This window comes from Prosopis cineraria, unplaced genomic scaffold, assembly GCF_029017545.1.
Source record: "Prosopis cineraria cultivar Desert tree isolate PC_DT_omini unplaced genomic scaffold, ASM2901754v1 PC6, whole genome shotgun sequence".
In the NCBI taxonomy this organism is placed as follows: Eukaryota; Viridiplantae; Streptophyta; class Magnoliopsida; order Fabales; family Fabaceae; genus Prosopis; species Prosopis cineraria.
This window is the reverse complement of record NW_026555337.1, coordinates 18,661,837-18,733,925: the sequence shown is the minus strand read 5'-3', so window position 1 is coordinate 18,733,925 and position 72,089 is coordinate 18,661,837. Positions and strand designations below refer to the sequence as shown.

General features: G+C 29.3%; 1 protein-coding gene across 1 annotated transcript; it reads right to left on the bottom strand.

The window, feature by feature from the left end:
• Positions 1-43,610: 43,610 nt before the first annotated feature.
• On the bottom strand, positions 43,611-54,524 carry LOC129313960 (LRR receptor-like serine/threonine-protein kinase FLS2). The gene is made up of 5 exons (XM_054957344.1): positions 54,152-54,524; positions 50,308-50,451; positions 45,691-45,762; positions 43,913-44,203; positions 43,611-43,708 (listed from the first exon to the last, which is right to left on the bottom strand). The coding sequence occupies exons 1-5, from the start codon at positions 54,522-54,524 to the stop codon at positions 43,611-43,613; spliced, it is 978 nt and encodes a 325-aa protein (XP_054813319.1).
• Between the last annotated feature and the right edge of the window lie 17,565 nt (positions 54,525-72,089).

Here is a 72,089-nt window from a genome sequence, read left to right as displayed (position 1 = left end):
ATCAAGTTATTAAAGTCACTTTCTAATCCATAGAAGAAGAAAATTTGATAACAAGAAGAAATTAGTGCTCAGACAGTATGCCAATTTCATTGCCTGAGAAAGTATGGGCCCATGCATTTCGAATAAAAACTTCCCATTCATAATTGAAATCCTTGCAGGACTTCTCAATAATTTTGCCTAAAAAATAATGGAAAATAAATATAAAAATATCTGAAAAATAATTTTATAAAGAAAGTTCGAGTGTTTTTATATTTTTAATTATTCAAGGACACCTTGTATTTGTTAGAAATTGAGTAGCCTGTGGGTGTGCATATTTTTTTTTTTTGGAATCCCCACTTAAAATATTTTTTATTATTGGAGTCAAATTTTACTAACAATAACGTTCCAATAAATTAACATCAACAAATTAAAGTTCCAAAAATTGCTAGGTGGACCATGAACATCCTAAAATAAAATGACTTAAAACTCCCAAAATTTCGTAACAATTACTCAAGCTTTTGCAACTAGAGTTCCTATTTTCAACAAGGAAAAAAATCGTGTTACATTGTTTATATATATATACACATATATTATGTGACTATGCTAAAATTTTATGCTTTTTTTTAATATTTTCAGACTAACATAAGATAATAAAATGAACTAAACTCAAGTAGATATATGCGGTTGTATATATTAATAACTATTTGTAATCAAATCTCCTCGAATCATGGGATCAGACACTAATTAAGTAGTAAATATATGGATAATTTGTAAATCTAAAAAAGTTAACTTTTAAATTGTGTATGAAGATTTGTAAATAATTTAAATTGTTATATATTGAATTATTAATATTTTAATTACTTATATTTAACTAGCAATTGTGATTTGTTAATCACCTATCAACTAATTAAAGTGGTCAGTCAAAATGATATTTTGGGTTTTTACATGAGTAAGAATTTGTATCCTCGTATTTATATATAATTTATTGAACTTAATCATTATTATTTTTAGGTCAAAAAACTTATGTGAAATTTTAGATCATTTTCTATAATTTTAAGGTATTTTTCTATAATTTTTAAGCATACTACTAATCAAAGTTAACTTTTTTACTGACAAGAGGAAAAATTTACCACATGTAAATTTAAGATACCATATGTTCCTAAGCAAATAGTTTATAGGCAAAAATGCCCTTTTAACCCTTTGAAAAAATATAGTGAGTCATCTTATTATTTATACAAATGCAGTCTCAAGCTAAATAGCAAAGTTATTATTTAATTTATTTTAGTTAATCTGTTTAATATAATTTAAAAATTATATACGTCTCATATATGATGTACAAGTTAGACACTAAATTAAAAAATTACACTTCATTCTCAAAACATTTAAATCTAACTAAAAAAATAAGTATGGCTTTTTTAGATTTTATGTAATTTCTTTTATTCTTTAATGTTTAATAAATATTTTGTTGACCTTCGCATAACTTAAAAAAATTATTTAAGATTATACATACAGTGATGGTTCACACGGGTTCCTCACAATTATTTTACTTTTTAATATTTCTTTGTATATGTTTACAATATTGCAGTTCAACATGCATGTAGACAAATATTGCTTATGAATAAAAAAACATAGCTGCAAGTTATTTTTAGAATGCATCTTGCAATATAACAACAAAACAAAACGCATATTATTATTCAAAAAACAAAAAGTGCAAATAATTGTTTTATAAGAAAAAAAAGAATGAACATTGCTATATGTCTGCTTATGCATAAAATATTTTATGAAAGAAAAAAAAATGAAGAGTACTTATATCTTTTGCTGAAAGAGTACCTTGTAATTTATTAGAAGAAACATCCAAGCCCTCAAGCATAGTCAAGTTTCCGATACATATTGCAAATGAGTTTTGAAGCATAAAGAATTATCTAGATTCTTTAATTTTATTTTGATGGTGCTAAATTATTTTTATTTGTATTTGAATTAGACAAGTTTCCAATACCTGACAAAGTTACAAACGAATTCTTACATAATATATCATATGTGGTTAATTATTATGAATTACTAAGAAAAAATAGCCAAATTTCGAAGTCTCTTTATCTTTCCTATACCTCAAATATAAACAAATCTTGGAACTGTGTATTGTGGAATATGCTTGCCTCTGTTCATTGGCCCGTAAAATAGAGATGTTGATTATGGTTTATAGGGACTAAAGTTTTCTATTTTCCAATTCATTAATCCTTGTTTACAGTTCAAGGGAAACAACTAATATGGAGATTTTATATTTTAATATTGATGTAGATATATATATTAACATTGTCACACAAGTGATTATGTTCCAACAGACAAAAGAAGAATGAAAAGGAATAAAATGATCGATAGTACCAAGCTATATATCAAGTTTCCAATGCATCTTTATGTTGCCAAAAAATTAATTAAAACCGAGAAAGTCAGTTATATTAAAAGTGAAAATGAATAAAGCATAATATACTAAACAAATGGAATTAGATCAAAATCTCTCATGATACAAAGAAACAGATTTTGTAATTTTAACGTTTCATGAAACGTGTTAAAATGATGCAATATAACTTTATGAGATGATTGAGAATATTCAAAAAAAAAATTAAAACAACACCGGACTTCTTTGAATGTATCCCATGCAAAGATAGTGTTATAAGTAAAGGAGTTAGCTGGCACATGAAAATCATTTTACATGTGCCTCAATTAAATTTGCAAAAACTAAAAAACCCTTTCAAAAAATTTAACAGAAAAAAATTGAAATATTATATTACAAAATAACAAAACATGCAGCTCAATATAAATAACAGGCCAAATACATCATATTGGCTTTTTATACAATACATAATAAATAAGGTTAAATTTTTTGAGAAAAAAATGATGTCATATAAATTTCACTCATATTGAACTTTACAACTATACTCAATGTTGTTGAACAACTTTTTGTGGAAAATATGACACCCAAAAGGCTATCTATAAATAGTAATTGAAAATAATCATTTTATATAAAAATGTAAGTTCCAGAACACACAAATTTATAAACAAAAGGAAAAATAGGAAGAGAAAAATCAATTTCGTTCTTAGTAATAACGAGAAGACAACTTAAGAGAGAAAGATTATAGTAGCTTGAACATCATAATTTGATGAAAAATTACCTTGTAAATTATTTTGATCAATATATACCTTTTGTGGCATAGCCAACTTCCCAACTATTAACGCTTAAAGATATAAAATTTAAATTTGTCACATAGCAATTCTATTAAGAATATTTTCTATGTATTTGATAAAGATGTGAGAAAAGTTGTTTAATGCTCCAAGTGTCCATTGATGATAAATAATTTTTAACAAATCTAGCTTTTAAAATTTAGAAAAAATGTTTTGGGATATATATATTTGTATGTCCAAGATATACCTTTTTCTGTGATCAAGTGGCGGGGACATATATATTATATGATATGGCTCCTAAATGAACTTTCCTAAAAAATAGCACAAATATGATAAAATGTTACACATTATGATTAGTTAAAAGTGTACCTTCAATGTTATTTTGACCAAGGTCTAGCTCTTAAAGTTTTGTCAAGTTTCCAATATTCCTTGGTATTTGGCCAGACAACTTGTTAGCACCTAGATATATTATTTTTAAGTTTGTTAGATAACCAATTGTTTGAGGAATATTTCCTGCAATATGATAATAAAAAAAGCACATTATTATGAATTCTCATGTATAAGATCATGATAAAAGCAAAATAAGTAATAAACATAATTTTATGAATGCATTTTGTTTAAAGTTATCGTGATTATGATATAATAACTCTTGAATTTGTATTTAAAAGAAACTGGAGTCTGGAAAAAAAATAAAGCTCTTAAGCCAAACAATTTTTTATAATATAACCGCTAATTTGCGCTCTATTGTTCATTATCAACGAAATATTATAGGACAAAACAATTCATTAGCCTAAATATACAAATTTTTGAAATTGTACTTATTTACTATGGTGCATAAATGATTGGATAAATACAAAAAAGGTGCATTGCTGTGTTGTTTGGTGTAAAGGCGAGGGAAGGAGAGTGATGCTGGTGAGGAATGGAATTAATGGTGTTTAACAAGGGTATACAAGTTTATTCCAAAAAAAAAAAGGGTGTACAAGTTTAAATTGCTATGATGCACCTTGTAATAGATACAAAAGTATTTTAGAATCTTTGATAAAGTATTTTTAAAAGAGTTAAAAATTAAATTTAAGCGTGTACTTTTGAAAATTATGTGATACTTTATGCAATATTAATCAATTAAATATAAATGAATATATTGCACTCTAAAAATGAATCATAAATAATATGAAAATTGTCGAACAATATATATCAAAACTAGTAAAATACTTTGATCGTAAAGATTAAAGACTTACATAAATAAAAAAATTAGAATTACCAATTAACAATAAATATAATATAAAAGGTGTGAAAATAGTGTGTGTGTGTGTAATATTAATAAATTATTAAATTCTTTGAATTTATATCATTATTTCACTCCTAGATCATTAAAATGTGAAATCCTTTTATATTCTTTACAAATTTTTTTTATTAAAGTACTTTCGTAAAGTTAATATGTTGTTAATATGTTTTATATTTATATATTTCTATTTTTAAGCTTTATATTCTTGTACACCGTCTATTATGTAATATAACATTTCCCTCAAATCATAAAATTAATTTTAAAAATATTGATGATAAAAATTAAAAAAGAAAATCCAAATGAAGATTATATTGCCTAAAAATAGTTATCTTTTCAAAATGCTTTTTTTTTTATGACATCGGTAAAATTCTTGTGTGTGAAGAGTTGTTAGTTCCATGGATAGATTAAACTTACAGGGTTATATAAATTCTAAAATTAGTCAAAACGATAACAGTTGTTGAGGGGTAGATAGAAAATACTACTAAATAGCTTAACTCAAGTAAAAAAAAATCTTGAAAGCTGGTAATAAATATTTAAATAATAGCTTGAATAGATGCCTGACTTCCACAAGGACCGAACTGACAGCCACGATGGAGACTAGATGCCCGACTTCCATCGGGATCTGACCGACAATGATGACAAGCACCAGACACCTGACTTCCACCTCAACCTTACTGGATAGCCAACTTCTATTGGGACTAAACCGAAGGTGACCAGATGGTAGACTTCTATCGGGACCGAACCAATGGGGACCGGACGATTGACTTCCACTAGTCTCAGTGGAAGCCAGTTGTTTGGTCCCTATGGTCACCTTGGGTTCGATCCCAGTGGAAGTCAAGCGTTCGGTCCCCATCGTCGCCATCGGTCCAGTCTCATCAGAAGTTAGCTATCTGATCCCTGTCATCACAGTCAATCTAATCCTGAAGGGAGTCGACCGTCCGGTCCCCATCATTACTATCGATTCGATCCTAGAGGAAGTCAGCCATTTAGTCCCTGTTGTCGGTGCGATCCCTATGGAAGTCGACCGTCTAGTCCCCATCATCGTCGTAGGTGTCGTCCTGGTGGAAGTCGGCCATCTGGTCACTATCGGTCCAATCCTGATAGAAGTGGGCTGTTCGGTCCTTGTTATCGTGGTTGATCCTATCTGCATTGTCCCGGTCAGTCTGATCCCTATTGTTATTGTCTGTCCGATCCCAGTGGATGCTAGCTGTTCGGTCCCCATCATCGCCATCGATTCAATCCAGGTAGAAGTTAGGCGTTTGGTCCTCGGATCCAGTCTACGTGAAAGTTAGGCGTCCAGCCCCTGTTTTCGACATCGGTCTAATCTCGTTGGAAGCCTGGCTTTTGATCCCCGTCATGGCTATCGATGTGGTCCCAATGGAAGTCGGTCGTCCTAGTCAATGGTGGCAGCTTGTTTTCGTCAACTTTGACGATTCAGTCAAATTACCGTTGACAAGTTGATCAAGCCTTCATGCATTTGGGTTAAATTATAAAAGAGCTTGAGTTAAGATTTGAAATAATAGAGGTTTAGAAAGGATTTTAAATTATAAAAAAATTAAGGAAGAACTAAATCCATACATTTTTAATTGTCAAAACAATGGATTTGGCTCAAATCCAAATCCAAATCCATGTGTATACAAACATAGTATAAGATTATTCTAAGTACGCCAAATATTGTTTTTAAACTTGCATAATATATATATATATATATATTGATTTAATTTGTTTATAAACGTTCAATATTTATTGTTTTCCCCCAAATCATCAATATCTAGTGGTTCAAAATTTTACATAATTTATTATAGAAAAAAAAACCTAGGTATTGAATTCATGTATCTAATGTATTTTTCAATCAAATAAGTAGAATTGGATTTTAAATAAAAAAATAGAAAATGTTAATAAAAAGAAAGAGTTGTAGAGCTTATTAAAAAATAGTTATATATTAAACGATGTGTTAAAAAACCAAATATTTTTTCTGAAATTATCATATGATTTTATTAAAATACAGTGTATGTATAAGCTTAAATATTATATTTTTTATTATGATTGATTTTTTAAGTTATGAAAAACTATAACTAATAATATATATTGATTTCACAAATATACTTGGCCCCCTTAAATTCAGAAGTTGGTTCATGCAATGAGTATATGAATTGATATGAGTTTACTTAACATATGAATTGTACTCAAACATCGACAAAGACATATTATTGTCCCACTTCCTCCACGCCAAGCACATATGAGTTTACTTGACTTGAAAATATACCACTCTTTGATTAGAAAAATCAAATTTATTCGAAGAATTATGACAAGTGGGAAAGCTATTATCTTCAAAGCTACAAGACGCTCAAACGTCGACATGTTATATGGACCATTCTAATTTCAACAAACACGTATTATTGTCCCACTTCTTCTATACAAAGGTCATGTGAGTTTACTTGACTTAGAAATACAACACTCTTCGAATATAAAATCAAATTTATTCTAAGAATTGTTAGAGAATAACATTTGGCATAGTCAGATTCAACAAAAAAATCAACATCATAGTGTAATGTTTTTCCACAATATAATTGGTCCCCACACCTTCCCGTTAATTTTGTTCATCTACATCAGTTATTTTTATTCCATTAACCTATCAATATTTTACCATTTTCTTTACGCGGGCAAAACATTAACTTTTCATTCCACATTAACTGTAATTGGCCCTCACACCTCTTTCCCGTTAATTTTCACTTTGGTTTAGTCCCCCATCCAACATGACCCATTCCTTACTTTCATGCTTCCAATAATATTATGTCTTATATGAATTATATTAAAAACAACACACACATGCACACACAAACACATTATAAACTACACAATTCTGCTTCACATTTTAAAATATTTTTTGTTAATTAACATTAACTTTTTATTAATAAAAAAGAAGGATACAAAATATTTATATATACTTATAAGTCTTTTTTTATTTTTTATTTTAAGTAAATTATTTGAAAAAAATATTAATTATTATAAAAATTGATCATTTGAATTAATATAGAACTTTTTCGTTATTTAATTTGCATATAAAATTAATTAAGATTCTATGCATACCCAAATACTGTTATTAAATTTTCATCATACATACATACATACATATTGATTTAATTTGTTTATAAAATTTCAATATCTAGTGGTTCATAATTTTACATAATTTATTATAGAAGAAACCTAGATATAAAATTTATGTATTTAATATATTTTTCAATCAAATAAGTAGAATTGGATTTTAAATTAAAAATAGAAAATATTAATGATAAGAGAGAGTCAAAGATAAGTGACGGGTTAAAAAAATCATATATTATGATTTGATTTTGAAGTTATAAAAAAATTTAGTTAATATTATATATTGATTTCAAAAATATACTTGGCACCCTTAAGTTCAAAAGTTGGTTCTACCCCTACTTTATGCAACGAGTACATGAATTGATATGAATTACACTAATAAAAAGATAACCACGAATGAGTTTACTTGACATATGAGTTATAATCAAACATTGACAAAGACATATTGTTGTCCCACTTCCCCCACACTAAAGACTCATGAGTTTGTTTACTTGAATTGAAAATACACCATTGATTGATTATAAAATCAAATTTATTATAAGAATTATCAATGGAGAATAATGTGTGCCATAGTCAAATCCTAACAAAAAAAATCTACATCATTGTGTATTGTTTTTTCACAATATAGATATATGAGTTGTCTTGACTCTTGACTAGTAAAAATATCTGCATCATTATTTTAAAATTACCATCATATTATGTTAAAAATATTAATAAAAACGCGTTAGCACTTTGTACCAATGAGTGACTTGCAATAATATATCTTGCAAATTCCTTTTTTTTTTAATTCCATTGCCCAGTACCATAGAAAACCTAGGGGTATTATCACCTCCTACTCAAATTAATTTGGCAAAAATCAAGGTTGATTTAAACCCTCTTATAATACAATGAAAAGATAAACAACAAAAAATAATATAATAACAAAAGCTGATTCAAATTAAGTGATGATTTTTGTTTAATTGCTAAATTTTGTATCTCAAAAGATGATTCTTTCACGGCTCCCTATCCATGGTCAGTATAGTTTAATTGTTAAATTTGCATCTCATAACAAGATCCTCAAATCGACAATAAAATTTGAATTTACAACCTTGGAAATTATGAATCAAATCCTTACCATCTGGATTAATATTTTCTTGACATTGGGAAGTTTTTCATTGACTTGCATTGTTGTTGATAATTTAAACATTTATTTTGCACAAGTATAAGATAGGATATTAAAAATGAATTCATTATGGAATAACGCATGTACTACATTCAAATTCCTGAAAAAATGCATAATATCATTAAAAGAAATCCATAATTTTGCCACTTCAAAAATTATGGTTATACATAAATTAGCTGAAAACGCATGTACTACATTCAAATTCCTAAAAAAATCGATAATGTCATTAAAAAAAAATCCATAATATTGCCACTTAAAAAATTATGGTTATATATAAATTAGCTTCCTCTTCGATTAATACATTAATGAAATTCTTGAATGACATACGCTCATCAAATTCACACAATTTCAGCATTTCAATACATTAATTGACTTCAGAGTATTGAAGTTACTATAAAATCACAACTGGAGCAAACAAATCTATCAATAAGCAATCATATTTATTTATTTACTTATTTATTTATTTATGTGAAATAATGACATTCTTTTCCCCCCTCAGGGGTGCAATACATGATATGGACCATTGTCGATATTCTCCTTTCTTAGTGTCAATTTGAACACATGACAAGTGGGAGAGATGTTATCTTGAAAGCAACAAGACACTCAAACGTCGACATGTTATGAACCATTCTAATTTCAACAAACATGTATTATTGTTGCAGTTCTTCTATGCAAATGACATGTGATTTACTTGACTTGAAAATACAACAATCTTAATCGATAAAAAAAAAAAAGAAATGCAACGCTACTCTTTGAATATAAAATCAAATTTATTCTAAGAATTGTTAAAGAATATTGTGTAGCATAGTCAAATTCTAACCAAAAAAAAAATCTACATCATTGTGTAATGTTTTTCCATAATATAGGTATATGGATTGTCTTGACTAGGAAAATTATGTACAAGATATGAATTGTCACCATTCATGACTTCTTATTCTCTTTGGCCATATTAATGAGTTGCGTAAAAAGACAAGAAAACATTTCAATCCATAGAAACTCCACATTATTAATGAAATGACTAAAGTCAATAGACATAAATTATTTTTATTCCATTAACTTATCAATATTGTATCATTTTCCTTACGCCAGGGCAGAACTTTAACTTTTTATTCCACACCTCCTTCCCATTAATTTTCAATTTCGTTTAGTCCCTTATCTAATAGTGACACATTTCTTACTTTCTTGATTCCAATAATATTATTTATTACACTTATTATATTAAAAAATAAAAACACACATTATAAACTATATAATTCCTCTGCACATTTTAAAAATATATGATTTATTAGTTCATTAAAATATTTGTGATGACCTGAAAATTTATTTAAAATTTAAAATTTAAAATTTTAAGGAAAGGCATTTTAACAATATTTTAATGATATTTTGGGGTGGTTTATGAGAATGAATTGGTGGCAATGACCTTGGACTTTTACACATAGGATGTGGAGGATGTGGGTTCGAATCTCTGATTCATGTAGCAGGAAAATATATTTTTGCTTCATCCAACTAATGAAATTGCTATATTACCCTTAAAAAAAATAAAATAGAGTCAGAGGTTGACACACACACTGGTCTTTCATTTTCTTATTGCTTCTCTTCTCTGGAGTGTCGAAGATTCCAGAGCAAGGAGAGTGAGAGAGAGCAGAAAACCTCACCTCCATCGTTCAATCTCCACCTTCTTCCACCGTCCTCAGTGTCATCGGCGTGGTGGAGCAAGCACGTCCGACGCCATTGGGAGTTCTAGCACGAGATTCCTGTCTCTCCTCTGTTTTGTGCTGCCAATCGTTCGCCCTTCCCAGTAGCTGTTAAGGTCGTTCGTCCGTCACCGTCGCTGCTGGTGACACCGTCACTGCTAGATCACTGTCATCTGTCGCTGCAAGCTGTTTTGTTCATATCATGGATTCTCCTTCTGTCTCTGTGATGGTTTCGATCCGTGACCTCCCTGTCTCTGCGTTGCAACAGTGCTCTTCGGTGGCCATGGAAGTTTGATTCTTTCCCTTCATTCCTCTTTGCACCTTAGGTGAGTGAATCTCACCTCTCCTCTCTCTAGTTTGATTCTGTGCAAGTGCATCGAAGGAGGTTCAATTTTTTCATTCCCCCCTTTTTCTTGTCTACCGTGGGTTTGTGGGAAAAAAATATATGAGTAAACTAAATTGACTCCTATTGGTACGTGGGTTTAATTATTATTGGTTGCCATCGAAGAAGTTGGACGGGAGTTTGATCTTTTCTTTGAGTCTAGCACTATATGGAAATATATATATACATATATGTGTGTGTGTGTGTATTAAGAATAATAAGTAGGGAGTTTGATGAAATCAACTGTTGATATTGGAAATTATAGAATTTGGTTTGAAGAGATGGGCTTAGACTTAAAATTTAAGTATTTATGTCTACAAGATATTTGATGAAGTTCCCATTAGAGTTGAGTTCGGTTGTGAGATTTTTCGAAATTTCATTAATTTTATAAGGATATATATATATATATATTTGGTTTGGGTGTTAATGATTTATGGATTTAACTTGATGCTTTGTGAAGAATTTTGATTATGAATTTAGTGTGAGACAAATTGGATTATGGAGAATCACATGGTTGGTTATTATAAAGGATAATGTTTTAAGACTTGATTTTGAGAATGCACCTAAGGTGGTCGATAAAATGGGTGATAGAAGAACTCTGAAATTTTAATGTGATTAAGGGTGGTGTTTGTAGATATATACAAACGTAGTTACATATTTGTTTGAGAAGAGTTGTATAGAAACAAAGCATTGAATAGAAAGAAGCCTGATATTAGTTTGAGGATTAATGCTTGCAAAGTATTTAATAAAATGTCTCAATGTAAGTTTTGACACACGATGGCAAGATATGTGTGGTGAATATATTGTTGATGATTAAACAATTATTAGAAGACAATTATTCTCTTTAGTGGATGTTGAGAAGTTTGCTCAGTTCAAATTATGGTTATGGGAGAACTTTTGAAAAAGGGAATTTGTGTGATACGAGTAAAGGTCATTAACTAATTCTTTACATATTTAATATAGGATGTTGAGAAGAAGACAAACTTTTTAGAAGTGGAAAAAAAAATAAATCTTTGAATTTTGGAGTATGACAAGTAAGTGGATAGTGTCCCAACTAATTTTTCCAATCAAAATTTTCTTTCCTAAAATATTATGTTTTTCTACAAATTATTTTAATAGCAATAAGGTGATTATTGGATATTTGTTGATTAAAAATTTCATTATTTTGAGAAATTAGCTTTCTCAAATTTGAAATGTTATTTCATCAAATAAAACAAGTTTGGACTTTGATTATAAGATTTTTATTTTATCAAATATTGGATTGATACTGAAAACGATTCATGCTAGTTTGTCATTGAAATTAAAATTTTTTTATTTAATAATGATTATTTTCTTGCATGTTTGAAAATGGATTTGGAGGAAATTTTATATAGGACACTGGTTGTTAACGGTAGTTTTGTTAGCCCTTGGCGCGCCTTGGTCGTGACTAGCTAGTTTGTTTTCGTGAGCTTTGTTCTCACGTTTGTTATTCATGGGTCTCATATCTACATTTGTTTTTATGGCTTAAAGCCGCAGTTGGTTAGCAGTATCCTCATGGACTGTGTGTCTACATTTGTCTCGTAGCTTAGGCTGCATTTGGTTACTTACTCTTGTGGACTGTGTGTCCACATTTGTTTTGTGCCTTTGGCCGCATTTGGCTATTTACCCTCATGGACTGTGTGTCCACATTTGTAAATTATTCTGATAAAAAATATATGAATTTTAATTAAATGTTGATTTCACACATAATGGTTTGTAATTTAGTAAATATTTTTATTCTTATTTATTTATTTAATCATTTTGACTTGTCAAGATCCAATGTTAAAGTTGCTTTGTTATTATAAATTTAAAATTTACTGACGTTGAAGTTATATAAAATTTTTATTCCAAGTTTACAAATTTTTTTACATTGAATTGTTTTTCTTTAATTTATGTAAATGTTGTAGCTATTAAATTTGATTTTTAAAAAATGTTATGGTTGAGACATTATTCATTGAAAATTATTTTGGTTTCAGATAGCGTAGCTGATGCTGTACGTCTTGCTGACCACTAAAGGACTTCTTTTATTGAGTTGCGTGTAAATTAGTTTTGTAAATATTTTCTATCAATGCAAATATGAAATTTATGTATTACATTATGAAAAGTATGATTAGATGCTTCACATAGACTATAGTTAGAGTCCTGATCTTTATATTATGCTGTTTGACTATTGTTGAGAAGCAAGCTCCCTTTTTATTAAATTGATGTCATAAATTTGTATTATAAATTTTGAAAAAATTCTATTTTCACAGGAAGTTCTATCGAAAATTTTGTTTAAAAGATTGGTGATTTGTAGCTTTTATAAAAGCATTGTATAGTTGTGTATTTATATTAATTACATATTTAAATATTAGAATTAGAGTTTTCTTGAGTTAAGGATTTCAAAATATGGAGTATTATTCCTATGTTCCGTGCCAGTCTCGCCCTATTTTCTAGGCGTGACAATATTTTTGGTTAACTAATATCAACTTTTCATTAATAAAAATAATGATACATAATATTTATATGTACTCATAAGTCTTTTTTCTTGTCCATTTTAAGTAAATTATTTGAAAAAAAAGTATTAATTATTATAAAAATTGATCATTTGAATTAATATAGATTTTTTTGTTATTTAATTTCCATAATATTAATTAAGATTATTCTACGTATGTCAAATATTGTTTTTAAATTTTCTTCATATAAATTGATTTAATTTTTTTTTATAAAATTTCATTATTTATCATATTCCCCAAAATCACCAATATTTAGTGTTTCATAATTTTACATAATTTATTATTGAAAAAAACCTAGATATTAAATAATGTATTTTTTCAATCACATAAGTATAGTTGAATTTTCAATTAAATAATAGAAAATGTTAATAGTAAGATAGAGTTACAGATTAAATAAAGTAGTAAAACAATCATATATTTTTCCTGAAAAAGTCATATAATTTTATTAAAATACATTGTATATATAAGCTTAAATATATGACATTTTGTTATGATTTGAGTTTTAAAGTTATAGCAGAATTTAATTAATAATATACAATGATTACAGAAATATATATTGATATGAATTATATACTGATAAAAAGATAACCAAAATGAGTTTACTTGACCTATGAGTTTACTTGAGATATCAATTACACGCAAACTTTGACAAAGACATATTATTGCCTGACTTCCTCTACACCAGGGACATAAAAGTTTACTTGACTTAGAAATACACCACTTATTAATTATAAAATCAAATTTATTATAAGAATTACTACAGAATAATGTGTGCTATAGTCAAAGCCTAACAAATGCATATACTTCATTGTGTATTGTTTTTCCACATTATAGATATATGAGATGTCTTAACTCTTAAATAGTAAAATTTGTAGAAAATATGATTTGTCAACATTTATGACTTCTTTTTTCTTTTTGGCCATATTAATGAGTTGTGTAAAAGACAATAAAACACCACAATTCATAGAACCTGAAATGACTAAAATTAAACTACACAATTATTTTTATTCCATTGACATATCATTGTGCCATTTTGTTTATGCAATAAATGTATGAATTGATATAAATTATTTTAATAGAATGATAACCACTATTTATAATTTTTTAATAGTGTAATTTAACAATTATTTAGTAGTTGGGTGGGTGCATGTTTTCAGTTAAATTTTTGTAATTAATGATCCGTGGAATGTGCAAGAAATTTTGGCTGAAACATTGATGATCAGCCGAATGTGTACGAAATTTCCACTTATACAACATCAATAGATTCGGTGATCATTTAAAATGACAATATAATATACCTATAAAACATTGGTTTGAAAAATTATATTTTTGGTAAATGATTTGAAAAATTATTTTGATGTAAAAGTATTTCATTGATGATTCTTAATTTAATTTTGGATAATTTTTATGTAAAACAAATCTTATTTTCATCTAATTATAAAATAAAATTTATAATAACAATTGTTAGAGAATGGGCAGCATATTCAAATTCTAACAAAAAAAAAATCCATATCATTTTGTTATTTGTTTAGCACTAGGTATACAAGTTGTCTTTTCTTTTTTCACGTTATTTTTTTGTGAAAGATCTACGAGTTTCTTGATTAAGAACATTTTGCGATTTTTTTTTTTAATTAGTGAGTTGAAACAAGTACACATCCCAATTTATGAAATCTCAATACTATTGATCACATTACTAAAATAAATATACATAAATTATTTTCACATCATTTTTTTACTTCTAATAGTAACATTATTAATATTAATATTAGAAATAAAAAAAAGATAATATCACTATTAGAAGTAAAAAAAAATTACGTTCACTTCCATCAATTTTATTTTTTTAGATAAAAAATTCCATTTATCTTATTTCAACCCATTTCATTACAACTTATAAGTACTTCGTCTCTTGTGTGTAGAATATAAGCTAAAATAACACTTTAAGTTGTTGGGCTAGAAACTCTAATGTATCCAGACCATTGGGTTATAGCACTATACTAGGTTGAGGATTGGGTCAAGGGGATTATTACCCTCAATGGTTTAAACGATAGAAATATAATATTAATATATAAAATAAAAAGAAGAAAAAGGAAATTTATTTGGTAGTTGACGGACCAAAATAAGCCTATGTATGTTTTAAGAATTTGCTTAGGCCTTAAATTTGTGATTTGGCCACGCAATTTAGAATATGATTTTGATATTAACACACATTAATTCCAAACCAATTTATATCTTTGAGGTTTAAAACATAACCCCAAATTAATCCACTTTTCTTGGGCTTAATTATATAATTGTCACATGTTTTTAAATATTTATATTTGTTAAAATACCTTACCATCCATTTTAAATTTAATTGAATTCCAGATAATTACAAGGAAAGCAAGAATAAATTAGCGCATGGAGAAGAGGTATGTAAGAGCTTCTTTTTTAGCTATATTTCATAATTTTCCCTAAGTTTTCATGATGATGTGATGCTGCCCTTTCTTTTAGAAATAATAAGTTCGTTATTTTTTATGATTAAATGATAGGAAAGGGCTTAAAAATGGTCATAGAGATATTACTTCTTGATTATTGATAAATGGAGGATTGATTTCAAGCTTGATATAATCTTTGGATGGCCAATTTTCAAGAGAAAATGCAGCCCAATTTTCCAAAGAATTAAGAATTGATTAGTTAAGCATTTAACCATATGGAATATTGTAACATCTCGAGAATTTTAAGACCCAAATTTAATTTAAAATAAAATATATATAATTAAATTAAAATTAAGAATAATTTGATAGAGGTCCAAAATTCATATTTTACTGAGTAAAAGTTTAGTTTTATTTTATGTTTAATTATGAAAAAAATTACCAGAGTTGCCTGGGGCTTTTGTGCTATAATAAAAAAATGTTGGACCCTTCTTTGTAATATTCCTCAAAGCATTATAATCAGTTTTTTAAGAGGAGATTGAACACTGAAACAGAAATGAAACGCAAAAGGAAAAGAACAAAGAGCACGAGAGAGATAGAACGGATGAGAGAGTGAGAGAGGAAGGAAGAGAGAGAAGCTAGATCTCAGATTTGGGAGGTTTTACGGCCGTTGCGAACACAACTATATGATAGCTCCCTAGTTCAATCCTCTTCCTTCTCTCTTGGTTTTCTTGAGTTTCTGGAAGAAGCAAATTTTGAATTTGATCCCAAAGGCTTTGTCCTTGTAAGTTTTAGTTTTCTTGGATCTTAGGGAGGTTATTTTAAGTTTTTATATGATATTCCAATGTTTTGAGTGGGCAATTGGATAAAAAAAAGAGTTTTTCAGCAAAAATTAAACCCTAAGGGGTTGGCTTTTGCTCTTTAATTATTTAAGCTTATTGATTTAGTTACAATCGTGCTATTTAAATCTAATATGATTTAAATTAAGTTTTGGATTTCATTATAAGGGCTAATTATGAAAGTTGGTAACACTAAGTGAATTTTTAGTTGATTAAAAATTGTATGGTTTGGAAATTTGTCTAGTGGTAGCTAATAAATGGTTTTGGTGGTTAAGTGATACTATGTGAATAGTTGGTTTAATAAATGGACCATTGGTGTGGGTTATAGCTCATTGACCAAGTTGTGTGGTCTGAGTTATAGCCTTCTTTTATGCTTTTTGTCTTGCTAAGTGAGGTGGATCACTTATATGTTGTAAGGATTGTTGGTGAAATTTGTTTGGAAGTTAAGGGACAAGCTGAGTCTTATTTTTGGTATAAGGGAAAACCCATTTGGTGCAAAAAGGTTGAGGTAATAGGGAATTTATATTTTTTATTTCTTTGTTTAGTTATTTTTAAATAAATATTACTATCATGCATTACATGTTTTAAATAATTAAATGCAATTAATTGTGTTTTAGAAGGACTTATGGGGTATTGCTTACATAATAGTGCATATATGTTTTCTATTTGTTTACAATAATGTTTATATAAAAATGAGGTTGTCTGCATGTATTGTAATTATAGAGAATGAAAGTTGCACTTAAGGAAGTGTAATGAGGTTAGGTACCATAGATAGGCTAAGGAACTACTTAAGGGAGGAGTGATGTATATTATACTACCTTAGAGTGTTGTAGTGATCAATACTCAGGAAAGGTAGACAGGAGTAAACGGTATGATCTCGGTGAAAGTTCACCAATGGGGAGATGTGGACTTATAATATTCTATGACACACTGCCAGTACTCAATGTTGCCTTTCATATTATGGATTCAGTATATTAAAGTGGTTAGTAGATAGAGTGCTCGACACCTCTCAATAAGGGAGGGAATCTGACATATGAAGTATAAGGTTGAGTGCCTAAGCTAAGATAACCCTCACATAGAGAGTAGGTCAGACTGGCTCTAGGAGGGAGTTAGCTTCGACTGCTCAAGATTCACGTTAAAGGAGTACAGGTAGTTTGGTAAATTTGATCATGCCTTAGATTATGTTTTGTGCCTGTAGAGGTACGAGTGGGTATAAGGTTTACCTATGAGCTAAAGAGTGCTAGGGGTATTCTGTAGGTCAGGAAAGGTCATACTGGCCTATGTCATGCATTCATGCATCTTAAATGACTAAATTATATGTTATGTTTAATCTATTATTCATTTATTCAACTATAGTTTACTTTGTAATAATAAATATAGATTTCTCTATTACTGAGACTGTGATTATCTCATCCTTTTCTTTTCAATATTTTTAGGTCCAAGTAAAGGATCCAGTGGTGGACGGGAAAAGGAGCAGAGCTAGGGATTGTTTGTGTATTGTAATACATTTAAGATAAAGGTGCTAGTAAAATGTGTTTATATCTATGTGTGTGTGTGTGTGTGTGAATATGTGTGGATTATGTGCTTATGTATGAATTTTTGTTGATTGTAGACTTGTGGCTCAAAAACTTACTTATAGTATGTGGTTTTGATGGATTCATTTGGTAGACCAAGTTTTCACTACAAGCAATGTTTATTTTGATATGTATATAAATATGTGTGATTTTACAAGCAAATATAAAGTGGTTGCATCGCGAATTGTATGCTATAGGCAAATATATACCTTTGATAGAGAGTATAGGTGCGTGAGACCCATGGGGATCTCTGAGCCAAGTAAAAATGTTTAGCATGTATATTTATATAAGTATATGGTATTTGGATTAGTTTTTGACCACTCTTGTGTGATTTATGCATTTTAGAGGTTTAGGGTCCATTTTGAAACAATGGCACCCAAGTGGTCAAATTTTGATATAAAGGGTTTTTCTATCATTTAAATGTTCTATTAGATATTCCTAGTTTTATTTGACATGTTCAAAGTATTTCCACAAGTTTGTGACTCTTAGGATGAGATTTGAACAATTTTGAAAATAGTTTTTACCAAAAAGCTACACTTTTGCATTCAGGTGTCCAAATTATTATTTGACCATTGGATTTTCTTAAAATTTGGGTTACAAGTAAAACCTTCTCTAACCTTCATGTGGCTTTGAAATCACCGCAATCGAACATCGGATGGAGAAATGGTGCACTTTAAAAATTGGTCTGAAGGTGCTGTCATTGAGGTTGCGACATGCTTAAATTTTAATATATTTGTTGGATCTCTTCAAAATTTGGCATACTAGTAGTACTCTTTGAATGTGATGCGTAGGCTCTAGAATCACTCCAATTGAAGGTTGGATGATGAAATGGTGTACTCCAGAATTTGATTCGAATGTGCTATCATAACAGCAAAAATGCCAAACTTATAATGTGTCTAAATTTTAATCCGACCATTAGATCTTTTTAAAATTTGGCATACTACTAGTACTTATTAAAAGGGATGCGTGGGCTTTAAAATTACTTTGATTGGAGCCCATATGGTGAAACATCTCCTCCTGAAAATTTGCCTAAGAGGGTTGTCATGATTGCAAAATTAATGCTATCATGATAGCAACTAATTGCCTCTGTTTGCCAAATTTGCTTCCATGCCCTATATAGTAATCATTCAAACTTTTCTAAGAGGTTTTAAAAGTTTGTTTTGCTATTGTATAGATTGTTTTCTAACCACACTTAGTTTTCTTAAGTTGTGATGTGCTTTTGTTAACACTCAGGAAAGTGTTACAAATACGATTTATAACCAATCCTAAAACTATGGAAAATGAGGTAAGAATAAAACTAGAACTCAAAGCAAGATTTAGGGTTTAAGTACCGTAAACCTTTAGCCATATTATGAAATTCTAGAGAGAGTTGTAATTTATTATATATGAGTTCAAAGATAAATTCCTCATGGAAAATTGAGTGGGAAATGGTTAAGAGAATTTTTAGAAGCTAAGAATGAAAAGATGAAATTTTAAGTCCAAAGAGCAAGTATATGTATTATTGAGATGTTAGTAGTTCTAATGGTCTTCAAGAGCTTTCCAACAAGTCCTAAATCTGGTCATTTGGACGTGTAAACCTTAAATTATGAATTTATAAAGTATGGCACAAATTCTGTTGAGAAATAGAACAGTTTTCAAAAATGAATACACTGTACTATTTGGAATGAAAGAGGGTTAAGAAAAATATTTTTCTCCAATGTTTTAAAAACTAGACTAGGCATGAAACCAGAAAGATGAACGGGTTGTGGTTCTTATGGTTTAACTAGTTAGACCAGCAGTCAAATCGATGATATAATAATTAATTAAAAAGTAATATTTATATGCATATATATATATACACACACATAATAAAACATTAATTTAACAAAAAAAAACTACTATATAACATCACAAATCCACAATATGTTCTAGTTAGCAACACTAACAACATCATAAGATATTTGTCCCAAAAAAAAAACAAGACCATAATTTAAAAAATTGTGAATAAAATAATACATCGCTACAAATTCCACAACATTATAACTTATAAATTCTAATTTCAAATGATATTTTTTTACATATACATAGAATGAGGAATACAAACATATTGGACTTAAAATAAAGAGTTTATAGTTACTTAAGATGTCTATTAAAAATAAACAAAACTAAACAGGGGCTTTATGCTTTAGATGCCGCAAGCTCACTGATTAGTACAATAGTGTAAGATATTATGCAGTAAAGACAAAATATATATGACCCTATCCCAATTTATGATAAAAAAAATTACTCTAATACATACGGCAATGCTCAGTGCTCACTCCACTATGTAATTGAAATAATTGAAAAAATACAATTTCCATCCACTAGTGGAAAATGAGAATAATCTATAATGTCATAAATATATTGAATCTCCACCGGCATGAACAGGAAATTTGTTGCCTAGAAACTCGCAATATGAGGAGAGCAGAGATCCTTAAATTTTGGTGCAGAATCCCTCAATTCAGATTTCATTTTCTTGCAAAAACAGAGGAAGACGAAGAAGGACCCACCATCGAGTTGCATAATGTTGCTTGCCTTTTTGGAGTTGACGGAGAAAGATGGTGCCTGGAGTTGCAACAACGAGCTGAAGATGAGCCGATGAGAGAATAAATCAGATAACCAGTGAGGGAGTGTGAGCCTGTCGTTGAGTGAACCTTCAGTTACTCAGTCAGGGAAGAGACGACCCTTCAGGGTTTAGATCTTGAGTTGAGTTGCAGACAGGAAGACAGAGCTTGTAAAGGATGAAGAAGTACGAAGAAGCAATGAGGAAGGAAAGCATGAGCCAAAAAGATGGAAGCTGGACTCGGATCGGAAGAGAAGACCCAGAAGCAAGTTGTTGGTCGGCTGTTGCATCTCAAGATTTCGAGCTTCAAGGTCAAGAAGACAAAAGCAGGTTGCTTCACTCTCAACTCAACATTTCAATTTTCAAGCTTCACTCATTCAAAATGAGGTCTTTCTCATGCCATAACTGGCGTTGAGCCGTTTTCACCCATTCCCGAGTTCCGATTTGAATCTGGGTCTCTCAAAACTGCCCAGTCTGAAACAGTCTAAAACGATCCCAACCTCCAAACACTTCAACAAGCCAAACCGAGCTGTCTCACAATTTGGATAGTGATTGAACCGGTCCAACCATCTGAGACAGTTCTCAAAACAGTGTTTTCCTCATATAAATAACTTCAAGAACTTTCAATAGAATTTTAGATCATCCTTATATAAATTTTTTAGATTTAGTTATGATTTTTCAAAGGTCACCAAAAATTTTGGACTTATTAAATGAGTAATAACCCGACGATTAATTTGCAAATTTTAATATGCGGGCTTCAATTTCCGTTGAAGAAAATGTTTTAAGTGAGGTTGTGACAATTTGTACCAAAGAACAATGAAGAAAGCAGCCCAACATTCTCCCAACAGTATCCCTTATTCTTCTTTTAGTCAAATAATTGCTATCACTATTTATGCTACTAGAAACAGTAGAGGTGGATCCAACCGAAAAACAATAGTGGTCGCATCTACCTTGATGGTTGTTATATGAAAGCAGGTTGTGTGTGGGGACTAGGAAGGGAGGGGATGGTGCATTTTGGGTTGGATAATTAATTTATTTCTTAATACGTTTTGTTTTTCTTTTCTGCCTTATCAATGTTAACTCCATATTTTTTATTTTATTAATATATGCGGCGGCCACATTATATTTCTGTTAGCCATGTCATCATAATTTAATGGTCTTAGTTTCACTTTAAAGATTAAGGATTGCTTTGATATGTTTATGAAATATAAAAGATTGAATTGATAAAAATTAAACATGAGAGACTAAATTGAAAGCTCATGTAAATGTAAAGGAATAAAAGTTGTATTATTCCTATAAAAAAAATAGAGTAAGATTCAGATATTATCTGTTGAATCTCAAAAGCAATCTCCAATTTTAATTTTAAGATTGCTTATTATATCAACACATTATCCAATTTAGATTTTAAGCTAAGGTGGATTCAAGAGATTGAAACGAAATAAGATTACTTACTATATTAATACAATATTTAACGAACTAATTACATTGACCAACTAAGCCACAAGTTGGAGCAATAACCAAATAAATTAAAGAATCCCTCTTCTAACCTAAGTGAGTAAAATCTCTATCAATTCTTACTTATTATAAGCATATATACAAGCTCTGCATTGAATTGATACAAGAAGGATTATTGGATTTTATCTAATTAACAAATTTAATCACCCACTCTGTTAGCATGCTTATGATATCTTTGTGAAATGTGCATACTACCAAATCTTCATAATAAGGTTTAAATGAAACATGAATTTTGAGAGAAGTGCACAATGCCATAAATAATATCTATAACAAAGGAAAAACCAAAAAAAAAACAATAAATAGCATAGTTAATAAGTAAATTGATTTCTTTCAAATAAGAATAACTCTGTAACTACATTTTCAGAGAAGGGATGTGATAATCTAGAGAGTAGAATCATTAGCTTATTCCAGCAACAGAACTTTGTGGAGTTCTCATCCTTTAGCTGGTTCTTCTTGATCATCTCTTCTACCCCCAACCTCACATCCTTGTATTGATCAAATTCAAAACCTGCAGAAATAAATGGTAACATTGCTATCAGAATTAGTTTCTATAACTTTTTTCAAACTAGGCTTTTCTTTGGGAAAATAGTGATGAAGGATCACTAGAGGAAATTTATATCAGTTAAAGACTAGTTGTTGTCAAAATTTTAATGGAAAAAAGCTCGAATGGATTATTATTAATTTTAAATAAGTTATTTTTAAAACCTGAATGGATACTTGTTAATAAAAGACTAACCCAAATCAACAAGTATCCATTCAAGTTTTAATAACAAATAAACCTTAACTGATATAAATTTCCTACAATGGTCTTTGATTAATATTTTTCCCTTTTCTTTTGCTATCCTTGATGAACGTTCAAGTTTTCTCGATTATATGAAAGGTTTGATTTAACCTTAGATCGACTACTTTTATGAATGAAACATCTTCATCCTCATTGCTCTGCTTTTTATTGCCCTGTTTTTTTATTGTTATGGTAAGAATTGATTTGTGGATATATCATTACAAGCTCTTCTGCCTTTCAAATTATTATCACTAATGGAAATAGACGTTTGTGTTATCTACATGCACGAAGACTTTAGTAAAGTAACTTTACTTAATGCTGAAAATATAAAAATAATGAATTAAAAATATCTCTAGACTTGGAAATTCAAGATCTCTTCTTAAGAAAAGCTTATGTAACGTAACATTTGATTATATACGAACATATTATTTCGCTGTTTTTTCATCTACAAAACAGAGTAGCTAGTTGCACTAATAAAACGGAGGATAAAGGTTTATCTTAAAGCTTATATTCTCTTGCCTTTGCAAATGAACTCGTGTTTTATTACTGTGCTTAATTCTCAAACATTAAATTCACACTTAGACGCATGCACCACACCAGCAACAAATATAAATGATTTTTGAAGAAGTAAAAGTAATATTATACTTGCATTATACTTTTATTATATCAATTATTATTTAATTTAATAATACTTACATTATACTTGCCAAAAGTGCAAAGCTAGCGCTCTTTTCCCCAATTCACCCGTCCCACCTCCGTATATAATAAATATATTACATCCTTACTTGAGAGCAAATGATGTTATTCATTTTTTAATGACTTTTTCATCCAACTCTCCTCATCCTCTTCTTTTGAAAAGAAACCCTCTTATTTCTAATGAATTATGTCAATCAAAGGACAATTTTAAAAAATTGTAAAGATTTTGGAAATTTAAGCAGTTTTATGTGACTTTTTTAATAACAAAATATAAAAATTTACAACAAGAAAATAAATTAAAAGGTTAAATATAATTTCGTAAAATGTTTGATATTTTTTGGGATAGATGAGTCAAGTAACAAAAAAGTGATGTGATTTATATGAAAAAGTAGGATTTGATAGAGAAGAGAAAATGTGAGTGGTTGAATCTGCAAGATCACGAGAATCTTTCATGTAATTGAATGAAGTGTCGCCACATGCCACTTGCCTTCTTGTTCCCATTATGTGTTTTTTTTCCCATTTTACCCTTTTCAGCTGCATGAGGTATTCAATGTCTTTTATACGTCCCAAGTCTACCTGAGGTTATATAGGGCAATGACAATTTTTTTTTTTGTTTTGCCAAAATATAGTAACTTAGATTGACTTATTAGATTGAGTTGAATTTTATATTTTTTACTTTTATTATGTGGTTTTGAACTAGAAGAACAGTCCTTTAAAATTGTGCTTTAATAAGTCTATCATATCAATTGTTATTCAATTTTTATAAGTTTGATTAATCATTTTTCCAAAAAAATAAATTTCATTTCAATGCTAGTAGAAGTAATATTTAATTGTGACAATAAATTAGAAAAACATTTCATGAAATAAACAGTTGTGAGATTTTACTTAACTATTAATATTAATATCTTTTATTAAAATTACTATTAGTTTAGTTTATTTTTTTAATTTACTCTCTAAAGTGGGTTTTGATATAATTTTAGAGGAAAAATATTTTAAAAATAACCAAACACAAACTTATTATATCTCTAAAGTGGTTTTTTTAATTCTTTTGTTCATTACTCATATGTACACCGATGATCAAAATTTTGTTTGTGTGGTGCATATATTAGTCTGTAATTTATTATATAAAAATATAAATCAAGTAACTCTTAAAATTTATCTGACGTGTTAAAAAAGGATTAAATTGTATCTTGTTAAAATGCATATGCATTAAATTCATATTAGAAAATTTCTTTTGCCAAATTGAATATTAATTAAAACAATTTTTTCGATAAAAGTGGTAAGTAAAAAACTTAAAACAGCACAGATAACTATGTGAAGCATTTTCCACATGGATTTTATCTAAAAGAAAGACAAGTTCAAAGGAAAATTATTATCTTCTTTATGTGGAACCTAGTTTAACAGGCACTATATATTCTACCCATTTTCAGGGTCACTTCCTTTTGCAGTATGTTGTTTCTTCCAAATAAATCCTTGCCTCCTTAAATTTTTCACTTGCATATTCATTATCTCCATATTTTATGGCTCCTCAAAAATAGAAGGAAGAATAATAATTAGGTCTCAAAAGAAAAAAATTAATGATAGTAAGGTCCTCAATAAAATTTTCTGAGAACTAATCTGTAAATATCAATTCAAATAATTGTAAATTCAAGAATTCCAATTATCAATAAGATATTTAAATTCTAAATATAATTCTCACACTACAATTGAGATTCCTATTTGTAACTATTCAAATTAATATTTTTAACTCATTTTTTTTAGAAAATTTTATTGGAAACTTAATTATCATTAATTTCATCTTTTAAAACTTTTCTATCATTCTCCCGCTGGAATCACACCACATCGTGGACACGATTGGCTTGCTTCTGTTTTTAAGACACTGAATTTATTATCTGTGGTCTTGTAGTAATCTTTTATAAAAATGATGAAGCTCATACCAAATGAAGGTCCATATATATCTCGTGCATCTCAACATGCAGTGCAAAAATGATGGTCCATACAAAATTGTTAAGCATTCTTCTTTTCCCTGATTTACTTTTATTTTCGTAAGATCATAGCCACATTTTATATGTGGCCACGTGATAGCATTTGAAGTGAATTTTTTAACCATGTTATTTTTTTTCTTTTTAATAAAAAACACTATGTCCCTGTGAAGTTACTAAACACACAACCGTGACAAAAATGTTAATCATGTTATATTAAATATAATAACTTACAAACGAACAAGCCCATGGACCATGGCTTCTTGACATAAATGAAAGTTGTCTTAGCTTAATCTAAAGTTAGTAATTCAAGCTAAGCTTAACAGGCTAGCTCTAATAAACTAAAAAATGTTAGGATCGGGCTTAGTGAAATTATACTTTGTAAATGTTTGAGCTTATTCAAGCCAGCCAAATAAGCCAGAAAAAATTCAAGCCAAGCCTAGTCAACTTTGGGCTTGGCTTGAATACCAATACAAAAAAAAATTATTTCAAAAATGTATAAAATATATTAAATATTAATGAATTTTTTAAATTTTAGTACATTTTATACAAGATACCATATATTTAAGTACATTGTTATAGATATTTTTTAAAAAATTTAAAAAATTTTTATTGTCATATTTTTAACCTATAAAATATCTCCAAATAATATTTAAAATATATTTTAATCTTAATTTTTTCAAATATATGTGAATTAGAATTTTGAACAGAATAGTTTTAGCAACGGAGAAATTTTCAATCGCCTTGTTTTACATTATATATAATATCAAAAACTTTTACTTGAAAAAATGAAATTTATTGGGTTCATAATCATTCTCCTAAGATTAAATGCTTCTACACTATGAGTTGCTGAATATGTGATCAGCTGATTCATCATTTATATGCCTTTTTATGATTTAGTTTCAGACAAAATATATTCTAATATCATAAGTTATGCATATATAATTACCAAGTTAATCACAAATTTTAAAAGCCAATAACCTATTTGAAAATTGTATATACACATATGTAATTATTAACTTCAACCATAATAACCTTTTTCTTGTTGAAAAAAACCTCTATTTTGTCACTTTTACTTGGTTCCTTCAATGAGAGTTGGGCTTCCTACATTTGAGACGGTATTCATCTTTTAGAGAGTCTCATGGCCCAATTTATTTTTTGGGTATGATTTTTACTCCCTAAAGCTTACATGGTGAAGCCTATGAATAGAATAGACCATCGATTAAGCAATTTTAAACTAATTATAGAACCGGTCATAACGTAAACTCATAATTTCATAATTTATTAGTCAGATTATGGTTAAACTAGTTATAAATAAATTTTTATTTATTATGAATTTTATATATTACAATATTATTATAAAAAAATCAACAAAATAGATTCCATAAGCATTTTAAAAGTCAAGTCACGGGCTTCATAGATAGTATTTAAATTGATAATAAATGACTAGAGTTGTTGGAGAGGTTAATTAAGTCACATGTAAAGTTTAGAAGAAATTAGCAGGTGTTGATCATTGTAGAAGGAGTTATCGTAGCTTAAACATGAGATTTTGGGTTCAAATTCATATAAGTACAGAAAATGTCCTGAGATAGGTATGATCAATTGGACTTGACAACACTACAATCTGATTTAGACAAATAACCATAACAAAAATAGTTTAGAAGAATATGGAAGATGAGATAAATTGAGGGAGGAATAAATAAGAACAAATTAATCTATAGAGATGCCAGGGCTAGGGTGGAAAATGTGAGCTTTTCTAGATCCACTTATAGAAGACAATTCTGCTTTATGAAATTTGGGGGGGGGGGGTTATAATGTTTTGTATCAATTTTGCTTCCATGAAAGTTTCATGGAATGGGTAGGAAACTCAAGAGTTCACACCTTCTAGGGTGATAAAGTAAGGTGATGACCTTAGCCCTTACATTTTTCTGCTATGCATTATGAAGAGCTTTGGAACCCTTGAAGATTACTACTTTAGGGCCATTTTTATCCCACCTCTTTTTCACTGATCACCTTTTCCTTTTTCTTTTCTCAAGCCTCAATTGAGAAAATGATGATTATTAGAGACACTGAGTGGCTTCGTTGGACTAGCATGTCCTAACATGAAGAGAGCATTGTCATCAATCTCCATTCTTAGTTCAAACTTGCATGTTTAGCCCACCAAATTTAGATTAATGATGATGGTCACTTTCAGATATAACTTTGATTTCTCATGAAGGCCTTTATTTGTCCTACATTCCAGTATATATAGATGATGTGTTGCTCTGTGACAGGTCATCTCTCATGGAAGTGTAGTGTCAAGACTACAAAGGAGTACCACGAGTGCTTGAATCTCTACTTCTAGTCCTCTAGCTTCATTTGTAGCACTCTTTAATCAATAGAGAGCATATTCCACATTTTCTTTTCATTTTATTTTAGGGATTAGTCCATATAAAGTAAAATCTGATGATGTCATGCAACTTGAACAACTTTAGGCAACGATGCAACACCAAATTAATCATTTATTAACCTATACATAAAATATAAATATCATATATATAAGAATTATTATTAAATATTTTTTATAAGTTTGATTAATCATTTCTCTTAATTTAAAAATAAATTGCATTTCAACTCTAGTAGAAGTAATATTTAAAGGTGAAAATAAAGTACAAAAACGTTTTATATATTTAGAAATTACTTAAATATTAATATTAACTAGTATCTTTAATGAAAAATAACTATTAGTTAATTTTATTATTTTAAAATTTACTCTCAAGTAGATTTTGATATTATTTTAGAGTAGCAATTTTTTTTTTTAAAAAGTCATCAAACACAAACTTATTGTATCTCTAATGTGGCTTTTTAATTCTTGTGTTCGTTACATATATATACACCTATGGTCAAAATTTAGTTTATGAATATATTCTATAGAAGTAAAAATCAAGTAACTGTTAAAAGAATGTATATGACATGTTGATAAATAAAGGATTAAATTATATCTTATGACTGGTAAAAAAAAAATCATATCTTGTGATGATGCATGTGCATTAAATGCATATTCGAAATTTTCTTTTGCCAAATTGAATATTGATTAAAACATTTTTTTTAATAAAAGCGGTAACAAACTTAAAACAGCACTGCTAATTATGTGAAGCATTTCTGTGTAGACTTTATCTAGTCTCAAAAGAGATTTAAAAAGAAATATCACAAGCACAAGTTTAAAGGAAAACTATTTTCATTCTGTAATTAAAATCAACTTAAGAAATTCAAAGTTCCCTAATTCACCTCCATTTCCATCCCAAAACGTCCCTTCAATATTTTAGCCATAGCTACTTACTCCATTGGGTTATGACTTCCTCTTAGGCTTTATATAAAACATCATATCTGCATCATTTCCAAACTATTTAATAAGGCTTTCTTGTTTTTTTCCCCCATCATCTCTTACCCAACAAATTTCCAAACACTTATAATTAAATTCATCATACTCTCCAAAAAATCTCTAATTCCAATTCCAACTTTCCTCTGGGAGAATAATTACCTAACATATAATTTAGTTATCAATATTGTTACAACAAAAATGTCTTCTATCAAGCATTTAACCGAATACTTTACTTGCTGACCATTAATTTATTTTATTTATGTTTAGCAATGTTCACTTGGCTTATCATCTAATTCAAGATTCCAATAGTCACAATCACAAGCTGTTTCACTGAATTCATTCCAATTACTTCCACCGTCTTCTCTTTTATCCAAGAAACAAGTCACGTGGTCAGCATATTGGGAGATTTAATCACACTTCATTTGGGAATCATGATAGCTTCTGCCTTACACACGTCATATACACACGGTAAAAGGAAGGGGAACAATACTCAATCCAAAATTTCATCAAACCACAGCAACACCCAGCACCAAAACATAACAGAGGAAAAAAGTTCCATCCACACCAAGAAAACGAAGCGAAAAAAGGGAGAGAATTTTTGCAGGCCCAATGATGCTCCGCATAAGAGAAGCAGAGCTAGAAGAAGAGGACACTTTTGTGCAAACAAGGAGGTGGAAGCAGAAGAAGATTCTCACACACACAGAACTGCCGCACAGGACAAGGTCAAAGAGAACAACGGCGGAGTAAGGGAGAAGATGAAATCATGATCTGGACCTCTAGCATGGCAAAATATGGCAGGCTCGGCCCCCCACGCTGGTAACAAGCTCTAAATGGAGGAGGTGGATGTCATGGCCATACTCGGATTTAAGACAAGAAGGAATACAAGATAACACAGAGAGTGAGAGATAGAGAATAATCACAAAACCATAATATCAAAAAACAACGGTTACAGGATTAGAAAACAGAGCATGCATAAACATTCAATGGAAAAGTCGACCAGAAGAGAAATACAGAAATACTCTATCCAGAGCCGAGAGAATAATCACAGGGGAAGGGAAAGAAATACATCAGAGGAGAAGAGACCCATCAAAATCATCCACAACCTACTCACTCCAGCCTCTCCTCATATATAGCATTGGTTCACATTTAGTACTCTCTCTCCTTTCTGTTATTTCTAACAGCACCACATGAAGCAGTAAAGGGACTTCCGTTCTTCTTGTATGATCCCAAACCACGTGTCTTTGGGTCCCACCAATATTTGGATTCATGACATTACCGCCCCCTTTAAAAGCAACCTTGCCCTCAAGGTCGTGGAGGTGTATACCTTTAATAGGAAAACCCAATTAGATAGAGATATACTTTATAACTTTTTATAATCACATTAAGGCTGTTATTTAAAATTGAGTTTTATTAATTATAATAAGAGATTGCATAATTAATTTAACTAAAAATTTGTTCATGACTTAAGAGAGCTTATTCAAGTATTTTTAAAACTTTAAGTTAGCACTTATTTTTATTAAAAAAAGTATGGGAGGAGATAATTTTAGTGTTATAAAATGTAAGTAAGATAAATAATTCTAGGTTATATTTTGTAGTTGAAGTCTGAGAATCATTTTCTTTTTTTATTTTCAAAATCAATTTTATGCAACTAATTGTATTTTGTTCAACTTGATTGAAATTGCAAAGTCTTTTGTTTAACCATATTTTTAATATAAATTTCCATGAAAACAATACTTTACTCACTTTACATTACTTGTCACGCCTGTGCACTTGTGAAGATTGTAACACTCATTAGTGGTGATCAGATCTGGATCATTCCAACCTTGCACACAATGTTCCTCTATTCTTTTAGCTTTTCATTTTCACTCGTTCGTTCTATCTCTGCTTGTTATATATATATATATATATATATATCTATTTACTAATGTCTCTATCAGCTTTTGACATCCCCTGCCTTCACAATCCACACTGACCATCGCACTTCACCTTCTTAAACTAAATTCTCCTCTACATTTTTCTTTCTTCTTCTTCTACAGATTTTGGTTCTTCCCTGCAAAATCTACACGCATCAAACATAGACGGGAGGAGACTGATGTGAGGCAAATCGTACTCATTACAATAACCTAAGAATTTTAGAAAAGTTATAATTTATGATAGGATATTTTACGAATACTTTAATAATTTTTTTGATTAAATATTTTAGGAATGTATGTTGGTCCAATGGAAATTATGCAGACAGTTCATTTGTTAGGTGCTGAGTTCAAAACTTAGCAGTGCAATAAGGAGGAGTTTTATTTTAAGTTTCAACCTTATTAAATTACCATTTTGACTTTAAAAAAATAACAGAGAGATAAAGTCAAAAGCCAAATAGCCCGCAGCTCTATTTTTATTTTCATTTCTCTCCTTCCTCATTCTTGTTCATTCCAGAACGCAAGTAAGAGAGAGAGAGACAGAGAGACAGAGACAGAGAGAGATTCTCTGTCATCATCACCTTCTTCTCCTTCCTTCGCTGTCCTGTTCGTCATCAGTGGGTGTGGAGCGAGATCCGCTGGTAGCATGACAGTTCCATTGATGTTCTTCTTTCTCTTCCCTTGCGTCACTGTCGGCTTGCTTCGTTTCCTTGATTTGTGTGGCTGCCATGCTCATGTTTCTATGGGAAGCATTGATCTTTTTCCTTCATTCCTTATTTGCTTCATTGGTGAGTTCAACCTCATCTCCATTCCTCTCTGCATTAGTTATATGTGTGAGAGTTTAGGTAGTTAAGGATTTTGATTTTTATTTTTCCCTTCCCTTTTCAACTATCATGAATGAATGTGTTGAGAGGAAGTTTTGGGCAAACTAATGATTGAAACTTAAGAGAATATATATATATATATATATATATGGCTGCTGCTATTTACTTAATAATGTATTGCAAACTCATACTCACATTTAATATAAGAAGATGCATGTGTACCCGTAACTTGCTCCCTATTGCAAATTTTTTCCTGGAGCTGTTAATATAAATAATGTGATTTAAAACAACAGCAGCCGCAACAACAACAACAACAACAATAATTTTAGATAAGTAGATAGAATAAAGAAACATGTTTCGTGCTTGGGTGAAGTAATGAAAGTGAGGAATTAACATGTTATTTGCTTGAAAAATATTAGATTGGGATATTTATTTTGATTGAGTTATTTCTTTATAGTTATCTCCTTATGATAAAATAAGGAAGATGAAGACAAAATTCTTTTTTGCTATTACTTTAGCAAAAATGTTAAGAAAATTAATTGAGGAAACTTTGAACGACTGTGTTGATGAAAGGAGGTGCGTGATTGGTAGTTTATGAACTAAATTGTTTTATAGGTTGTATTTTAAATGCACATAAAGTGTTTGATAAAAGTTTGGTAGAAAAGTTTAAGTGTAAATTTATGGGATTTACATTTTAATTTGGAAGTGAAGTTGTTTCTTTATAACCCCAAAGAACTATGTTCAAGAGTTAAATTGTTAAAAAGATTTGGTTGTATATGTTAGAAAAGAGCTGGAAGCATACATTGTTATGTATGACTATTTTGTTGGTCATGAAATTATTTTTACATAAAGTATAATAGGGATTGGAGGAACTAAGATATAAATTATATTGATTTTAGAACTTAGTTGATTATGGCATTGTTAATATTGAATGGAGTTTAATACAGTTGAATAAATGTCATTAAATTGTGTTTTTATATTGCATAGGGTGTTTAGAGGAAGGAAGAATTGATTGAAGTGTTAAAGGTTGAATTTTGTAGTTGGAAACATTATAAGTAAATGGATAGCATCCCAATTAATTTATCAATAAAATTATTTTACCAAATATTTCTTTTACATAGATCATTTAATAACAATTATATTAAATATTTAATACTTTGTTAATTAAATTATTTTTGTCTTGGGAAATTATAAAGAGATGGTGGAGAAATTTTGAATTATGGCATGCATATGTGTTTTTTCTTATGAATGATACTTTCAAGATTAATGAGATTTGTTTTATTCGCTTTGGTAATTTTTGAGTTACTCAATAAATGTCAAACATTGACACTAGTTATGAAAATTTATTTTGGCAAGTTTTTAATTCTCAAAGCTATTCATGCGAGTTTGACTTTAAAAATGAGAACTCTATTTTTATAGTGATTATTATGATGTGGTTAATTATTATGTATTACTAAGAAAAAACAAACTGAATAGCCTAATTTTGAAGTCTTTTTATCTTTCCTACGCCTTTGACCTACACTTCAAATATAAACAAAACTTGGCACTGTGTATTGTGGAATATGCTTACCTCTGTTTTTTAGCCCACAAAACAGAGATGTTGATTCTGTGTTATAGGGACTAAATTTTTCTATTTTCCAATTTATTAATTATTAATTCTTGTTTACAGTTTAACGGAAACAGCTAAAATGGAGATTTTATATTTTAATATTGATGTATATATTAACATTGTCACACAAGTGATTATGTTCTGACAGATAAAAGAAAAACGAACGGGAATAAAACAATTGATAGCACCAAACTATCATTTATTAATAGTATATCAAGTTTCCAATGCATCTTTATGTTGCCAAGCAATTAATTAAAACCCAAAAATGAAGTCATATTAAAAGTGAAAATGAATAAAGCTCAATATACTAAACAAATGGGTATTAGACGAAAATTTTTCTTGATACAAACAAACCGATTTTGTAACTTTTAAGTTTCATGAAATGTGTTAAAATGATGCAATATAACTTTATGAGATGATCAAGAATATATAAAAATAAGACCACTGACTTTTGGAATGTATCCCATGAAAAGATAGTGTTATAAGTGAAGAAGCTAACTTGCACAATCAAAATCATTTTACATGTGCCTCAATTAAATCTGTGAAAACTAAAAACCCTTTTCATAACTTCAACAGAAAAAAAATTAAATATTATATTACAAAATAACAAAACATGCAGATATCACTATACTCAACGTTGTTGTACAATTTTTCAGGAAAATATAACATCCAAAAGACTATCTATAAAAGATTTAAAGGACATTTTATTAATGTCTTTCTAAAATAAAAATAATAATTAAGTACATATATCTTTTTAAGATATACCTGTTGCAATTTTTAGTTTGTACAAATAGATTGATCCAGCAATGTATAAAAATAAAAAAGTTATGTTGGAGTGCAAATGAACTAAGAAAATTGATCGATGATAATTTTATTAACCCTTGACGTCTTTGATATGAAATATGTACTCATTTTGATTATTGCCTCACATCTAGAATCCTAACAATAATAATGTATAAAAAACCATTAATTATAGAGGAATTTAGATTGACCAATTAATGGAAGTTAAGACTAGAAACAAAGCCAAACATTATAGTTATATCGTGGTGGCTAGCATAGAGTGCTGACATAATCTAATAGAAAATGTGAAATATATTGTTGATCCTAATGTAAAACTTTTGTAGAGCCGCATGTTATATATTGTTCATTTTATGCGACTTTAAAAATAAAGTATTTAGGAAAGTCTTTAGTTCCATCCAGCATTTGAAAATAGTAATTAAAAGGAATCATTCATATATAAAAATAGAAGTTCTATAACACACAAATTTATAAACAAAAGGAAATATAGGAAGAGAAATACACACATACAAATCGAGAAAACAACCAAAGAGAGAAAAATATAATAGCCAGAACATCAAAATTTGATGAAAAATTACCTGCTATATAGCCTGGAAAAACATTTAACGCTTAAAGATAAAAAATTTAAATTTGTCACACAACAGTTATATTAATTAAGAAATATATAAGAAAACTTGTTTAATGCTCCAAGTGTGCATGTTTCATAAATCATTTTTAACAAATCTAACTTTTAAAATTAAGAAATGTTTCAGGATCATCCTTTTTTATAAACTTTTTAAAGAACAACTTGGAAATCAGACCCTTACTTGCAGTGGTGAGGGTATATATATTTATATGATAGAGCTGCTGAATGAACTTTCCCAAATAATTCAAATATGATAAAAAGTTACACATTATGATTCGTTGAAAGTGTACCTTCAATATTATTTTCATCAAGCTCTAGCTCTTGAGGTTTTGTCAAGTTTCCAATATCCTTTGGTATTTGTCCTGAACTTGATTTTTGGGGTTATTTTCTTCTTTAAATGTTAAAAAACCTAACTATACATATTCTGAAACGTGTCCACATAGATACAAATGACTCAAAGAAAGTCAACAAAGTGTGTCTACCTAAACAGATAATGATCAATAAGTAGTATGTGAATGGTAGGACAATAAGGAGTTAAATTTTAACTGTTCAAGGACAAAAAGGACTCAAAATTGAGTTTAGAACACTCACAGATCTGATGCAGAAACTTCGATGACAAAAATAACCCTTAATCTTGAATAAAAAATAAGAATATAAATTGTTGGAATTTGAGTGGGAACATCTAAATAATTTGTGACAAGGAAGAAGAGATTCAAATGAAAAGAAATTTCTATAGATTGGGCCCATGCTTGAGCAGATTGGGCTTGAGAGAGTCCTACTCTTTGCCTCACCAGGGGTACCTATAGGGTAAACTCTGAGAATGGGGAGAGCAAACAATCCTTCACATGAATCTTTGCACTTAAACACTATCACTCTTTTTATTTATTTATTTTTTCCCCCACTAAAAGCACTCACGCGCTTCACTTTCTCTTGTCACATCCCATGCTCTTTCTCTTCCCATAGTAACACCCACATCACTCACAGTACAATGCACTCGCTACTTCCTCTCACTTTGATCACTTGATGCATACATCTTTTTGATGTGCACTTTAAAATGTTAATTTTTTAAATTATATAGGAGTTACAAAACTGAATCAAAAAATATGAGAAAAATGAAAGTTGGAAACATAAGCGAGTAGTCAATTAATGAAGAACTTGGTTGATAAGAGAAAATAGAGGAGAGAGAAAATTGGGAGAAGAGAAAAGTAGAGCAACACGATTTTCTCTTGCAATGCTTATCTGATCAAGGGAAAATAGGGAGGAGCATAAAACTGTTAATTTCATATGGACAATGATAAACTATATTTGTAGAAAAATATTTTTATGTACAACAACAACAAACCTTATCCTCTGAGGTGGGGGGAAAATATTTCTGTCTAATAAAACTTAATATTTTAACATATTATTTATTTATTTTTCATTATATATTACCATTGAAATAAAAATATAATTCAAAATATTTTATCTAATTTTAAATTTTATTTCTAAAATGATTAAATATACAATAGTCTAAAAAATTTTAAACTACAAGCAAATATAAAAAAAAGGGTGGTAGGGAACAAGAAATGAAAGATATTCATAGGTAAATTTTGAAGTGGAGTTTTCCTTCCAAAATCTCTCCATTTTTTGAGAAAAAAGTTTGAAGAAAAAATACGTGTGGGTTCCGTATATTATTTTCATCTCGATATTCTATTCTCTTCCTCTCAATTTTTGGTCATTAGCCAAGCAGGAAAAATGCAATTTTCTTCCCATTTTCTCTAATGCCAAGCATATCAAGTAAAATCCAATACCTGAATTTAAAGTTTTTAGGGAAATTCTTGTTATTTCACTTAAATTTTAAATTATAAAATTTTAGTAAATTAAAAATAAAAACAAAATTACTAAAATACTCATCTTTTTCCAATAAAATAACTTCCCTTAGCTAAATTGGATTTTTAGTAAATATATTTGATTACTAATTTCCTTAAAGTCCTTTGAGATTTAATGAAACTTTCCTTACAGGAGACCAAACTGAAATTCTCCCCTTTTATGTTCAAAATCTTTGCAATAGATTGAATTCTCAACGAAAGTAGAAAAGATTGAAGATTATATATAAAAATAGAATCCAACTTTTGTTTTGTGAAGACAAGTTTAATCTAGCCTTGTATATTTTTTTAAATGTAATTTATAGCATTTTGATGGAAACCTATTAACATCTAAGTTCATGATTTTCTATCCAATGTTAATTAGCAACCAAATTGGACAAAATAATACCAACTTTATGACATAGAGAACAACCACTTGATTAACTTGATTTGTTACACTTAACAATTGTAACTTACTCTAATTGAACATGTGATAATAACTGCACAAATAATTGACAAGATGATACGTGTTATTTCCTAACAGCAGTAATTAGTTTAATTGAAGGTAACTTGGAAATACAAAAATAAAAATAATTCGTGATAAAAGAATTCCAGTGTATGCTTAACATCTAAAATCATAATGTACTAGAGATGTACCGCAAATTCTGATCGTAGATGCTTTTCTTATTTCATTAGTATTGTTTCTAGCATAGAAAGGATAAGAATATAAAATAAGGAGAAAGATGTAGGGTCACTGATCTGTCCATTCAAATTTTACTTTCTATTCACATATTAACATTATAGATTCTTTAAATTTTTTTTCTCTTGAAATTCTTATTATTAAAAACAAAGTATATCACATTATTCTTTTTAGTGAATTAAAAAATAGAAGAAATATTTGTCTAAGTCTTGAGTTTATGTTACCATTAGTATATCATGTTAAAAACTTGAAAAATTTAATTATAAAATGTGATATATACATTAAAATACTTAATCTAAATATAATATGACACTAACATTTATGAGACTATAGTTAAGTAGAATCTTTAAAAAAAAAAGCAAGTGATCTACAAACGTGACCATAGAATATAATTATCAACTAAATTTTATAAGTTATAAACTACATTTATACACACACACACATATGTATTTCAATACAAAAAATAAAAATTACAATACTGTGCGAGTGTTGATGTACAATATATATTTGAAAGTTTCTTCTCGATTATGAAATGTTAGATTTGGAGATGGGCTTATGCTTCAGCTACCAATGCACAGTGTCGTTTTGTTTGGATTTAAGGAGATATGGGGGTGAGAAAGTTAAAATAGAGACAAAAACATTGAAATTTGGCTGTTGGGTTGCGCTTATTTTTCCTGCTTTTATTTTCTTTTTTTAATCAAATGCATAAAACTCTTTACCACCACATACCCATTCCCCATGTGATTCATTCAAATATAAATTCCAATTCTGACGATTTGAATTGCAGTTTTCTTTTTTTAACGTTAAGAACTTTCAGATTTAAATCTTAAAATTATAGAGACCATTCTATATTTATAAAATTTATTAAAGCTCCACAATTCATAAATTTTTAAGAGTATAACTTACCTTACACTTTGTGCAACAATCACGAGCCAACCTTTAATCAAAATTATTTTTATTTAATTTTAAAATTTAGTTTAAATAAAAATTCTAATTTATAAAGATTTTAAATTAATTTAAACACTGTTAAAAATAATCTCATGTCCTAATAGAAAATCACGTATATTAAACTATTTAAATGTGTATTATTTTTAAACAATTTTCCAAAAATATTCTATATGCACTTTAAAATATTAATTTTTTAATTAATTGCAAATCCACAAAGGCAAATCCATTTTGGCAGAAAATCCATTTTCCTTGCTCTAAATGGAGCTTCATCTGTCCGAACAAATAAAATACTTTACAAGACATCCTAACCAGCATTCTAAAATTATTGGAAAAGAAATTTTTTTTTTGGCCAACCAGAACTAAAGACTTATTTTTATGTTTAAAGAATTGTTAGAAAAGAAAATTTCACTCATAAAAAAATTTATAAACAAAAAGAAAAGTAGGAAAAGAAAAAACATTGTTGTTCATCATAGTAGGAATACTGAGAAAACAACCGAAGAGAGAAAAGAAACTATAGTAACTAGAATATCATAACTTGATTAAAAAATTACCTTGTAAATTATTATTAACAAGATATAGATGTTGAAGCAAATCCAATTTTCCAATACCTTCTGGTATGTCACCTACAAAAAAAATTTGAACTATTAAAGATGTAGAATTCAAATAAGTCGCGGATATATCTATTGAGAATATTTCACACATGTGATAATGACATAAGCAAGATGGCTTAATCCTACAAGTGTCCATATATGATGAATCATTTTTACCAAACCTAACTTGTAGACCCTTATTTCCAGTCCCTGCCCATGTTTGTGTATATATATATATATATATGATGATATAGCATCTAAATGAACTTCTCTTTTCGTCTTTTGTGTTTTACATCAAAGATTATGTTTCATATAAATGCCAATACAACTGCCACAGTAATCAATCTATATAGTCCACCAACCAACAACAGTAATTATAAGATCCAAAGCTGTTGGTTCCTATTTTGCATTAATTAAGCGAAAAACAAAATTTACACTTTAGGCATGTCCTTACCATCGTCCCCTAAAAGAACAATAATTAATGGATTACTTTTAGAATTCACACACATAATATGCATATTTTGAACAGACAAGTAAATAGATAAGACATAAGTTGGTTTTTGACTCTAAAATGGACAAGTCTTTGAACAATTACCAAAATGCCATATATTAAGAAGGTAAGATATTGGAAGAATTACAATGAAGTCCCAAATAAGGATACAATTTGTCAAAACCCTAACAACACATGCAAACTATAAGCAACATATTGAGCAGTAATTGTTTGAACAATTTTAAATCCATAAAGGCAAATCCATTTTGGCCAGCATATCCATTTTCCTTGCTCTAAATGGAGCATCATCTGTTCCAAACAAATAAAATGCTTTACAAGACATCATAACCAGCATTTCTAAATTTATTGGACAAGAAATTTTTTTGGCCAACCAGAACTAAAGACTTTTTTATGTTTAAAATATTGTTAGAAAAGGAAATTTCACTCATACACAAATTTATAAACAAAAGGAAAAGTATGAAACGAAAATGCATTGTTGTTCGTCATAGTAGTAATACTGAGAAAACAACAAGAGTGAGAAAAAAAAACTATAGTAACCAGAATATCATAACTTGATGAAAAAATTACCTTGTAAATTATTATGATCAAGATATAGCTGTTGAAGCATATCCAATTTTCCAATACCTTTTGGTATATCACCTACAAAAAAAATGCACGCTTAAAGATATAGAATTCAAATTGGTCATGAATATATCTACTGAGAATATTTCCCACATATGTGATAAGGACATAAGCAAGATGGCTTAATCCTACAAGTGTCCATATACGATGAATCATTTTTACCAAATCTAACTTGTTGACCCTTATTTCCAGTCCCGGCCCCTGTGTGTGTGTGTGTGTGTGTGAAATGGCACACTGAATGAACTTCTCATTTCCTCTTTTATATTTTACATCAAAGATTGTGTTTCATATAAATGCCAGTACATACTGCCAACCAAAGCTGCTGGTTGGCAGTACCGCCCACCAACCAACAACAGCAATTATAAGATCCAAAGCTGCTGGTTGCTCTTTTGCATTAATTAAGCAAAAACAAAATTTACAATTTAGACATGTCCTTACCATCGTCACCTAAAGTACAATAATTAATCAGTTACTTTTAGATAATCATTTAAATGTAAAACCAAAATTTCACACACATAATATGCATACTTTGAACTAATTAATGGGTTACTTTTAGATAATCATTTAAATGTAAAACTTAAATTTCACACACATAATATGCATACTTTGAACTTACAAGTAAACAAATGAGACAAAGGTTAGGTTCAAATAAAATTATATCATAACAATATTTGGTCAGTGCAGTATTGGCAAAAAGCAATTAGAGACTGTTAAACCAAAAGAATTATACTAGCACAATGATATCATATTTATAATTTTCAAAGGTAATTGATATTGTAAATAATAACAAATTTCATAGTCAATATATATATATATATGTCACTTACATTTTTAAATTTTGATTATTGGATTTTGGAATATATAGATCCTTCATTGTCAACTAAAATAGACATTGAAATTCACATATTCAATTTTCTGGTGAAATTTCAAATTCAATTTTAGATAAAAATAATTTTCTAGAAGATATTATTCATTGAACAAACTAAAACTAGTACGGGCTAAGTAGTACAAACACATACTTATTTTTATGTCTTTAAATCAGTGACAAGAAATTTAAAAACAATGAAAGATGTTTGATGGAGAATAAAGATAGATAAATGACTTTGGCTGAAAAAAAAAGAAATAAAAAAGATGTTTTTTTATGCATTAACTTCACTTGAAGATATTAAAAAAATAGTAAAGGATTAAAAGAAAAAAGTTTAGCATATTAAGGAATAAAAAAGTATATAATGTCTTGCAGACCGTTTTATAATTCATCATTCTCTTAAAAAAATAAAAGGGGAAAAAGAAAAGGCCTCTGTTTAAAATGACATTTTTTTTACAATGATGTGATTTTAATTAAATGTTTTATTCAGTATGCCAAATGGATGGAACATGAGTCTCCCCTGGATCCAGGAAAAATTAACAAATTTAGCATCTAATACGTTGTTTTCAATTTTGGAGTTCATTATTGACTAAAATCAGACATCCAAACTCATCTTACATGTGCCCCAATTAAATTCACAAAACTAAAAATCCCTTCCGTAAATTGCACGGAAAAAAATTTAAAATTTTTCAAACTAACAAAACATGCAGTTGAATACAGATTAAACATCTCAAATTATAACACAATTCATATCAAAAGTAAACACATCATATTGCTAGAAAGGAAGTTATAATAAAAGTTCTAGGACTCACACAAAGTTATAATAAAAGACTTTAATATGATATTAAGATTTAGTTCTAGGACTCACAAAGTATTTACTTTTCAAGGAAAGTGTCTAGAGAAATAAGGAAGGAGTTAATTGATGCATGCGGTTTTCAGTGTAAGGAGGAACTTGGAAGGTATTTAGGGGCTTTTATCACTAATGCAAGAGCTTCTCGTAATAAGTTACAATTTTTGATCAACAAGGTTCAAAGCAAGCTCAACGGATGGAAGACGCAAACTTTAAGTTTCGCTGGAAGGCTCACTCTTTCAAGCAGTTTCTTCTCAAATGGCTAGCTTTGCAGTGCAACATAGTCATATACCTATTGGTGTTTGTGGTGAATTGGAGCAATATCAGAGAGAGTTTATCCGGGGTTCTACGGAGGATAGGAGGAGATTGCATGCTGTAAGTTGGGAGAGTCTAGTAAGCCTAAGGAGGTTGGGGGGTATGGGCTGAGAATTATGAAGATAATGAATACTGCTCTTATCACATGAATTGGATGGAATATGATTGTTAAACCTGACAATTTATGCTTGAGAGTGTTGATAGCTAAGTATGCACGCTCTGCTGATTTACTTAAGAAAAGTGAAATTAAGAATTCGGATTATAGTTTGTGGAAATTTATCGCATCTATGTGGCCTCAAATTTTGAACTTGATTGCGTGGGATTGTAGATGGGAGTACAATTAGGTTTTGGACTGATGTTTGGCTTGATGGGGATAGGAACTTGTATGATTTATGTCATATGAAACTTGATGGTAGACTTTTAAACTGTAAAATTATGGATATGGTTGATGAATATGGGGAATGGGAGTTCATGTTTCTGAAAGATTATTTGGGGGAGGGTGAAATTATGAAATTAAGGGCTACTGTTAGGCCGAAGGTTGATTTTGGAAGGGATAGAATTAAGTGGAAGGGTGCTGTCACTAATCATTTTGTGACTGCTGATATGTACTAGGCAATGGCTGATATAAAGATGGATGCTATAGACAAGACCTGAAAGAAGATATGGGATTGGAAAGGCCTAAGAAGGATTCATGTTTTCTTGTGGTTAGCTTAACGAGATAGGTTACTTAGTTCCACTAGGAGAGTGAGAATGATGGGAAGCTCTTCTATTTGCTGTAGATGTGGTGCTTTTGATGAAGACTTATTGCATGCTATTCGTGATTGTCATGTAGCCAACAGAATCTAAACTGATCATAATTGTGTTGAGGTGGATCAAAACTTTTTTCAATTGAATTTGAAAGAGTGGTTGTGAGTTAATTTATGTAGGAATGTGGAGCGGAGTAGATGTTTTGCTGTTGTTTGCTACTGGCAGCGGCAATGGAGAAATAAAATGATGTTTGAAGATGGATTTAATCTTGTGTAAAATCCATATAGAGTGATTAATCATTACTTATGGAAATTGAAGAATTTAATAAGTAACAGTAATCCTTTGAAGGGTAAGCATGTGGTTATTGATGTTAGGTGGAATTCTTCTAAGGATGGGTGGTATATAAATTGAATTTTCATGGAGCTGCTAAAGGGAATTCATCTCTGGCTGGGTGTGCAGTTTGTTGAGAGATGTGAAGGGTTGCTGGATTAGTAGGTTTGCAAAAAAGCCTGGTCATTGCTCTGCTATTTCTGCAGAGCTCTAGGGTGTCTTGTAGGGTGTGCGTACGGCGGGGGATATTGGGGTGGATAATCTGATCATAGAAGGAGATTCTAAAGCAGTGATTGCAAAGTTAAATGAAGCACATCTTTCTGGTACGATGAGTAGAAGGCTGCTGATGGATTTAATTTTGCATCAATCTTTGCATTTTAGACAGGTTAGATATATACATGTATATAGGGAGGGTAACAAATGTGCTGAGTTATTGATTAGCCAATTTTTGTTTTACTCTTAATTTTGATGTTCATAGGCTGGAATCGCCTCCTAGGGATTTACAGGATTTGCTGTACAGTGATACTGTGGGTATTTCTTACCAAGGAAAGTTTTGATGAATGAATAAATGGGCTCAGCCCTATAGCATACTGGGGGAAAAAAACATGTGATATTACAAGAAAAGAACTTCACCAAGATATAGCATTTCAAACCATCCTCCTAGAGAAGAATTTAATTTAAATGAAAATATTAAAGAATTTCTATTTTTTATATGGTCTTACCAATAAACATTCATTAAAATATATTTGCAATTAAGTTAAAGTGATGATTTGATATAGTGGGGTAGCACATACCTGTAAAAAAATTGTATTCTAAATTTAAATATTTGAGCTCTTTGCATTGTATCCAATTAGATGGCAAGGATCCAGAAAATTCATTCTTTTGAAGACCTAGAGCTTGTAATTTTGGAAGTCCTTGACATATATCAGAGGGAATACTTCCAGACAAATTATTCCAGCTTAAATCAATCTCTTGCAACTCTGATATATTGAAAATATTTGATGATATCTGTCCAGAAAGTTTATTAGTATCCAAATAGAGAATTTTCAGATTTTGAAGATGGCCAATCTCTGTTGGAATATCTCCTACAAGTTGATAATGAGAAAAGAAAATAAAACTCAATGAGAAAGAGAATTAAAGAGGATGTCATATAAAATAATAGTCATTGTTGTATAAATACAAACTTTAAACATAACTATAAAGGAAATTTCATAATTAATGTATATGCAAGAGATTGTCAAAGAACATACATTTTATTTAAAAATACTTAATTATCACAAATGTTAAATATATCATGATTTCACAATGTAATAATTAATTTGTATAGTTACCAAATCTTTTTGTCATGATGCATAATGAACCATGTGAAAAGAAAAAAGAATGTTTTTTTTTTCATTTCTGCTGATACAGTTCATATAGATTGAAAAAAAGAACTAAAGAACTAATCGTAAACCAAATGAATTTATATAGAAATAAATTTTTACGCAACACTCCAAGTCACCAATATACAATGATAACATTTAATTAAATTCGGTAAAACAATAGAGATTATATATATTTCTATTTTTCTAAAATCTCGTGTAAAGTCTAAAGAGAACAAATGATATGGCGGCAAATCCAGTTTTCTCACTTTAAATGGAGCTTCGTCTGCTCCAAACAAACAAAATGCTCCTAACCTGCATTTCTAAAATTATTGGAAAAGAATTTTTTTTTTGGCCAACCAGAACGAAAGAATTATTTATATGTTTAAAGTATTGTTAGGAAAGAAAATTTCACTCATAAACAAATTTATAAACAAAAGGAAAAGTAGGAAAAGAAAATGCATTATTGTTCATCATAGTAGTATTGAGAAAAGAAGTTATACTAAAAGTATATCATGATTTCGTAATGTAATAATTAATTTGTAGAATTATCAGAATTGTTTGTCATGATGCATAATAAACCATGTAAAAAGAAAAATATGTTTTTTCCACTTGTGCTGAACCGTTTCAATACATTTTATATAGAAATAAAGTTTTACACAATCGTCCAAGTCACCAATATACAATTACAGCATTTAATTAAATTTGGTGAAACAATAGAGAAAGAAGTTCTATATTTTTCTATTTTTTAAACTCTCGTTTACAATTTAAAGGGAACAAGTGAGATGAAGACTTCATATTATAATATCGATGTGGATATTAATATTGTCATTCAGTAAATACATTTCAACTGCAATACATTAATTAGCTATATTTAGACTATAAAGGCAAATCCATTTTCCTTGTTCCAAATGGAGCTTCATCTCTTTCCAAACGAACAAAATACTCCACAAGACATCCTAACAGCATTTCTAAAATTATTGGAAAAGAATTGTTTTTTTTTTTTGGCCAACCAGAACTAAAGATTTATTTTTATGTTTAAAGAATTCTTAGAAAAGAAAATTTCACTCAAACACAAATTTATAAACAGAAGGAAAACTAGGAAAAGAAAATGCCTTGTTGTTCATCATAGTAGTACTGAGAAAAAAACTAAAGAGAGAGAGACAAAAAACTATAGTAGCCCGAATATCATAATTTGATGAAAAAATTACCTTGTAAATTATTATGATCAAGACCTAGCACTTGAAGCATATCCAATTTTCCAATACCTTCTGGTATATAACCTACAAAAAAAAAAAAAACGCTTAAAGATATAGAATTCAAATTGTTCTCAGATATATTCATTGGGAATATTTCCCACATGTATGATAAATACATAAGAAAGATGGCTTAATCCTGCAAGTGTCCATAAATGATGAATCATTTTTATCAAATCTAACTTATAGACCCTTATTTCTAGTCGTCGGCCCATGTGTGTGTGTATATATATATATGATGATGATATAGCTGCTGAATGAACTTCTCTTTTCCTCATTTGTATTTTACATCAAAGATTATGTTTCGTATAAATGCCCATACATACTGCCACATAAATCAATCTGCTCTACCCACGAACCAACAAAAACAATTGTAAGATCCAAAGCTGCTGGTTCCTCTTATGCATTAATTAAGGAAAAACAAAATTTACACATTAGACATGTCCTTACCATCATCACTTAAAAGAACAATAATTATTGGTTACTTTTAGATAATCATTTAAATGTAAAACCATAATTTAATGCACATAATATGCATACTTTGAACCTGCAAGCAAGCAAACAAATGTGACAATCGTTGGGTTTAAACTCTAAAATGGCGGCTTGTACAAGTCTGTGAACAATTAACAAAAATGCCATACATTAAGAAAGTAAGATATTGAAAGAATTACAACAAAGTCCGAAATAAGGATAACCTTGACAACACATGCAAATTATAAGCAACATATTGAGTAGTAATTGTTTGAACAATTTTCATGGTTTTAACGTAAGTACAAAAGGAATTCTATGAATCATTTAAAGTAACAAATTGTCTAGCAGCTAAAAGAGGATTACAAAGTATATTGGATTATTTTATGTTACTCAAATTTAAAAATTTTATTATCATCAAGGCTAAAGTATGCATTTAATCATTTAACTTACACAACGTTTTATTTTAATTCCTTAGCTTTATAAGGTGTCTTTTTAGTCCTTTAGTCTTAATATTATTAGTTTTAGCCTAACAAACTTTACATTAAACTTTCAAATATTGATCAAAAATTCTCAAATGTTGACATATTAAGTTTAATTTTTAAATAATAATAATTGACACAAAAAATAACCATTTGAAGCTAATAATGTTAGTGTTAAAGGACTAAAAAGTTACTTTACAAAATTAAAGGATCAAATTAAAACCTTATATAAAGATAGAGGACTAAAAGTATAGATTAGTCTATCATCAACATATCATTGAAAAATAACAGTTACATAATTATCAATCATTAATGTTCTTAGGGAAATTAATTTGACAGAAGTACACTTTTGCAAAGCTGTTGTCATCAATGCACAAAACGCACTAACTTTAATAACTTGAATGCCCCACATAGAAGGGCACGGAGTTGGAAAGGCAAATCTTCAAACATTCAATAACACAAAAAATTGTGTTGTGGATATATGCAACATACTTACCCACAAAAAAAATTTGTTTCTTCTTTTATTTTTTAAATAGCTAAATAGATTTCACAGCCAAAATTTTATCATATAAAGTTTATAAATTTTTCATTTCAAAATGTTTGAGGACACATTTGATTGAAGAAATACATCAAATCCAGATGATATTTGGGAGGAATATATATATATATATATATATATTTAATAATTAATCACCAATATGAAATATCTTCTTAATCATGTTGCTCCTGTTCTATACTACATGCAATTGAGGAACGCACCGCGTGCGTCACCAATAAAAAGCCACAAAAATAACACAAAATTGATAAAAAAAAAGTTACACATTATGATTAGTTGAAAGTATACCTTCTAAGTTGTTTTTACCAATATCTCTTGGTATTTGACTAGACAACTTGTCAGCACTTGGGTATATAATTTTCAGGTTTGTGAGAGCACCAACTGTTTTATGGATATCTCATGCAATATGATAATGAGAAAACCAGAATATTATGAGTGCTCATATATGAAATGATTATGATAAAAGGGAAGAATAAGTAATAAATATAAGTTTAAGAATGCATTCTTTTGACTTAAGTAACAAGTATAAAATGATTATGATGCCCTTCTTAATTAATAAAAAGTATTTTAGAATTTTTGATGAACTATTTTCTACATAGTTAAAAATTAAATTAAGGTTTTATATTTTAAAAGTATAGGGTGGTTTCAGTAATATTAATAAATTTAAAGATAAATGGATATATTTTACACTAAAAATGAGTCATAAATAATATGAAAAATTTCTAACAATATATATCGTAACTCACAAAACATTTTCAATAAAAACTTACATATATAAACAAATTTAAAATTACTGAAAATAATTATCATATGAAAAATGGGTGAAAATAGTATATATATATAATATATATAAACAAATTTAAAATTACCAACAATAATTATAATATGAAGTACGTGCTTTGAAAAGTTAATGTGTTGTTAATATGTTTTATTTTTATATATTTATATTTATAAGCTTTATATTATTAGACGCTATCAATTATCTAATAACATTCCTCTCAAATCCTAAAATTAGTAAATTACTTTTAAAAATATTGATAATACAAATTCAAAATGAAAAATTTAAATACTATAGCTTATGTATATATCTATATATATTTAGCAATTTTTTTTTTCATGCCATTCACAAAATTCTTGCGTGTGAAGAGCTGTCAGTTGATAGATTGATTACACTTATAGGGTAATACAAAATCTCAGATCAATCAAAATGATAGCAAGTTTAACCCAAGGCGCGCACACAAAAAAAAAAAAAAACTTAACAGCCCTTGATGAATGTTTAATTAATTATACGCATCATATATTTGATTTATTTCAGTGACGGGCACTTATATGATATAGCTTAAACTTGTTGTTTGGATATTTTATAGAAAAGATTGTAGGGTAAAAGAGTAAATTAGCTCTGAAATTATACGTTCAAGAGCATCTAGGATCCTAAAACTCATTAAATGTGCAACATTTTCTTTCAACTTTTAAAAATAGTGTAACATAACTCCTATTACTAACAAGAGTTAACTGTAACTATTGGTTGAAGGACCTCAAAAATCACAATAAAAAAGTTAAAAAATTTATCGGTCTTTTTCAGTAATTTTTAGGTCATTTTTTGCAATTTATTTGCCTCTTTTTTTGTTGGTTCATATAAAGCCCAATATATGCCATGCTGCTAGTCTAATCATATAATGCCCAAAAAGCAGAAGTTGGTTCCATGCCCGCTTATTCCATTTAATTGAATTATAATGATGTCTATAGCCAATAAGAAAAAACACATAATTCACTTAAGAATTTAATTACACTTGATACCTGTCCTTATCGTCATCACTTGAGACATGTTTCCTCATATTTCCCTGACTTTTATATAACTTTTTTATTTAATTCTTTAGTGGACCTTCCCTTTGCTCCTATTTCCTATTTGCTATATATCTGGAATAATGAGCAGAATTGATTGATTGATAAGTAACAAAATTGGACAAACCAACGTTAAATAAGATGTTGGATTTCTGAAAATGTGACATACTTTAAAATAGTTGATCCATCCAAATTTTACTTCCGGTGCACATATTAACATCACATATTCTTTGAATTTTTTTCTCTTGAAAAATAATGAACGAAATGAAAACAATAAAAAAGAGTAAATAGTTTGGATATATGAAAATGTGATATACTTTAAAATATTTGACCAAAAATTAAAATATAAAATGTGATATACTTTAAACAATTTAATCTAAATATATTATGTCATTGAGATCATGGGGCTATAGTAAGTAGAGCCTTGTTTTACAAAAAGGGTAAGACTACAAACGTGATGATAGAATTGTCAACCAAATTTAATAGTTATAAACTAAATTTTTGTATAATTGTGTGTGTGTGTACCAATAAAACAAAATAAAAATTACAATACTATGAGTGTTGATATATATGCTTAAAAGTTACATCTCAATTATGAATGTTAGATTTGATGATGGGCTTATGCCTCTGCTATCTAATGTACAATGTTAATTTTGTTTGTATTTGAGGAGATATTAGAGTGAGGAAGTTAACAAAGAGAGACATGTGCAACATTCACAAGCCAACATTTAGTTAACACTATTTTTATTTAATTTTTAAATTAGAAAATTTTCATTTAAATCCCAATAAATTTTTATAAAATGAAAAATGAAAAATTACTGAGACACTCATATTTTTTAAATAAAATAATATTTCTTTATTAAAATTGGATTTTAATAAATATACTTGATTTTTAATTTCATTAAAATCCTTTGAAATTTAATGAAATTTTCCTTACAAGAGACCTGATTGAAATTCTCCCCTTTTATATTTGAAAGCTTTGAACCAGGTTGAATTCTCACTAAAATTATAAAAGATCACAAATTATATATATATTTATATATAATCCAACTTTTGTTCTCTGAAAGCATGTTTAATCTATACTTATATATTTTGGGATATATAACTAATAGTATTTTGATGAAACCTATTATCATCTAAGTTTATAATTTCAAGTTGCAAAAGACAAAAGAAGTAACGGGGAAAATTGAATGTAGCGAATTATAATTTGCATTAAAACTATACCTTGTAAATTATGGGAACCAAGATCCAATTCCTGAAGCGAAATAGAGCTTCCAATGTTTCTTGGTATGTAACCAAAGAGATTATTAGCATCCAAGTGAATAGCTTTAAGATTTCTGAGATTGGCAATTTCATTGGGAATATCTCCTGCATTATCAAAATAACAAAAATAAAAACACTGATATAGTGCTTTTGTATAGATTATAGAAAATAATAAAAATAGAATACAACATTTTGTAGATGACTGTGGTATATATAGTGTATAGAAAATCATATAAATTTAAAAACATTTTAAAAAATATCTCTTGCATTATGGCTCAAAGGACCCCAATGAAAAGGACAAAAACTAATAAAAGCATGCAAAATAGTTGTTCCTAACGGTGAAAAGAAAACTAAATGATGTTAATACACTATGTTATGTTGAAAGCATGGTGGTAAAGTTTCCAATATCACAACAAATTAAAATATAATTTGTAGATTCATTATCGCCCCCCACTCAACATAATCAATATATATTTAACCTCCCCTTTCCAAAAAAATCAATAATGTTGAATAAGAAATTGTAAATAGATTATCCTAAGACACACTAACACCTACAAAATTATATTGTTTGAAATGATTTGTAGAGAATATGAATTTGGCTAATATTATGAAAGACATACATGTTAAAGAGTTGTGTGATAAAGACATCCACTCAAATGAAGATAAACTAGAAATACGTGGAGGTATTTTTCCTGTAAGATTGTGAACTTGTAAAAGTAAAATGGTTAAATGTTGAAGCCTTCCAACCTCAAGTGGAATATATCCATGGATAATCTTAAAAGTCCAAATCAAAGCCTCAAACTTTGACAAATTTGATACACTTGAAGAAATAACACCCCCAAAACTATTACTACAGAAATTCATGTGCTGAAGAGAGCACATAAACTTCCAATCCAAGATGGAATTAAATTCCAAGGAAGTAGAAAGCAACGACACTGCACTTATTTTGGATTTCATTGTTTGGGCTTTTGTTTGTAAAGTAATTTAGTTGGAAAGTAATATTCTTTACCCTCATTCCCTTTCATCTATCGATATGTGCATGTTGCATAAATTCAATCTCACAATTATGACAATCCTTCTATTGTCCTCTTCCTCGTCATCATCCATCGTAAAAACATGCCACTTCCATTGTACAATATATATACTATTATATAAAAATATGAACAAATTAGTTATCGAAGTACGTACTTTTGTAAAGTTAATATGTTATTAATATGTTTCATTATATATATATATATATATTTGTATTTTTATGTTTATATTATTATGCACCTTCAATTATCTAATAACATTTCTCTCAAATCATAAAATTAGAAAATTACTTTTAAAAATATAGATAATAACAATTGAAAACGAAAATTCAAATACCATAGTTTATGGATATATCTATATCTTAAAAAAAAAAAAATCTCCCATTCACCTTTGATTCTAATTTCAGCCCTAGTTCATGGAGATAGCTTGAAATAAATATAATTATCTTTGGAAAATGTTTTGTCATGCCATCCATAAGATGAGTCAAAACAACTCCAGAGGGATAGATAGTAAATAGTTTAACTCAAGGAACACAAAAAAAAAAAAAAACCATAAAGCCCTTGATGAATGCTTAATTAATTTATACGCATCATATGTTTGATTTATTTCAGTTGCCGGCTCATATGCAATATAGTTTGAACTTTTTCTTTTGGCATTTTATACCAAAGATTTATTTTTTATTCATATAAGCCCAATATGACGATATATGCCATACTGCAACTCTAAACATTCTATAAAGCCCACAAACTTACACCAATAATTAAAAATTCAAAGCTGGTTCCCCTCAAACATTATTAGGCCACATCCAACCAGAAGTTGCTTCCATACCGGCTTATTCCTTTTAATTGAAATTATTATGATATGCAAGGGTGGGTGTCACAACATCATTTCCTTTGTCTTCTGCTTCTTTGATTTTTTTTTTTAATCTCTTGAAATTCTTATAATACATAATTAACGAGTGAAAACAATCAAAAAGAATAAATAGTTTTCATATATGAAAATGTGATCTCCTTTAAAATATTTGACCAATAATTTAATTATAAAATGTGATATGCTCTAAAATATTCAATCTAAAGAGTAAGTAGAGTCGTTTTTTACAAAAAGGGTAAGACTACAAACGTGATGATAGAATTGTCAACCAAATTTAAAAGTTATAAACTAAATTTTTGTATAATTGTGTGTGTGTGTATCAATAAAACAAAATAAAAATTACAATACTATGAGTGTTGATATATATGCTTAAAAGTTACATCTCAATTATGAATGTTAGATTTGATGATGGGCTTATGCTTCTGCTATCTAATGTACAATGTTATTTTTGTTTGTATTTGAGGAGATATTAGAGTGAGGAAGTTAACAAAGAGAGACATGTGCAACCTTCACAAGCCAACATTCAGTTAACACTATTTTTATTTAATTTTTAAATTAGAAAATTTTCATTTAAATCCCAATAAATTTTTATAAAATGAAAAATGAAAAATTACTGAGACACTCATATTTTTTAAATAAAATAATATTTCTTTATTAAAATTGGATTTTAATAAATATACTTGATTTTTAATTTCATTAAATCCTTTGAAATTTAATGAAATTTTCCTTACAAGAGACCTGATTGAAATTCTCCCCTTTTATAATTGAAAGCTTTGCACCAGGTTGAATTCTCAAGTTTAATCTAGACTTATATATGTTGGGATATATATTTAATAGCATTTTGACGAAACCTATTGGCATCTAAGTTCATAATTTCAAGTGGCAAAAGACAAGAAGTGAGAAAAAAGAAATGATCTATAGCGAAATATAATTTGCATAAAGTTTATATCTCGTAAATTATTGTAACCAAGATCTAATTCCTGAAGTGAAATCAAGCTTCCAATAATTCTTGGTATGTAGCCAAAAAGTTGATTTTGAGTCAAGTATATCATTTTAAGATTTGTAAGATTGGCAGTTTCATTGGGAATATATCCTGCATGATTACATTAGCCAAAAAAAAAAAAATAAAAACAGAGTTGATATGAGTGCTTGTGCATAGTTTATAGGAAATCATAGAATTAATACAATATAACTTTATGGAGATGATAATGGACAATATATAATGTATATGAAATCATATAAATTTAAAAACCATTAAAAAAATATCTCCTGCATTATGGCCCCAAGAAACACAAATGAAAAGGACAAAAACTAGTAAAAACTTGCAAAATAGTTGTTCCTGATGGTGGAAAGAAGACTAAATGATGTTTGATACACTATATTTTATTGAAAGTATGGTGACAAAGTTTCCAATATCACAACAAAATTAAAATTATATATAATTTGCAGATTCGTTTATCTTCCCCTAGTCAACATAATAGTGTGTGTGTGTGTGGTGTGTGTGTCCCTGCCTCTTTCCAACAAAATAAATGTTGAATAAGATATTGTAAATAGCTTATTCTAAGACACACTAACACCTATAAATCTTTTGAAATGATTTGGAGAAAATATGAATTTATCCCATATCACAAAAGACATACCTGTTAAGGAGTTGTGTGACGAAGATATCTGCTCAAGTGAGGATAAGCTTGAAATAGTTGGAGGTATTTTTTTGAAAGATAGTTCCCTGCTATGTGTAAAATCTTTAAATGTTGAAGCCTTCCAATCTCAAGTGGAATAGATCCATGGATGAAATTATCATTCCAATCCAAAGTCTCCAACTTTGACAAATTTGATACACTTGGAGGAATAACACCCTTAAAACTATTATCCCAAAAAATCAGGCATTGAAGAAAAAATAAACTTCCAAACCAAGCTGGAATTTTCCCATCAAATTCATTAGAGCTCAAGTTGAGAATTTTCAGCTTCTGTAACTGCAACAACCCCTTTGGTAACTCACCATGAAAGCTGTTGCTATGAAGGTCAAGTTCAACAAGGGAGGACAAATTCCCCACTTGTGGGGTTAAGGTGCCCGTGAGACTCATGTCAGCAAGATTTAATATGCTTACTCTCTCACTATTAGCATCACAAGTAACCCCAGCCCAATTACAAATGGAGGAAGTGTTGGACCAATTAGCCAAGTGATTGAATGGATGTCTCACAGAATATTTGAAAGCATGAAGTGCCAAATCATCATTTCTAGTGAAATTGGTGTGAGATAAAGTTGGGCAGATCATGGGACAGTAAAGCAGTGAGAACATGGAGAAGGAAAAATGAAACCAAAGGTTCACCACGTTGGATTGCTTCAAGGTCTCCAAAAATGAAGTGGATAGTGAAGGTCATGCTATATATATATATGTATATATTGACAAGCACTAGTCTTCGATAATAATAAAAGCGGAATAAATTGTGCATCTAATAAAAGTATTCATATTTATGGTGGGAAAAGAAGTGGAATATTCAAATTCAGTCCAAGAATTAAATGTCATCTTCTTTAATAAAAGGAGGTCCATATAATTAGAGCCTAAAAGAAGGGAGCCAATACATTTTACCCATTTAAACAAGTGATTTAAACTAAACGTGGTTAAAATAAATTCACGGTGCCCTCTTGATTATGAAAAGTCACAGCTGATTTAATATACAGCTTTATTGGCTAAAGGATGATGAGAATTCCTTAGAAACAATGGACACTGTGATCAATCAAGGACTAACCATTTAATCGACCAAAGAACCAGAAATAAAAAAATTGAGATAATGGCTTCTTCACAGAGATCACAAAATCATAAAACTGTATATCTAATATTGCTCTAAGAAATAAGCATGCCAACCATGAGCTTTATTCGCACCCACAAAAAGATTTATTCTCAAATATCTTTATTGTAAAAAACGTAACATTTTTAAAATCTTTTATTATTTACATTGACATGGAGAAACGGTTGTAATTTTGAGATTGTAATTGATATATTTTATAGATATTAAATTGATTTTATACCTATGTTTAATTGCTAGATTAAATAGGAAATTTTATTATAAAATTCACCTATATTTCACATTCTATAAATTTTCTAGAAAACGAAAGAAAAAAGTAATCAGAATTAAGAGAGAGAACATAAAGAATAAAATGAATAAGAAATTACAAAAGTACTTTTCAAGTATGACTGGAATTATTGTGCCCCTCTCTCTGCGCTAAAGATATTCAAATTGACTTGATTTAAAATGTTAGTATAGAAAGAAAAGATGAAATTCCTTTTCCAGGGCTACATCAATGAGATGGAAAATGTCTAGGAAATTTCATCAATTATAGAACCTCAGTATTATCTGATATAAAGAAAAATGACAAAATAATATATCTATGTATGCATCACCGATTAAAAATTTAATTATTTTGGTGAAAAATCAACCAATTAGGTTGAATTTATCAAATTGTTGCCAACCAAACAACAATGAAGAGCCAAGACTTCTGTTATCGTGCCGTTGAATTTTGCTCCTTCATTATATTTGTAAGAAATTTGGAGAAGGGACTTTGTAGCCTCTTTTATAAAATTGCATGATCACTCACGACTTACAGCATTTACAAAACCTCTATTTATTATTGTTGTTGTTGGTGGCGGCGGCGGCTCAAAATAAATGCATATTTTGATTACTAACGAGAGACAACAATTGTAGTAAAAGAATTGAAGAATGACATGTTGGCTTGATGATTTGTGGTTATGACATAATATTTTAGGAAAATAACATGTTGGCTTTCATTTATATCTTGATGAAATTATTTTTGAATATAGATTATTTAACCTCTAATTGAATCTTAGAAATTTTAATTTCCATGATTGATTGGAAATTGACTCATCATTATATACAACTTAAGAAATTTTTTATTTATTTTAATTTTTTTGGCCATCACTATGTTGAAATAATTGTTAATTATTATCTTATAATATTAAAAAACGTTAACTATTGAAACATATCAATAAATTTCCATTATTTATTATTATATTTGATAACAGTTATAAATTACTATTATATTTATTTAAATACGAGTAATGATATTTGACTTATTTTCACAATGTATGTGACTTCTTTTTCTCTTTGGCTTCAATAATGACATAGTCCATATTCACCTAATATCAACTATATTAATTATTATAAATAAAATAGTCATGTAGAGGTCAACAAATTAAGGTGATCCAGCTAATAAAGATTTAGTCCATTTTCTATGAGAATATAAATTCAAATGCCAGCAACGTTTGTAAGGATCAGAATTTCGTAAGTAAGCTGTAAAAAATTGTAAGTGTCGTATTTTTTGTGAAAGATCTGAGTTTCTTGATTAAGAAAATTTTGTGACTTTTTTTTAATTAGTGACTTGAAACAAGTACACATCCCAATTTATAAAATCTCAATATTATCGATCACATTAATAAAATAAATATACATAAATTATTCTCACATTATTTGTGTTATATCATTGTGCCATTTTGGCCTCTCGATGGGTAAATTAGTCATATCGCTATTAGAAGTAAAAAAAAAAAAAAAAACCTTTACGTTCACTTACATCAATTTTATTTTATTTTATTTTATTTAGATAAAAAGTTTCATTTATCTTATTTCAACCCATTTCATTACAACTCATAACTACTTCATCCTTTGTGTGTAGAATATAAGCTAAATTAACATTTTGATTTATTGGGCTAGAAACTCTAATGAGTGCAGACCATTGGGTATAGCACTACCAGGTTGAGGATTGGGTCAAGGAGATCATTGCCTTAAATGGTTTTATGAATAGAAATGCAATATTAATATATAAAATGAAAAGAAGAAAAGGGAAATTTACTTGGTAGTTGATGGACCAAAATAAACCTATGTATGTGTTAAGAATTTGCTTAGGCCTAAATTTTGTGATCTGGCCATGCAATTTAGAATATGATTTTGATATTTACCCATTAATTCCAAACCAATTATATCTTTGAGTTTAAAACCTAACCCCAAATTAATTCATTTTTCTTGGGCTTAATTATATAATTGTCACATGTTTTTAAATATTTATATATGTTAAAATACCTTACCATCAATTTTAAATTTAATTAAATTCCATATCATCACAAGGAAAGTAAGAATAAGTTAGTGCATGGAGAAGAGGCATGCAAAAGCTTCTTTTTTTTACCTATATTTCATAGTTATGTGTTTGAAGTTCGCTCCTTGTATTGTCATTTTGATAGCTGATATATGTCATTTTCATGTATACGCTACAGCACATGGCTCTTCACATCATAGTGCATGGCACAGAGGCGAGTGAACCACGACACATGTGTCTTAAGCCACAGTGCATGGGTTGTTTCCTACACAAAAACACTGTTTTGAGTTTTGAAACTCATTGTTTTAGACTCTATTTGATTTTCAAGCTTTTGCATTATTTTTAAACTCTGATTTGAGCATTTCAAATGTTTGCTTAAGATAGAAGATATTGAACTTTAGGATCCCATTGTAAATGATTTGAGAATTCTTCTCTTTTATGAAATTTTACAACTTTGGTATTTCTCTAGGGGTTAATCCCTTGATTATCATCTTTATGGAGTTAAAATGTGGTTAAGGGAGACCTTACATACTTTCTTAACTTTAATTTAATAATTTATATTATATTATGCATATCACATAATCTACATTAAACTTGATTTTATGTTATGTTAATAGTACTTCCCAAATTTATATGTAGAGGAATCTAGTCCAACTCAAATGGATGAAATCCTCGAAGAATTGGTTGAGTTTAGCCACAGGTGCAAAACAGATGATAACAACCATGCATTTTACTATATCTTCATTAATTTTGTTTTAGTATATAGGTTCTTTACACTTTTTCAAAGTAAGCATTATTTGGCTAAGTTTATGTTTTTGGTAACTTTGGCCTTCTAAAGTTGCAATAGGTTTGCACTTTTTGGCAAATCTTTTCTTGTAAATTGTAAAATAAGTTTGAAGTATTTAAACAATTTTAGAAGTTATAGCTATGTTTAAATAATGGATTCAATTGCATTTGCATTTTGGTTGAAACTGAATTGCTTTGTTGTTGGTTGATTTCTGGATGTCTATGTATATTATTTTACAAGGGGGGCTGATCAAAATGCAAACCCTCCATTGTAAAAAAAAAAAAAAACTATTTAGTGGGTTTTTTTAAATAACCACTAAATACTATCATATATTTAGCGATTATTATAAAAAAAACTGCTAAATAGTGCCTGATAGCTCCTAAATGTTTGCCCAAAATAAAGGCAAACTATATAATAGTTTTTCTTAAATAACTATTGAATATGTGAACATTATTTAGAGATTATTTATAAATAACCATTAAATAGTGTCCTTGTACATTCGTTTCCTCAAATCTTGATATAACTATTCAACGGTTTTCTGAAAATAACTGTTATATAGATCTAAACTATATAGCGGTTGAATAGTTGAGTTGGACTATATAGCACCTTATTATATAATGGTTTAAAACCACTATATAGTTGCAAAAATAATCACTTTATATAGGCTATTTTTTTAGTAGTGTGGCTAGGTATACCTATGTATATCATCTATGGGAACTTTGTAAATGCCGCCTAAGAGGGGTTGGATTGGGCTAAGTAAAAATTTGACAAATAATGCACAATTAAAAGATAAGTTAGGAATGGTATCACCGATATGTGTTAAGGGAAGTGATGAGAAGCAGTGCACAAATGCTTATCTTAGTCCAGCTCCAACCACTTAAGCTTATATCTAGTCTTCAAGTTTATACTTGAGATTTCTTCACTTACTCTACCAAGATTGAGCTGTGCTCTTCATTGACACAATACAATTTCAAACTTCTATTTAAGTCTGTAACTCTCCCCTTATAAAGGTAATTGCAAATCTCCTTAAACTCTCCAAGTTTAAGTTCCTTTATTTTGGATAAGAAAAATAGGGATAAATAGAGTAAGTTCATGAATAAATTACTACTATCAAAGACATTTTCTAAGAGTAAATTTACAATTAGTGAAGCTCATATACAATGAATATTGCAGTAGAAATTTAGTTAAAATTGAACGCCTATAGTTGAGCAAAATAACTTCTTTGCGTCCACTTCATAGATGACTTGTATTCTTAGTTGATATCAAGAATAGATCTAATTGACTCACAAAGTTAGCTATTAGACATCGCTCTTCTTCCCTTTTGCGTTTCTTTGGAAAAATTGCAATAAAACAATGCTTTATGGAAAAGTTACGTGCTTTCAGCAACTTAAGGAAAGTAATAGCCATATGCATTTATTGCTCTGACAGAAGGCAGGTAAGATTAATACTAGTAGAGCAAAATGCAATACAGGTATAAAGAACAGTGTGAAATCAAGAAAGTGTAAGATCTTTGTACAAAATTGTGTTTAGAAATGATTTAGGAAAGAGTTAAGTCCAACACAACATTCAGAAACTAAAAAGAATGTGAAATGATTAAGGATCAAAGAACCTAAAATATGAAATGTAGAACAAAGTATTATAATCTATATTAACTTTGGTATTGGTACAATAGTATCGGTATTAGTATGAACATTTAAAGAATGAATACTCAGGTTAGTATGGTATTGAAAGGATAGTACCGGTGAAGATATTGTGAAGATTGTGAGGACAGTACTAGTATTGATATGCTTAGTGTTGATATTAATAACAAACTATGACAATAAAAGCTTGTATCAATGAAGACACATAGTATTGATAAGGCTTCCACTAACTTCTGTGTTTCTTAAAACTAAGACTCAATTAAGTTCTCATAGAAGACAACTCTTTCATAAATTAAGATTCAAGGTAAAAGATAATTTAAACAAAGTCAAATACTTTATCTAAGAACAATGTTACCCACTTCTTCACTTAGTAGGAGAGGTTGTGGGATCAAGCTCAACACAAGCATGATCTTTGGGAAGGTTATTAGGATAACTGTACTACTAGTGCACCAATGCCTAAGTAAATTGAGCTCGAAAGGATCCCACTCTTTGCTCCATCAATGACACCTGAAGGGTAAACTTTGAGAAGAGGGAGGGCGAACATGCAGGTCAGAATTTGAAGTTGTTCTAGCAAAAGGGGAAGAAAGGAGCCAATAGAAAATTTATTTGTATTGAAATGTTTATTGCTCGTGATTGTGTCAAAAATTTTGGTTATTTTAGGCATTATCTTTTTGCGATGTAAGCAACCAAGTTCAAGGGATTTAGCTAAAGTGGATTCATCAACTTTAGGAATGCCAAGAAGGATTTCTTATTTTGAAATTTTAGAAGCAACTAATGGAATTAATGAGAGTAACTTGCTTGAAAGGAGTAGTTATGGCTTTGTATTTAAAGGAAGACTTTCAAGTAGGATGATGGTTGCAATTAAAATATTCAATTTTAATTCAAAAATGATGTTAAGGAGCTTTGATGTAGAATGTGAAACAACGCATAATATTTGCCATTGTAATTTGGTCAAGATCATTAGTACTTGTTTCAATGTTGATTTTAAGTCTTTAGTAAAAGAGTTCAGGCCAAATGGGAGTCTTGAAAAGTGGTTATGTTCTCATAACTATTGTTTAAATTTTATACAAAGATTAAATAGAATGATAAACGTAGCATCTATTTTGGAATATCTTTATCATGGCTTGTCAACATTGGTGGTTCATTGTGATTTGAAGCCTAACAACATTCTGTTGGATGATGATATGGTTGCTCATATGAGTGACTTTGGGATTTCAAAACTGTTAGATAAAAGGCAATCTATGACACATAGAGAGACCATGTCTACAATTGGCTATATTGCACTAGGTAATTATTCAAATTTTGTTTACTTATTTTTTAATTTTTATCATGATAACACACATATCAACAACTTGCAATCACATCAATGCTTTTTTTAAATAACTTTTAAATTTTTTTGTATTAAATATTTCTTTTGGAAACCCTCATGTACATTGGATTCAACTTAACTGACAGTACTCATAGATTCTTAGAACCTATTTGAATGCTAAAAATGATGAGAATAAAATGGATTAAAAAATCAAAATAAAAAGTAAACTAAATTACCCTAGCCCTTTTATAGTAAGTATATGATAAAATTCAATATCATATATTATAAATGTGGGAATTATCGCACTCCTCACAAATCTAATGAATCCTAAACTAAAATTTCCTTTTTTTCCCCTCATGAACATGATTGATCTATCTCCTCTACATATTTTGATCATTTTATTTTTGCCTTTATTTCTTAATCAATTCCATTCTTATCCTTTCTAGTAACTAAATGAGCCCTTAGTTATATTATCACTCATTATTCTAATTATATAACAACATCATAGAAATTGTTAGATCTATCTGTGGTATTTCCTTTGTTTGTTTATTTTTAATTCAAAAGGTTCTCGTAGCATAGAAGATTGTAGACTTTCAATTTTTATGCATTTAGTAAACATTGGGCTAGGTTAATTTAATTGAGTTATGTATATGTATGTCAAATACTTCAACTAATATGCTCTATATTATTTGTAATATAGGTTATAGCTTATTATAATTTTTAATTTTAATATAGCATATATATTGATTTTTTATATCTATTTCTTCCATAAAATTATCCTATTGTATGCATTTGAGAAAGTTTTATATCAATTTTTTGTCAAAAAATATATTTCGATTATTTGATTGTGAACATGAATGAATGATGTGTGTTGTGTGCGTGTGTATCCTGTTGAACTTAAAGAGTTGGGTAAGTGAATTAATGCAACATGTAGTAATTGAAGTCATTGACTCTAATTTTTTACAAGGTTACAAACAACATATTGGTAATATGATTGCTTGTGAATCCTCCATTTTTGAAGTGGTTTAGAATTGTTGTGTTGATCTTCCAAAAACACGTAGCAATATGACAGATGTTTTAGTCTCATTAAATAGGATAAAAGCCAAGTTTATGCAAAATTAGTCTCATATTTTAATAAGTATAAACTCTATGCAATTAATTGGGTTGTAGTCTATTTCCATTTCTTTTGAATACCACTTTCAATATATGTTGAATTCCTTCCTCAGTGATAAATGTATATTTAAAAAATCATGGTAGGAAAACTATTCCTTATACTAAATTGTGTATTACAATGTTGATGATTGATCAATGAAAAGTATCATATAAGATAATTAATGTCAAATTAGGATTTCTTCACAACTGAAGTTCCCAAATTCAGTACCCCTTTTCTCATGTTTTAATACTAAAATTCTTGATTTGACAATTTTTTATAAGGTCCTTACATGTCATTCTCCATAACTTTTTTTTACAAAAGGAAAAAAAATGATTCCATATAGATTTTGTTACGCTCTCTACAAGTGCACAAGTCATGACAAGTAATATAATATAAGTAAAGTATTATTCCCATGAAAATTTGAGGGTTTTAAGGAGTTGATTTCTTACCATATAGTAATAAAAAATTTCTTTAGAACTAAACTAGTATTTTGTGACTGGTTGGAGTTGAAATGATAAAGCTTTAGAGCTGTAGGCAAGATTTGCCCTAATTTAGAAAGAGAGTAGTGAGAGAAAATTGCTAGAAAATGTTAAAACTTGAAATGAGGGATAATCAATGGCAAAGCATGTAATCGAGTGTGAAATATAGATTTGATAGTGATTAAGTGTTTAAATGTGATAATTGAAACTTTTGTCAATAGAGAGATTGATTCTAAATGCTAATTTTGTGTAGATTCTAGTGAGTGACAAAGTAGATAAGCAAAAAGAGATTTGAGTAAGAAAGTAACACAGGTTAACCTTTTTAGTAAACAAAAGGGTTGCGGTAACCATATAGTTTATTGTGTTTATTAACTATTATAACTGTGTAAAAGTAAATACAAATTGATGAATTTGTTGTTTTAAGAGTTTTGTGCATGATTTGTTATTGAAATAGTTTCAGCATGTATAATAGTTTGTGAAATAAGATTAGTAAGGTTAATTGATTTCAAATGATATGTGTGTATGTGTGTGTGTGTGTTATGACATTACATGTTTTGGCAATGTGAAAGAAAATAGTGGAAATTATGAAAGAGCATGATCATAGGGGTAGGAGTTCACCTAGGATATGTAAGGATGTGTGTGTGTGGAGACATGCGAGTGAAAAATCTATATGGTCAGGCTGACACCATGGGACATCTAGTGTAGCATTATATGGGATGTTACTATGGATAATCCAGTACAGTGTATTATAGGACTATTGCCATAGAACATTCAAGTAGTCTAGCAACTCCCTAGTGCTCGATAGGGTGCGATTAAGAGTCAACGATGTCTCTATCACAAGTGTGTGAAAAGGGAAAATCATAGTCCGTAGGTGGGTTAGACTACCTTTAGCCAAATGTTTCTGCCACCTAAAGTGTGCTTAGGTTAATAAGTAGTTGATCCAGATGAGCCTATGGTTTTGTTTCGGGAAGCTTTGAAGGATCGGTAGATAGATGATCATGCTAAGATGTAAAAGTCTTTGAAACATAATTTATATGTGAAAACAATGTTTTAACTATCATATAATATATATAAATAATATATTATGGTTTTCATTACTTTAGCACGATTATCTGTGGTAATAGGCATTAAATGAGCTATATTAATTACTGAGATTTTTATCTCACCCGTGGTTATTTACATTTTTAGGCCCTAGTGCCAGTGGATCAAAGGGAAAGGATATAAGCTGAGTTGGCATATCTCGCCTAAGTCTTTGTAAGAATTGGTGTAATGAATTTGTTGCTAGTAGTTGTAAACATGTATAAGTTGCCTTAGGATTTGAGCATATGCATATTATGGTATTTGATGATTTTGAGCTTCCTAGCTCTTGTATATGTGTGAATGAGGAAAAGATTGGATGGGCTAGTGGAAGAATGTGTATGTGTGTGAATATGTGATATGTGAAGTGAATGGATAGTAATTTGGCCATGTATGAGATTTTACAAATGAAAATGATATTTTAGCCTAAAGGATATAATAAGTGATTTATAGGCTAAATGTATATGTATACTATATTGTGCATGTGTGTGGTTAATCAAGTGTGTATTGTCCATTTAAATATGGTCAAGGCCCAAGAAGTGGCTAATGACAATTGGTTTTGTATTGAGATACTTAGGTGGCAAGATTTTGTCAAAAAATGGTCAAAATGTACTTAGGTGTTCAATTTTTGATAGAGATATTGGATTGAAATTAAACCAATGTCATTAGTTAGATTTTAAAATAAGTTTCGTGTGGGTACTTGAACTATCTCAATTGGATATCATATGTAAAAATGGCGCACACCTAAATTTTGTATTAGAAACTGTCATTTGACAGCAAATTCAAGTGTGTGTGCCATGGCACATGTACCTACATGCCGCAATATATGGCACAAAGCAAGCAGTTGTGGCCTCTATGCCACATACCATGGTACATGTGGCACAAGCCACGGCGCACAGTGCCAAATTTCACTTAATTTTGCTGAGATGCACATGCTTCCTTGATCTTTAATGCACCAAGAATAAATGCTTTTGCTGTGTATGTATTCGTGTATTGGGTTTTATAGCCCAAGTAATTTATAAAATGATTTGAAAATATTTCTATTAAGATCTCCATGCTTTCAATGTTTACAACTTAAATGATTTCGAAATGATGAGTAAGAGTGTAGTGGAGTATATGGTAATGTCAATGAGGGTATTACAAGTTCCATTAGCCTTTAATGTGTCATGGTACATTTAGTTAGTAGGGTGTTTGTTAGAGGTGCTAGCCCTATGTAAAGGCCAACGCACATGGAATAAAGACTTGTTTCGTGGCTTTCTGCCACGCTTGTTTTGTGGCCATATATCATGCTGGGTTACTCACCCTCGTGGATTGTATGTCTATTATTATTGGTTATTTACTCTTGTGGACTTTTATGTCCATGCTTGTTAATTATTATGATTGAGTCCCGCAAATTATGAAATTTTAGAAGATATTGTCTTATAAATTAGTTTTACTAAACAAGTTGTTTGGTTGACTATGCATGGGTTTCTCTTTGTAAGATGAATTATATAATTCAGTCATTTAAGGAAAAGGTCATAATTTGAAAGTTGAACTTGATGTTTTCATTGCAATTAACGAACCTTGTATCTATTTAGTTTACATATTTTTTATAAGATTATTTGAACTACACAACATGTTTTTTTTTTTATGATAATGGTTATTACTGTGAAATTTATAATTTTTTTATAAATATTATCTACCTTTACTTTCTTTAAATCTAAATTGAGACGTTATTCTCTAGAAAGCTACTTTTGGTCTCAGATTTATTAGACAATGTTGAATCTATTGCTAAGTTTTGAGGGTCATATTGTCACACCCCTAAAACAGAGGGTGACCGACATAGGATGTGAATTGTATCGTACATCCTTTAAGCCTCAAATTAAGTAAAAAATTTTAAAAAAATATAATTAGATTTGTATTGAAATTATGACATCTTTAATAATGATTGTTTTCATAAAATTTTTAATATTTTTGTAAAAATTTTAGCAAAACCTTCTTTATAAATAAGATCTCCTGAAATCTCTATAATAGAAATTATTATAGTATGCATTTAACAGATTGGAACTATGTTTCCCAGATACAAACAGTCAACATAATAGAACAAAAATCAGGATCCTAGCTATAGTTAACGTGGAGCTCCTAAAGCATAATTTTTTTTAAATAAAACATCTAATTGAATATTTACATTAAAAGAGAAGGGATTTACAAAAATAAATATTTATCCAGCACAGTTGCAAGCCTTTAAAGGTCGACAAGAGGTCCAGCGTCAATTAATAAATCTGAGACTAAAATAATTTTCAGTGAATAGCATCCTTAAAAATAGAATTTAACAGAGCAAAATAATAAACTTACTATTATATGAAATAATTGAAAGGAAATTAATTTAGAATAATGACTCACAATATCTAGAAATATCAATTATAATAATAAAACATGAATGAGTTAAAATTTCTCAAATCTGATATGCTAAAGGAGGATAATTTATTCATAATTGAGTAAAAGTAGAAAACTTACTAACTGCAAACATTGAAACTTCAATTATACTAGCTGAGAACAATCAATATAATATAATCATGAATTTGAAGATTAAGAAATTCAATATAACTTTAAAGTACTAAACCACCAAATTGATAATAACAAAACAGTTCAACTCTTCGTTAAAGCAAATTAAATAAATAAATAATAAATAAGAGTACCCTTTATTAAATAAAACCAATAAAGCGTTTATTCATAAATCAATTAAAAACTAATATTTTTAAGGACTTTTGCAGAACAAGTATCAAACGTGGACACACAATTCACGAGGGTAAAATAACCAAATGCGGCTTATGCCACGAAAACAAACATGTACACACCAATGCACAAGGGTAAGTAACCAAACGCAATCGAAACCACAAAACAAATGTGGACACACAGTCCACGAGGGTAAGTAACCAAACACAGCTCAATGCCATGAAACAAACGCGAGTGCGAGGCTTGCGAATAACAAACATGAGAACAGAGCTCACGAAAACCAAACTAGCTAGTCATTAACCAAGAAGCACTAAGGGCTAACAGAACTGTCGTTAGCGACAGTGTTTTGCTTAAAGTCCTTGTGAAATCATTTTTCAAACATGCGAGAATAATTATTTTTGAAATACAATTTGCGTTCTCAATATTAAACTTGTATTAATCATTTCAAATCTCAGAGTTTGCCAAAACATTGTTTCATAGAAAATGTATAATCTTGTACTAGTTGAGTAACCAAGAATTTCTAGAGTAAAATAAACAAAGATGTCTCCATTGATCTTGAAAATATATTTCGTAAAGAAAATACATGCATATACCATAATTTAATTAACTTTCACCATCATTTTAAAATTTTCAGAACTAAAATGATTTAATTAACAAAGTACATAGTAATCATTGTAGTTGTTAAAATGATTTATATGAAAATGTAATATTTTCAAAAATAGACTACTTTAATTGAAAAATAATGGGGTGCTATTCACTTACCTGCTAAATTTCAAACCCAATGATTTCCTTCCTCAATTCTTATCAAGGGACTCATCCTCCACATACCTTATATAAATAAATGAAACCTCAATTTGCTTCCTATAGTTATATAAACTTTATTCCATGACCAACACAATGTCAACCAACTGAAGTATTCAAAATTTCAAAAATCAAAATTCATATCTTAATGGTTTATCAAATATCATCACTTACCACAAATTTACCTCATATTATTCTAGTCATAACTACTATTTATATAAAATATGATTTTCTCATACCTTGTATCGAACACCTTGTGTACAAAATTTCCAACCACCCACAATTACATTTATCATGCTTATTTTATCTATTTCTCAAACATCTTAAATGTATTCTCAAGATCAAATGATAAACACCACTGTGTGTATGAATTGCACAACATAAATCTTCTAAAAATTCAACTAACCAAACTATAGCTCATGAATCAAACTCTTTGCAATGTTAAAGTTAAAACTCACGTAAATAAAATTTGAATCAGTCATGCCTCTCATCCTACTAAATAGAATTTCAGAAAAGTCCAAATCTAATAAAACTCTTCAAACAAGCATCTTACCGAACACCTTATAAGCACCAATCTCAATCTCATGCCTAAGCCCTTCCCTTCCAACTTTATCCCACCAAATCCTCAAAATCAATTAATCTAAACAAAATTACTTTAACATAAAATTTAGACCCACATATACCATCATGAACCTATAAGATATTTTTCTAACTCAACTTTAAATTTTCAATTTTTTTTCCTACACAGCACGGACGAATGCAGAACCAAAAGAAAAATTTGAAATTTCATCTCCATCACTTCACCCACTCACATGCATAGAATTTATCCAAGGAAAAGAGAAGAAATCAAAGCTCCTCACCTCATATAAACCTAAACGCACAAACAGGGAGAGGAAGAAAAATCGCGCCTGTACAAAAGAGGGAAAGGAGATCGTCGTTGAGTGCAGAGAAGAGATGAACAGATTAGTGACTGATAAAACAAGCAAAAGAAAGCAAACCATCTTACACTCATCCATACAATCACCAACAGCACAGAAGAACGAGCTTCAGCAAGCTAGAACAGAGGAGAAGAAAGGAACAGAAGCCACGAGTTGCTAGATTAGTACCAAATGGAACAGTGACAAACACGTCGGCGAAGTAGTAATCGGAAAGATGAAGGAGAAGGTGAAGTAGAAGGATCAAGCATCAAAGCTTCTCTCTCTCTCTCTTAGTCGCAGGTCTCTAGAAAAATCAAAGAGAAGGAAGAGAATATATCAGATTTAAGAAAGGGGCAAATTGGTAATTTTACAGAGCAAAAGGGCAAAAATAATTCTCCTTTTGGCTTCCAGCAAATTCAAACTTGGGACCTATCAGAGGAGTACTTGCACAGCCACCACTACACCAGCTTCCCTTCTTGACATATTTGTTCCAATAATTAATATATTTACAATCAATACACATTATTACATATTTAATTTTTTTTTCTTAAAATTTTTAGGTTATTACACATATAGTGAAGCCAAGTGGAGATTTGATTGGAATTATTTCATTTTGATGTGATTATAGAATTTATGTATTTATTTGAAAATATGGTTAAGTACTCCACATAGGTTATAGTTAAAATTCTATTGTCATTATATACATTGTCTGTTAGCTAGAAGGAGAAAAGCTCTTAGTTGTTCTAGGATTTTATCTAGCATTGTACTATAGAATTTTTAGGAGATCTTATTTATGAGGAAACTACTATCAAAATTATTTACAACAAGTTTAGGAAGCTTTTTCTTATATGAAAATGTTACAAAGACTTCTCATTCTACTTTAAATGAATTAAAATATTAGATTAAAGTTTATTTGACTAAAGCTTAAGGGATGTACATGGTCATATCTAATTTTTGGGATGTGACATAAACACAATTAGGTGAAGTTGACTTTGCAAATTCATTTAACAGTGGAAAATAAAGAAAAGAGAATGATTCAAAAACTTCAAGCACAAATTGAGACCTAAGATTATATATCTCCCTTGTATCTTATAACACCAAAATTACCTCATTTCATAAATGCTTTTAATAAAGATAAGTGCTAACTTAGGATTCTAAAAATATTTAAACAAGCTCTCTCAAGTCATGAACAAGTGTTTAGCTAAATTAATTGCCTAATCTCTTATTACAATGAATAAAACTCAATTTTAAACACCAACCCTAATGTGGCTATGCAAGGCTAACAAGTATATCTTTATCCTACTAGAAGAACTATCCATTTAATAAGAAAATATTAAGTTTTTGTACTATTTAACTCAAGTTCTCCACTCAACTTATCCCTCTCAAGCATCAATCAAGTAAACCTAATATTTAAATGGTAGTCAACACTAAGAAGCATTAAAAAAGAGTAAACACAAATATCATTAATCACAAAAAAGGAGGAGGAACTTAGTGTTAATTCATACAAGGGTTTAAAATAATCCGAAAGTAAAGAGTTTAGCTATTTATAAACATCAAAAAGCTACAAATACACAAAAAATTCATAACCACATCAGATTACAAAAGGAGAGAAATGGAGAAGAAATAAAGAAACCGAAGAAATGGAGCTTCAAATGTCTTTAAAGCTTTAACTCTCGGATTCAACTTATCTAAAGCTCAAGCCCTAGTACAACCAAGCTTGCAAAGTGTCTTCAAGTATGTAGAATGCATTTTGGATTGAGCTATTAGTATATATGTATCCTATTCAAGATTTTTAGTTAAATAAAATGGAGCATTGACTTTGGAAATTTTTCACTGTTTTTACAGTCAACAAAGTTATCCTTTCTCCAATTGATTTCTTCATCTAAAAGCCTACCAAAAGCATCATCACATGTCTAGAAATAATTTCCACCAAATCTTAAACCAAAATAACACAAATTAAGCCTAAAAAATTTTAAATTAAAAATAAATGTGCACATCTAAAGAAAAATACACATTTTCCTTATTTGGTCAATCAAAATATAATCAATTGAGCCAAAATATATTAAAATCTAAGGAAAATTTCTCTAATGACATGAAATTTTAGAGATGATCACACCCCCAAACTTAGACTTTTACTCATCCTAAAAGGCAATTATCCATCTACTAAATATGTACAAATATATCGTCACTAGTCACTCAAGATGTATATCAAAGAGGATAGTAGTGGAATATAAAGGAATGCTTGAATCATAAATTAAGATCATGCTTTTCAACAATTTAGAAATGTGTGTGTGTGAGACTAAAAAACGATTCTCCTACAACTATCATGTCAAAATGTAGCAATTCAACATGTATAAAGCAACCTCAATATCAAGACTTCATATGCCTACACTTTTTCTCTCTCTCTACTAAAAGATTACTTCACATAATTAAAAACTAATGAAAATTTGTAAGCTATAATGTGGCTAAGGGTTTTGGGCTAATCGAAAGATCAAGATAAATGAAATTCAAAGAACTTGAGATAAATGATAATGAAAAAAAAACCATCCATCCTTCTTAGCCAAATACCTTTCCCCAAACTTATCTCAAATACTATTCCTTGTACTCCAAATTATTAAAATTGAAACTTCTCTATTTTTATACATTTTTAAAAGTACAATTAGTAGTATTCTAAACTTAATTTGCATTTCTCACACCCTAATTTTTAATAACAACACCTCCCTTAACAACTAAACCAATCTTCACTGCTAATAATATTTTATCACTTATCTTAAAAGTAAGGTAATTCATGGTTTTTCAAGTTGTAGAGTGTAAGGCTTATTATGGGTTTCAAAAAGAAAAGTCACATGGTTTTTCAATTTAAGGCTAAAAAAGGGTTTAAGTGAAAATAATTCAATAGGTAGGCTTGAAGGCTTACACGTATATGAAGGAATGCCTAATGTAACGTCATCCCCGACACTACTAAGCACATAGAACATCAAACACGAAACAACATTATCATAACTGAGATTATATTAATCCCATAAATAGTTATCATAACCTAAGGGTTAAAAGCATTTAAGAAAAAAGGGATCTTGAGAAAACCCTTTTTAAAGATGGTTTAAGCTCAAACTAAATTTCAAAACTAGATACATAAGACAATGGAAGCATAAGAAATTCATCATGCTATAAAAAAAAGAGCAACTATTTTTTTAGCCACAAAGGCACAGTACACTGTGGTGGACTGTATAGAGGAAAATGTCCCTCTCTGTGCCTCACATCGCAGCGCGATGGATAATGCACCATGGTGCATGACCACTGTCATGACATATAATTTATCACAATTTCTCATTTCCACTTAAACTATAGAATTTTGCAAGTAGTTATACATGAAAATAGCATTAAACTTCCAAATACTAAAACATTAAAACAACTTTTCATTCCACTTCATATAACTTCAAAATCATAGTTTCATATTATTACTATGCTAGTACCAAACCAAAACATTAACTTTGAAATCTAACACACTACTATCCAGACACACAAAAAAGGAGATTAGACAATCCAGTTACCTTAATCCTTTTGTCACTAAAAGCCTTTTGCCATTAAAAGGGTTATCGTGGTCAACCAACAACTCTACATGTGTCCACTAGCACCACAATACTCAATTAAAGGTTAATCTACAAGATTAAACCCTAAATTGTTATTCCACACGAATTACCCCATTTATAACATCACTAGGGGTACCTATTATATTCAAAACCTCAATTTAGCTCTAGAAATTCTTCTAACATACTCCATTAATCTAATTTAACATCCTAACACATAGATAACACCATTACATTACCCGCATTACTCTCAATCATCCAATTTCTAC

What these genes read in the sequence shown, in the direction of transcription:
- LOC129313960 (XM_054957344.1), bottom strand. Translation starts at nt 54,524, where the DNA reads ATGATCTGCCCAACTTTATCTCACACCAATTTCACTAGAAATGATGAT. An exon ending in TGGTTCCCATAATTTACAAG is followed by an intron (nt 45,763 to 50,307) that starts GTATAGTTTTAA and finishes TTTTTTTTGTAG; the next exon opens with GTTATATACCAGAAGGTATT. An exon ending in AGAATACAATTTTTTTACAG is followed by an intron (nt 43,709 to 43,912) that starts GTATGTGCTACC and finishes TTTTTCCCCCAG; the next exon opens with TATGCTATAGGGCTGAGCCC.